Below are 72,089 nucleotides of genomic sequence, written 5' to 3'. Positions count from 1 at the left end.
TTTCGGGAGCATATTACCAAAATCCAGGCAATTTCGAGCCCTTAAGGAATCAAATAAGTCTGCCATGGTTACATGCTAACGCTAACGTTGTTTTGAAAACCTGGCAGCGATAAGGGAATCGAAAGTCACGGGAGGCACACGGTTCCAGGCATCGGCCAATTAGGAACCGGTTCCCAACGGGAACCGGTTTTCGATTCCCATCCCTACTTATATGTGTGTAATTGTTCCTCCTCTGAACTCCTGGGATTGACCGTCTGGGCCCGCCTGGATCAGCGCCTCTGTACTCAGCCTGGCTGCACTGGTATGTTCTCTACGCATTTAGACAAACTCGACCATGGCTAAACTGAATATCTTAATTTGGAATGCAGGAGGTCTTAACGCCCCACACAAGCGTGCCAGTGTCCTTTGGTTATTGAAGAGAAGAAATATTGACATTGCTCTCCTTAGTGAGACGCATTTATTGGTGGGTGATGTGTCAAGGCTAGCAAATCGACAATATCACGTTATCTCCTCATCCTCAGCCGATGATAAGACGAAAGGAGTCGTCATAGTTACAAGACGTAACCTTGATATCAAAGTCCTGGATGTGTGGTCGGACACGGAGGGAAGGATTACTATAGCAAAAGTTGAGTTCTCTCATAGGAAGATGGCAATAATAGCATTGTATGCCCCTAACACATTTGATTCAGCGTTCTATAATACAATCACGAAGAATATGTTGGAACTTACTGGATACGCTCTCATTGTGGGTGGCGATTTTAATGCGTGCTGGGATGCGGAGATGGATAGGTCCGGATCCTCTGAAACAAGCGACCAAAAACGGTCCTCTAAGGCCCTCAGGATGTGGGCCCAGGACACCGGGCTCGCAGACCTATGGCGCTTATCCAATCCCACCCTCAAGGATTACTCTCACCTGTCTGCCAGACACAAAACCTTCTCTCGAATAGACTATGCATTCGCATCCCCTAATTTGTTTGATAGTTTCGACGTCTCATTGGTTCCCCTGGCTCTCTCGGACCACAAGGGGATTTTCCTTGTGGCAACCTTTGGCAGGCTCTCCACGAGAGCTCCCAGGTGGCGTTTTAACTCAACCTTATTAAAGAACGATGAATTCTGCTCTGAGTTCAGGAGTAAACTAGCTGAATTCTTGCAGATCAATGTTGGCACGGTCGATGACCCCAGGGTCCTATGGAACGCATTGAAAGGATTTATCAGGGGTCATGTCACACTTTTCGCCTCCAACTTACGTAAATCCCGGTCAAAAAAACTAGAAGGACTGGAAACATTATATGTGGATCTATACGCATCTTTGCAAACTAACTATAGTGATCGACTAAACACACAACGTAAGATAGTCAAGAAGGAAATAAACTCCATACTTAAACAACAGTCTGAGTTCTTGATACATAGGACAAGGCAAAATTACTACTTTCACGGCTCCAGGCCTAGCCATCTATTGGCAATGAAAATACGCTCGAATGATCATTTCTCGGATATCCCCTCAATCAAGACGCGACAGGGTACAATCACTACTGATTCGAAAAGGATCAACGACACTTTTAAAGAGTTTTACTCGCAGTTATATAGCTCAGAGGTTAATCTCGACGACTCTAAGTTTGAATCGTTCTTTGGCGGGCTTGAGATACCCCACATTTCTGAGGAAGAGGCCAAGGAACTGGGGAAACCGATCACTCTTATGGAGTTGAGGGAGACGATTGCTGAAATGCAGAGGGGCAAGGCACCAGGCTGGGATGGTATTCCACCCGAGGTGTATTTAGCTTTTTGGGACCAACTGGGTCCATTGATGCTCGATATGATCAATTATGCTATCGAGCAAGGGGAGTTCTCAAGAGATGTCAACATGGCGTTGATTTCCTTACTTCTCAAGAAGGACAAAGATCCCAATGATTGTGGTAGCTATAGGCCCTTGAGTCTTCTCGGGGCCGATTTAAAAGTGTTTGCCAAGGTGCTGGCCCGCCGCCTGCAGAGATTTATGACGGTATTGGTACACTGCGATCAAACTGGTTTTATCCCGGGGCGTCTGGCTACAGATAATCTTAGGAGGCTGTTGCATGTAATCGATAACAGTAAAGACAATACAACTCCGTCCACAGTTCTGTCTTTGGATGCCATGAAGGCGTTTGACAGACTTGAGTGGTCATACCTGTGGAAGGTACTTGAGGTCATGGGTCTTGGGAAGAGTTTTATTCATATGATTAAAGTCCTGTATGCCTCGCCGTCTGCGATGATACTGACAGGCAAAAACTGTTCCACACTCTTTCCAGTCTCCAGATCTTCTAGACAGGGTTGTCCTCTGAGCCCAGGACTGTTCGCGCTTTCCCTCGAACCTTTGGCCCAATTTATTAGGCAATCGGAGGACATCGTCCCCATAATGGTCAATAATACTCCACACAAAATTGCTCTCTATGCGGATGACCTGCTGATTTTCATGGACGACCCCTCCCGGTCGGCCACAAAATTATTGAGAATAATCGACGACTTTGGTAAAATGTCAGGCTTTAAGATTAACTGGAACAAATCAGCCTGCCTACCTCTTAATGAGCTGGCCAAGGCGGTACGACTACCAGCTGATATCCCCATAGTAGAACATTTTAAATACTTGGGCATAGAGATATTCCCCACGCTGAACCAAACTACTAAGTACAACTTCACGGGTACTTATGATAAAATACGCCAGGATCTAGACAGGTGGTCGCCCCTTCCTAACTCCTTACAAGCCCGGGCTTCCATAATCAAAATGAACGTCCTGCCTAGGATAAATGTTGTTAGCTCAATGCTCCCCCTGCCCCCTCCAATAGACCACTGGCGCAAGGTACAATCGATGGTATCTAAGTTTATCTGGAATAACAAACGCCCGAGAATCAAAAGGGCTACTACTCAACGTAGAAAACAAGATGGGGGCCTCGCAATCCCTGATTTTAAGCTTTATTTCTGGTCCTTTTCACTGAGACCTCTGATGTGCTGGCTAGACCCTGTAGAGGCTGTATCGTGGCGCTCCTTAGAAGCGGCGGCGGTCTCACCGCTAAGATTGCAGGATGTAGTGTACTCCACTGTCTCTATTTCGAAATGCCGGCTGAGGTATGGACCGATCATAACTCACGTGATCCAAACGTGGCGTAATGTACAGAGGTTGTGTGGGGTTAAATGCCCATGGCACCTGGACTCTCCAATTTTTAATAACCAGCAATTACTTGTTGGGCACAAGCCGGTTAATATTCCTCAATGGCAAAGGAGGGGAATGCATACTTTGGAGGATATTTATGATAAGAACGGCCTCCGAGGGGAGCTCCAGTAGCTCACCACGTACCGCGAGTGCTATTTCAGCGCCGTGGACAACCGTGCTCGTCACGGATCTGGGGCTGAGCGAGTTCGAATCCCGGACTGCAGCCGTGCCTTTCCCAGAGTGTCTTCCCCCCCATCTGAACCCTTTCAGCCTGCTTCTGTCGGTCGAACTTGACCAAGTATAAATGCGATAAACGTATAAAAGAGCCAGGGAAATGGCCAAAGTTAAAAAAAAAAAAAAAAAAAAAAACTGCCTCCGTGCGTTTCAGGACTTAAGAGAATTTTATGATCTTCCCGGCGAGTCCTTCTTTCTTTACCTTCAACTAAGGTCAGCACTGAGGGCGCATGGCGTGCCGTGGGCTCAAGCTTTGCACCCACACCCCTTCCTCAGGCTCATAGTGGACAGGACGACATCCAGAGGGTTTGTCTCAGACTTTTATACGCTCTTAATTCAATCCACGTATAAAAATGTATCATTGGATACAATCTGGCGTGTGGATATCCCGGAGTTGGACCCCGAGCTTGACTGGGATGATGTTTGGGCAAATGTAGCATTATCTTCCCGCAACCCCAATCACCAGCAAATTAATTTTAATTATATTCATAGGACCTATCTTACACCTAGGAAGCTATTTGCTATGGGACTGATAACCGACTCTCGGTGCACTTTGTGCTCTCAAAAGGCCACTGGCACTTATATGCATATGTATTGGGATTGCCCACCAGTGGCCCGCTTCTGGAGGTCAATAACGGACAAACTTTCAGATCTGTGTGGCTTAACTATCCCATTCACAGCTGTTACGCTACTCCTGAACGATATAACGACACTACCTGCGTCCGTTCAAATAAAAAGGGTTGTCCTAGCGGGTGTCACAGCAGCGAAGAAGCTAATAGCAATGAGATGGAAGGAGCCTGAGAAGCTTACAGTGATTAACTGGTCCCTAACACTATTGGATGTGATTTATCTTGAGATATCCACGGCGCGGGTGATTGGGGTAGGACAGGCTGGCATTGACCTGTGGTTCGCAGCAGCTGAGAAGGTAAGGACCGCCGTGTGCGGCTGAGCGGGGTTGGGGTGCTTGATCGGGGGGGTCCGGCGGTCTCTTGGGAGGGGGAGGAGGAAATGTTTTGTCTGTCTTGTCTTTTGTCTTGTCCTCTTGAGTTTAGCTGGGGATTTAATGGGGGGGCAGCTATTTAACTATTTCTTCACTGTTTGGTCACTTTTACATGGTCTCTGTGAGTCTATGGAACACCTCTACAGGTTTTTGTTTTTTCATGAAGGTTCATTGCTCTGTTTTCGGGTCGTGTTCTCAAAAAGTGGTCCTTGTGGTGAATTGGAGATGTACGTTTTATTAATATAAGGTCACACGGCCGGGAATCGGGGCTGAACACTGGGAAAGACCATTTATTAGATAGTACCCCTTGGATTTAGAAATTAGAAGGTTGAGCTCTGTTTTCTTTTCTCTTTGTCTGTATAAATTGTTATTCTGTATTATTATTGTTTTTGTTATTTTCTTGTGAAGTTCTATGTATTGTGATTGTGTTTAATGTGTTTTGTTTCATGTGAATAATAATAAAAAAAAATTGATAAAAAAAAAGATATAGAAACTGCGTAGAACGGTGGCTTAACTTGCCAGGCGAGAATCATACTGTTGTGGAATATTTTAAATGAGCCAAACAGTGAAACTGTAGAAATTCAGACGAGTCAATTTGTATATATAGAAATATAGAACACAGTTTATTTCTATGGCCACAGAGCTCAGTTTACAATCAGACACACAAATGTCTGACCAGAAAGTGAGAAAGAGCTTTGGTGAGACTTAACAATAGATACATAATTTGACATGACGTACATAAGATGCCCAGATATGACAAGAAACTAAGAAAGGTAAACAAAAATGCCCTAGTGATCAAATGAAAACAAAGAATGGGTCTATGGCTTTGTTATGTCTTCACACAAAGAACTGGAGAGGAAAATAATCTTGGACATCTCATATCTCCTGGCCCTTTTGGCTGTTGTTATAAGAACACTGTTAAGACTGTCGCCCAGTGTCTGAGCTGTATACTAGTTGACCATTGTCGTGGAATATATTATCATGTTCTTATAGTGTGTTGAGATATCATGTTATACAGCTTGACTCTCAGTATGACCAGCTTGACTGGTTAATGTGTGTATGTCTCTTTAAGAACACTCTGACATCCTCCCAGTCATAACAAAGTTGTTGTTGCTCCCAGTGATTGAGAACCATTTTTGTTTACCTTCATCATCATATCTGATATTATGTTATGACTGACAACTGTGTATTTAACATATGTCTGAAACAGCGCTCTGGGTCAGTCTATGGCCAGACGCTAGTGGGTTAACATATTGTCTCTGACTATAGACTGTCCGTTCATACGTGGCCACGGTGAAATAAACTTTCTTCTTATTGTTAATAAACTTTCTTCTTATTATAAATAATGACTCAGAATGATTTGTAAACGGCTCATCGTTTTTTTTTAACCGATGGGTGTCGAGGTCGGCCGCCAAACGGACTCTGCAGAAAGGGTGAATCCTGGAATTCTGGGGGAACGCTGTCTCGAGGCTCCTCCGTGCAAGACACGGAGGGGAGAGAACCAGCTGCGCCGTCCGCTTGGCTGTCACCTCCGGCATGGACCTTGGGGACGCGTGATAAGGAACACTCTGTGAGCTGTTGACATTCTGATTTCTGTTTAAAACATTTTTGTTTTTAAATTTATAATTAGAGGTCTAAACTAGAACATGGTGCCGGTCAGAGCTATTTTTTTAAATGTATATTACTATGTGCTCTGCAGTGGTTATTTTTTCATTGTATTGGTATATTACGTGCTTGGTAGACTGGCGATGGTTTTTTCTATAGTTTATCAATCTTGGTATGTCCCGGAGCCTTGTGCCTTATAGACGGGATGGGGGGGCCTACCACGAGTATAATAAAAGATGTTGAGTTCAAGTCTGCATCCCGAAGAAGAGGGGTGGGGGTTTTTGGGCTTCAAAATTATATATATATAGCGCTAGTTTCGCTCTGCAGGCTCTGTATTTGGCTTTTTTACATAGGGGCAGGAATTGGGACTGCGCTGTGGGATTGTAAATGAGGGCTGTTAGCAGAGGGCGATAGCTGTGTTTAAGGGTGGTCCTGGGAGAGGATTTTTTTGGGGTTTTAAAAGGTCCTTTGGAACGCTGTGAATAGGTGATCCTGCCGTGAAGGGAAAAAGAGACAGTATGTTCCACAGGGGTTGATTATCTTTAATTATTTTACCTGGTAAGAACTAGGGTATAAGGGTACTTTCTCATGGGGTCATGGACAAGAGAGGCAGTGCTCTGAGGGTTAATTCCATTTTTGTTTGTCTGTACTATAAGGTTTTTTTTTCTCACAAGGAGGCGGGAACGTGGGACTGTGAGTCGGGAGAATTTACCTATGTTTTTCAGACCTACCGTCATTTGCCATTCAGTCTGTTTTGACCTGTTCAGTACTTGCATGTGTAGTAGCTGCTAGCAACGGCGATCATCTAATTTCATGTGACCTGCAGAAATCATTATGACCTGGTGAACTCCTGATGAATTGAAAATGGGGGACCCTGGTGTAAACAAGACGAAAGTCTTTCTCTGGTCTGCATCCCCTTAACAATTGTGTGTATTGAGCTGTACTGTATTGTACCCATTCTGCAATCTGTTAATAAAGTTTTCAATCAATCAATCAATCAAACCTGTTTGCCGACGAGACTCTTAGTTAGACAGTTGTTTTTGTTGTTGTCATGATTTAGGAAACTGCCCTGCTCGTTGGAGCTGATCGAGGTACTATAGAATGTCCTAACTTCAAAGCCTGGAGTGGACCCTTTCTACCGTTTTAGTGTGTAACTGTCTATAATGTGTGATAACGGGCAAATATTTTTTAAGCGTGACTGAGAAAAAAAAAAAAAAAAAAGAGATTGGAATAGTGAGATATACAGTCAGCTGGCACTCACATCTCTCCTTTGTCTCTTCTCTCCCACGTACACCTATGTATGTACCCCTCTCCTTTGTAGTTTCTCAGGGGGGGTCCTCCATCTCTGTGCCAAACAAATGACCGCCGGGCCCTACTGACCACTGCCCCAGTGAGAGGAAGCTGTTCCTGGAGAAGCATATACCTACCAGCCTGCTCTAGCCTGCAGCTGGCCTACTGCTCAAACTGAGGCAGAGAGCTGTCCAGCTTGCTCCACTGTTACTACCAGCTAAACAGCTGGCCCATCACTGGCCGAATCAATTGGCCGAAGATGAAGAACTAAGAGACAGTTCAATCCTAACTGCGATTCATCAACAGGCTTTTAACGTCGGAGGATAAGACAGTTAGCCTGTTTTCAGTTGTGAAAACGAACCAGGGACAGTGCGAGAGAACAGACCATCTGCAACGACGAGGGAACCATCAGACTGGATCGGCCCGGGGGGTGTTTGGTGGCGGAGAGGGGGGGACCTACCTGAGATGCAACAACTGATTAAGAGGCAAGTCTGACCCACATCACATTACATTATCTCAGAAATTTTGTTTTGGGAACACTGCGTTCCAAACAGTTCCAAACACTCATAGCAGAGAAAGTGTTAGCAAGGTTGTTATGTTTTTTGCCTCTGCATTATGTTTCATTAATTTTGCAAGTTTGTTTTGGTTTGTGCCATCTCTTTGCTCTGGGGAGTAGCAGCCTTGAGTCTCTCCTCTGCGGGGGGAATTGTTATTGTTCGGCAAAATACTTTCCTGGGTTTTGTTGTGTTCTTTCCAGCCTGGTGGTTGGTGATATCTGTATTCTGCACCCTTGACCGTCCAGAGCCTGGACACTGTGTTGTGAAATCCCGACCATCCAGACAGGGGTTTTGCCGGAGACCACCTGTTTACCTGTCATCCGTCATCATTCATTGATGTGTGGATTTCGTTCTCCCTCTAGTGACTGTTTTTAGATAATAAAAATAGTTTTTGCTGAGTTATTATAATTTGTGTTATTTTTGGTTTAATGATGATAATATTTTTGTTGTCTTTATGAAGTGATAATGATTGTGATTAATTATCAGACGGGGGAACTGTCGTGGAATATATTATCATGTTCTTATAGATCTGTGTTGAGATATCATGTTATACAGCTTGACTCTCAGTATGACCAGCTTGACTGGTTAATGTGTGTATGTCTCTTTAAGAACACTCTGACATCCTCCCAGTCATAACAAAGTTGTTGTTGCTCCCAGTGACTGAGAACCATTTTTGTTTACCTTCATCATCATATCTGATATTATGTTATGACTGACAACTGTGTATTTAACATATGTCTGAAACAGCGCTCTGGGTCAGTCTATGGCCAGACGCTAGTGGGTTAACATATTGTCTCTGACTATAGACTGTCCGTTCATACGTGGCCATGGTGAAATAAACTTTCTTCTTATTGTTAATAAACTTTCTTCTTATTATAAATAATGACTCAGAATGATTTGTAAACGGCTCATCGTTTAGTCCTTTAATATTTCCCATTACACCATTGTTAACTAGTCTGTAAAGAATATGTTTTTTTTTTGTATCCACTTTTTCTCCCATTTTCTATTTTTCTCCCATCCCAATTTTCGTATCATCCAATTCAACCCTCCCCTGTCTTTGAACGCTGTTTCATGCCTCCCACAAGCCGGCTGCAATGTGGACTAAGTCATATATAGCACGAGTCCCCTCCGATACTCGAGGTAACAGCAGTCGCATCTTTCCACCTTCGCGGCTCGATCTTTCAGCGTCAGGGGTCTGGGCTTTGGAGGGGCCCCGCCCCCGTCGCTTCCTGATTCTACTGCGCAGGCGCACCAACCGACCTGTAGGAGTCGCTGTCCACAACGCCCGATCCCCACCCATCAGTTTCCCTCCCCCTAATACTGCCAATGTGTATTAGTGCGGACGACCAGCTAAACTGAAAGCAATGTGGAGCGCTGGGCTCGAACAGGGAGGCGAACCTGTTCGAGCCCAGTCTCCAGTATTCGTGGTGAGCGCCTTGCCCACTGCACCACGTAGCCGCCCTTAGAATATGTATTTTAACATAGAACTATATGACATGATAATATTTTCCCATCACAATACCATTGCGGAGACATACAAACATTGTTTAAAGATCGAGTTTGCCAATGTCCCTGGAGATGCTGGTTTTCACGCTACTTGCTATAGGCATTTTGTCGACAAAAGGCAATTGGATACAGCTGAGAAACGGGCCACGTGTTCTGCAGCTCAAGATGTGGATACACTATTTGATGCTGTGCTGAGAGACAGCGCAGCTGTGTTTTTATAGTTTACATAACTAGCATTCTAGTTTTCTTCAGGTACTGTATGCCATCTAGTTGTATTGTTTTACAGTGATGTTTATGTAGCTCTGCTAGTCCATAGTGATGTTTTTTTTTTATCGATTTTTTTTTATTATTACTTACATGAAACAAGACAACACATTAATCACAATCACAATACACAGAACTTCACAGGAAAATAACAAAAACAATAATAATACAGAATATAACAATTTATAAATTATAAAGACAAAAGAAAAGAAAACAGAGTTCAACCTTTTTAAATTTTAAATTCAAAATTCCAGGGGTACTATCTAATAGATGACCAAATAGTGAAGAACTAGCTAAACAGCTGCCCCCCAATAAAATCCCTAGTTAAATTCAAGACATCACAAAAGACAAGACAGACAAGACATTTCCTCCTCCCCCTCCCACGAGACCGCCGGACTCCCCCGAACAAGCACCCCAACCCCGCTCAGCCGCACACGGCGGTCCTGACCTTCTCAGCTGCTGCGAACCATAGGTCAATCCCCCAACCCCAATCACCCGCTGTTACGGACGGTGTCCTTATGTATGTATATAGAGGGAGTAATGTATGTTATCTGTTGTATATATAGGCATGTTTTGTTTGTTGTTGTCTTGTCTCCCTCTTGTGTCTACATATCCCATTCTCAGGTGTCTCCCAGTCCCAGTTGCAGCAGCAGCTGGTCAATCAGCAACTCACCCCAGTGCAGCGGCAGGTGAAACTGATTCTGCAATCAACATCCACTCTCTCTTCATATACCCTTTTTGTTTCAGTGTTAGTTGGCTCCCTGGTTCGTTTGGTCTGTGTGTGGTGGTAACTATACTTGGTCTGTGTGTGGTGGTAAATATACTTGGTCTGTGTCTGTGTGGGAGCTCATTTTGGTATGTCTTCAGTATAGAGCTGGTGAAGGCTCTGGCACTTTGTGCTGTCAGTTAGTTTAGGTCTTTAGTATAGTTTTGTGCTGTTTGTGTTCTGTAGAGCTGTGGCCTGTTTGGCATTAGTTTAGTATTTGTACATTTCTGTTTTGTTTCTAACGTGTGTATTTATTCCTCGTCACCCAGCCTATGGTGATTGCTTTGTTTTGTATTAACATTTTGTTTCGCACACAGGGACATTGAGGGCAGGAAGATACCCTGGGTCTACATTTTGCATCACGTAGGTGCAAACTGTTAAAGACACCAGCTTTAGAGTGAGCACCACCACCTGTACTTTGGGGCGTCCGCGCCTGTAAAGGGGGGGGTGGGCTTTTGTTTCTTTTTGATATTTGATTTGGTGCTCACTGGTAGGTCCTCCGTGCTCTCTGTGTTGCTGATCTTGACTTTTGTGAAATAAATATTATTATTTTGCAAATAGTTTCTTGTGTTTTGTGTCACTGCACCCTCACCTACCCTGTCTGTGGCCTTGTGTTGCGTCTCCCCACTGGGGTACGTAACACCCGCGCCGTGGATATCTCAAGATAAATCACATCCAACAGTGTTAGGGACCAGTTAATCACTGTGAGCTTCTCAGGCTCCTTCCATCTCATTGCTATTAGCTTCTTCGCTGCTGTGACGCCCGCTAGGACAACCCTTTTCAGTTGTACGGACGCGGGTAGTGTTGTTATATCGTTCAGGAGTAGCGTAACAGCTGTGAATGGGATAGTTAAGCCACACAGATCTGAAAGTTTGTCCGCTATTGACCTCCAGAAGCGGGCCACTGGTGGGCAATCCTAATACATATGCATATAAGTGCCAGTGGCCTTTTGAGAGCACAAAGTGCACCGAGAGTCGGTTATCAGTCCCATAGCAAATAGCTTCCTAGGTGTAAGATAGGTCCTATGAATATAATTAAAATTAATTTGCTGGTGATTGGGGTTGCGGGAAGACAATGCCACATTTGCCCAAACATCATCCCAGTCAAACTCGGGGTCCAACTCTGGGATATTCACATGCCAGATTGTATCCAATGATACATTTTTATACGTGGACTGAATTAAGACCGTATAAAAGTCTGAGACAAACCCTCTGGAGGTCGTCCTGTCCACTATGAGCCTGAGGAAGGGGTGTGGTTGCAAAGCCTGAGCCCACGGCACGCCATGTGCCCTCAGCGCTGACCTTAGTTGAAGGTAAAGAAAGGACTCGCCGGGAAGATCATAAAATTCTCTTAAGTCCTGAAACGCACGGAGGCCGTACTTATCATAAATATCCTCCAGAGTATGAACCCCCCTCCTTTGCCATTGAGGAATATTAACCGGCTTGTGCCCAACAAGTAATTGCTGGTTATTAAAAATTGGAGAGTCCAGGTGCCATGGGCATTTAACCCCACACGACTTCTATACATTACACCACGTCTGGATCACGTGAGTTATGATCGGTCCATACCTCAGTCGGCATTTCGAAATAGGGACAGTGGAGTACACCACATCCTGCAATCTTAACGGTGAGACCGCCGCCGCTTCTAAGGAGCGCCAAGATACAGCATCCACAGGGTCTAGCCAGCACATCAGAGGTCTCAGTGAAAAGGACCAGAAATAAAGCTTAAAATCAGGGATTGCGAGGCCCCCATCTTGTTTCCTACGTTTGAGTAGTAGTTCTTTTGATTCTCGGGCGTTTGTTATTCCAGATAAACTTAGATACCATCGATTGTACCTTGCGCCAGTGGTCTATTGGAGGGGGCAGGGGGAGCATTGAGCTAACAAAATGTATCCTAGGCAGGACATTCATTTTGATTATGGAAGCTCGGGCTTGTAAGGAGTTAGGAAGGGACGACCATCTGTCTAGATCCTGGCGTATTTTATCATAAGTACCCGTGAAGTTGTACTTAGTAGTTTGACTCAGCGTGGGGAATATCTCTATACCTAAGTATTTAAAATGTTCCACTATGGGGATATAAGCTGGTAGTCGCACCGCCTTGGCCAGCTCATTAAGAGGTAGGCAGGCTGATTTGTTCCAGTTAATCTTAAAGCCTGACAATTTACCAAAGTCGTCGATTATTCCCAATAATTTTGTGGCCGACCGGGAAGGGTCATCCATAAAAATCAGTAGGTCATCCGCATAGAGAGCAATTTTGTGTGGTGTATTATTGATCATTATGGGGACGATGTCCTCCGATTGCCTAATAAATTGGGCCAATGGTTCGAGGGAAAGCGCGAATAGTCCTGGGCTCAGAGGACAACCCTGTCTAGAAGATCTGGAGACTGGGAAAAGTGTGGAACAGTTTTTGCCTGTCAGTATCATTGCCGACGGCGAGGCATACAGGACTTTAATCATATGAATAAAATTCTTTCCAAGACCCATGACCTCGAGTACCTTCCACAGGTATGCCCATTCTAGTCTGTCAAACGCCTTCATGGCATCCAAAGACAGAACTGTGGACGGAGCTGTATTGTCTTTACTGTTATCGACTACATGCAACAGCCTCCTAAGATTATCTGCAGCCAGGCGCCCCGGGATAAAACCAGTTTGATCTCAGTGTACCAATACCGTCATAAATCTCTGCAGGCGGCGGGCCAGCACCTTGGCAAACACTTTTAAATCGGCCCGAGAAGACTCAAGGGCCTATAGCTACCACAATCATTGGGATCTTTGTCCTTCTTGAGAAGTAAAGAAATCAACGCCATGTTGACATCTCTTGAGAACTCCCCTTGTTCGATAGCGTAATTGATCATATCGAGCATCAATGGACCCAGTTGGTCCCAGAAAGCTAAATACACCTCGGGTGGAATACCATCCCAGCCTGGTGCCTTACCCCTCTGCATTTCAGCAATCGTCTCCCTTAGTTCCATAAGAGTGATCGGTTTCCCCAGTTCCTTAGCCTCTTCCTCAGAAATGTGGGGTATCTCAAGCCCGCCAATGAACGATTCAAATTTAGAGTCGTCGAGATTAACCTCTGAGCTATATAACTGTGAGTAAAACTCTTTAAAAGTGTCGTTGATCTTTTTCGAATCAGTAGTGACTGTACCCTGTTGCGTCTTGATCGAGGGGATATCAGAGAAATGATCATTCGAGTGTATTTTCATTGCCAATAGATGGCTAGGCCTGGAGCCGTGAAAGTAGTAATTTTGCCTTGTCCTATGTATCAAGAACTCAGACTGTTGTTTAAAGGATAACTCCACTATTTTGGGAAATTAGCTTATTTAACATCTTCCCTGGAGTTAGACAAGAAGATGCATACCTTTTTTGTCTCTGTGCGTGCATTTTAGCTTTGGGAATAGATGCTCCGTTAGCATAGCTTAGCTTCATCACTGGAAGTGAGGCAGGACAGTAGCCTTACAGTGCCTTACAGTGTATTGCAAGGTCTGACATTGACCAAACTTGATATGCATGACCTTGGTGGGCTCTAGGTCAACTCCTGAAAAGGGGGTCAATGTCAGACCTTGCAATCAAAAGTTAGGGGCGCACTGAAATTATGGCAAGGGTTATTAGCCCCCTAACTTTTGATTGCAAAGTCTGACATTGACCCCCTTTTCAGGAGTTGACCTAGAGCCCACCAAGGTCATGCATATCAAGTTTGGTCAATGTCAGACCTTGCAATACACTGTAAGGCACTGTAAGGCTACTGTCCTGCCTCACTTCCAGTGATGAAGCTAAGCTATGCTAACGGAGCATCTATTCCCAAAGCTAAAATGCACGCACAGAGACAAAAAAGGTATGCATCTTCTTGTCTAACTCCAGGGAAGATGTTAAATAAGCTAATTTCCCAAAATAGTGGAGTTATCCTTTAAGTATGGAGTTTATTTCTTTCTTGACTATCTTACGTTGTGTGTTTAGTCGTTCACTATAGTTAGTTTGCAAAGATGCGTATAGGTCTGCATATAATGTTTCCAGTCCTTCTAGTTTTTTTGACCGGGATTTACGCAAATTGGAGGCGAAAAGTGTGACATGACCCCTGATAAATCCTTTCAATGCGTTCCATAGGACCCTGGGGTCTTCGACCGTGCCAACATTGATCTGCAAGAATTCAGTAGTTTACTCCTGAACTCAGAACAGAAATCATCGTTCTTTAATAAAGTTGAGTTAAAACGCCACCTGGGAGCTCTCGTGGAGAGCCTGCCAAAGGTTGCCACAAGGAAAATCCCCTTGTGGTCCGAGAGAGCCAGGGGAACCAATGAGACGTCGAAACTATCAAACATATTAGGGGACGCGAATGCATAGTCTATTCGAGAGAAGGTTTTGTGTCTGGCCGACAGGTGAGAGTAATCCTTGAGGGTGGGATTGGATAAGCGCCATAGGTCTGCGAGCCCCGTGTCCTGGGCCCACATCCTGAGGGCCTTAGAGGACCGTTTTTGGTCGCTTGTTTCAGAGGACCCGGACCTATCCATCTCCGCATCCCAGCACGCATTCAAATCGCCACCCACAATGAGAGCGTATCCGTTAAGTTCCAACATATTCTTCGTGATTGTATTATAGAACGCTGAATCAAATGTGTTAGGGGCATACAATGCTATTATTGCCATCTTCCTGTGAGAGAACTCAACTTTTGCTATAGTAATCCTTCCCTCCGTGTCCGACCACACATCCAGGACTTTGATATCAAGGTTACGTCTTGTAACTATGACGACTCCTTTCGTCTTATCATCGGCTGAGGATGAGGAGATAACGTGATATTGTCGATTTGCTAGCCTTGACACATCACCCACCAATAAACGCGTCTCACTAAGGAGAGCAATGTCAATATTTCTTCTCTTCAATAACCAAAGGACACTGGCACGCTTGTGTGGGGCGTTAAGACCCCCTGCGTTCCAAATTAAAATATTCAATTTAGCCATGGTCGAATTTGTCTAAGTGCGTAAAGAACATACCAGTGCAGCCAGGCTGAGTACAGAGGCGCTGATCCAGGCGGGCCCAGGCGGTCAATCCCAGGAGTTCAGAGGAGGAACAATTACACACATATAAGACAACAGTACATAAAACACAGAAAAATACCACCCCAGTTACAACCCCCCCTCCTTCTACTCTAAACCCTAACCCACCCGTCCTATTATAAACCCTCCTATACCCACTCTCCAATCCCCTCCATATGCCCCATCCACTAAGGATGGTCATCTTCCTATCATTTCCCACTGGAGTCATGGATCCAATAAGACGCTCTCCACTCCGACCCCCCTCTAGATAAACCCTTGATTAAACCCCCACTAGTCCAATAAACACAAATAAAATAAAAATTAAATTCAATAAAGATATCGGTCGAAAACCAACGTGAGCCTTGGCCCTAACATGAGACAACTATAATGGAAAAAATAGCCATTATTATATAATAACTCAACATCAACCATGTAATCATCTACTTCCGAGTCTGCGTATTAATGTCACAATGTTATAGCATAAATGGATAAAGGAAAATTCAAAACAAAATTAAATTAAAGCATACCAGCAGATAGTCTAAGGCAGGATCGGATCACAGTTAAATTGCGCAAACAGATGTCATTTAAACAGCGACAATAAGAAGAAAAGGAAAAAAGGGTTATGGTCAAAGTGCCCCTCTGGTCAGGCCCAATGGCTGGAATGACATAACCTATGTAAGAATAGAATTAAACACCTTCATTAACCCGGGGATAGTAATAAGCTATACCTGACACAACCTGTTATCATTATTGTATATATATATTCAACCGACCTTCTACTACTGGAGCCCAAAGCTCAAAACTGCCTGGATATAAAAATAAAAGCATACAAGAAGTTAGTTAAGGACCCGATCACCGTTGAATTGTGCAAACCGATGTCACTTAAACAGCAACAACAACCAAAATACGTAAACATTAACGGGTCTCGAATGTCTCGGCGCGGGCGATAGACACAGCCTGCTAGCTAGCCCGAGGCTAGCACGTAAGCTAGTGATGAATCCGGCTAGCACGTTAGAATCTGTTATGTACATTGTTCAGCTAGCTCGCTAGCTTTCATAGAGGCGACACACAAGTACGACCATGAGGTCAGCATTAGCAAGTAACAGAAGTCATTGGGAAGTCCCGCTAGTTTGGATGGGCAGTGGACAGTTAGCATGTCTGGGCATGACAACAAGCATTTGTGAGTAGTCGGCCCTATCAATGTATTCAGGCCCACATCGCCAAGTCACTCACCCGACATAGATATCAAGCTACAGTCTCGGCTATCCCCTCGAGATATTCCTTCGCTTTAGCCAACGACCAAAATGAACACAGATCATCGTCCTTACCCAGCACAGATAATTTCGCGGGAGCGAATAGCGTAGGCCTCAGGCCTAGTTTCCATAGCCTGGACATGACCACTTTGTATTCGCCTCTCTGTGCTTGAACCTCCGGCGTAAAGTCTTCGAAAATGGCCACTTTGTGATCGCCAAGACTTAGTTTACCCCTTCTGGCACAGGCCGACCGCATGATGAGTTCCCTCTGCTGAAGCCTGTTCAGCTTGAAAATGATGGGCCTCGGCTCTTTGTTCACTCCAGGACTGGACCTGCCCACTCTGTAGGCCGACTCACATACAGGAGGGGTGGGGAGGACATCTTTCCCCAGTATTTTCTGCAGCAATTCCGGCATGGTCTCCGAGAGACGGCCTCCCTCGTTGCCCTCCGGTACACCAAAAATCCTGATGTTGTAGTTTCTCTCCCGGGACTGCATTTCCACAATTATCGACTGTAGTTTGGCAACTTCAGCCTGCCTAGCCAGCAGGGAGGTCTCCAGACCCGTTATCCTCTCGCCTTGTAGTGAGGCCTCTGTCGTTAGCGTGGCTATTTCGTTAGCATTAGCCGAGGAGACAACGTGCAGCGACTCCATCTTGTCTCTCAACGGGTCTACCGCCAACCTAATTTCCTCTGACATCTCTCGATGAAGGTTATCAAAAAATTCCGGCTGCACTTTTCTTTGTGTTTCAGCGAAGCGTATCTCAAAGTCTGTATGGAGTTTGGTCATGACCAAGAGAACAGCTTCGCTTATCTCATTGATACCGGGCGACGGCGAGGATAGACCCGGTGGCAGTTTGCCGGCTGGGGTGCTCATGGATCTGGTCTCCACCACCGACATCGCAGAAAGTTGAAAAAAGTCGACGACAGTAGTTGAAACTCGACGACTCAACAAGCAGACAAATAACAAATAAAAATAAAATAAAGACTAATGGGGAGAAAAGTATATTTTGCACGATAGAAGGGAGCTCACGTGAAACACGTCTCACTCCATGATCGCCTAGCTCCGCCCTCAGTTCATAGTGATGTTTAAAGTATGTTAGCTTTCAGAACCAATGCTTGTTACCCTCACCTCTTCCTCCCCCCACACACACTAGGACAATAGAGCTAGCTTTCACCCCTGGGGGAGGGGGGAGCTAACAACAGGACTGGTTGTCTTTACCGGCCACATGCTGGATGTCGGTAGTGAACTCCGATATGGCGGAAAGTTGGCGCTGCTGCCGCCCTGACCATGGCTCTGTAGTCTTGGCCATGGCAAACGTCAGGGGCTTGTGGTCGACAAAAACTGTGAACTTGCGAATCTCCAGCAAGAACCTGAAATGACGTATGGCGAGGAAGAGGGCCAGGAGCTCCCTGTCGAATGTGCTATACTTCCTCTCGTTGTCACGCAGCTTCCTACTGAAGAAGGCCAGAGGCTGGCAGGCACCAGCCACCCACTGCTCACACACCGCCCCTACCGCATAATCGGAGGCATCGGTGGTGAGGGCTATAGGAGCAGCAGGAGAAGGGTGTGCCAGCATGGTGGCGTTGGCATTGATTGATTGATTGATTGAAAACTTTATTAACAGATTGTAGAATGGGTACAGTACAGTACAGCTCAATACATACAATTGTTAAGGGCATGCAGACCAGAGAAAGACTTTCGTCTTGTTTACATCAGGGTCCCCCATTTTCAATTCATCATAACATATATGACATACATGACATACAGATAGACAGTACTGCTACATCTATACATTTATGACATACCAGATTTGCAAATACAGTACTGTTTGTGATACGAAAAGAGTCCAGACATAGAAACTGTACATTGGAGGAGGTTGGGTAGGTGGGGTGGGGTTGGGGGGTGGGGGGGACTGTACATTGGAGGTGGTTGGGTGGGGGGGGGGGGGTGTTGGGAAGGAGGGGTGGGTGGGTGGGTGGGGGACACTGTACAACTGTACAAGCAAAACTGTACATTGGAATAGACAAAACCATACTTGGTCATTTACTGTACATTGGAGGGGGTTGTGTTAGGACATTTACAGGGGCCAGTTTCGAATTGCAGTCTCCCATAGGTGTTCTTTGAGAGTGTTTTTGAAAGTGGGTAGTGATTCACATTCCTTTACAGCTTTGGGTAGGGCGTTCCACATTGATGTGGCATAATTGCGAAACGTGTTTAGTCCCTTGTTTGAGCCGAATCTGGGTTTAACATGATTTGTGGAGCTCCCTCTGGTGTTGTGAGCGTGGTATTCACTGACCTTTGGGAAGTATTTTGACATGTACATGGGTACCTTGGTCGTGTAGTGTATCTTGTAGACCAGGCCCATTGCAAGTTGCTGTACTCTGTCGTCTACTCTAAGCCATCCTAGGTTGTCAAAGTGGGCAGGGGTGAGGTGGGTTCTAGGAGTAAGGTCAAGCAGTAGTCTGACCAGTTTGTTTTGAGATGTTTGTAATTTTGTTTTTAGCGCCTTTGAGGTGCTTTGGTACCATGAGGTGCAAGCATAGTCGTAGTACCCTTGAATGAGTGCTCCTGCCAGAGTCTTCAGGGTATTCTTGTTTACCAGTGAGGAGATCCGGTACAAGAATCGACTTCGTTGGTTGACTTTTTTTATTACATTGGATGCCATTTTGTCACAAGAGCAGCCTTAAAAAGTCCTCGAATGACTGGACCCGCTCCGGGGACCAGCCCACGTCATAGTTGGCTCTTTTCCCCTTCAAGTTTCAAGTTTCAAGTTTCTTTAATAGTCATACAGAAGTACAGAATACTTTCATACAAAATGCTTCTTACTGTTACGCTCCAGAGACTGTGCTAGACAAGATAGTATCAAATAACATAGTATAGCATGTAATTTAGAAGAAGAAAATGAGGTCACAGTGTTCGGTATAGACATGTACAATGTTCTGAGTTACCATATAATATACAATACTATGCAGTGTACTAATGTACAGTACTATATAGTGCAAAGCAGAAATGGGATGAGGTACAATTTAGGTACAATTTACAGTAAGGTGTACGAGTTGTAGTGCAATCCTTCATCAATAAATATAAAGTGTGGGGAGTGGGTGCTGCAGTGTGTTTGTTTAAAGTGGGTGTGTGCTATAAAGTGTGTGGAGTGGGTGCTACAGTGTGTTTGTTTAAAGTGAGTGTGTGCGTGTGGATGTGTGTGCTATGTGCGTTTGGTGGTTGTTGTTGTGTAGTGTTCATTGTTCGTTTAGCAGCCTGATGGCCTGGGGATAGAAGCTTCTTCTGAGTCTTTCTGTGCTCGCCTTGAGACTCCGGTATCGCTTGCCTGACCGCAGCAGTTCAAAGAGGCAGTTGTTCGGGTGACTGGAGTCTTTAATGATTCTCTTAGCCTTGCCCTTGCAACGCTTGTTGTAAATGTTCTGGAGGGTGGGGAGCCCCCCTCCAATTGTGCGTTCGGCTGAACGTGTCACTCTTTGTAGTCTGCTTCGGTCTTGTGCAGTGCTATTCCCAAACCAGGAGGTGATGTTGCCGGTCAAGATGCTCTCTATTGTACATGAGTAGAAGTTCTTAAGGATTCTCTGACTGACTTGGAACTTCCTTAGGCGCCTGAGGAAGTAGAGGCGTTGTCGTGCCTTCTTCACAACACTGTCAATGTGTGTGGTCCATGTCAAGTCCTCGGATATGTAGGCTCCGAGGTACTTAAAGCTGTTGACTCTCTCAACCGGTGCCCCGTCGATGCTGAGGGGGCTGTAGTCCTTGACCCCCGACCTCCTGAAGTCCACAATCATCTCCTTTGTTTTGCTGACGTTCAGGGAGAGGCTGTTTTCCTGGCACCATCCCGCCAGGACCTTGACCTCTTCCAGGTAGGCCCTCTCGTCGTTGGCAGAGATCAGGCCCACCACCACTGTGTCGTCAGCAAATTTGATGATTGTATTGCTACTCCGCTGAGCCACACAGTCGTGTGTGTACAGGGAGTAGAGGAGGGGACTCAGAACACAGCCCTGGGGGGCCCCTATGTTGAGGGTGATGGATGAGGAGGTGCAGTTGCCTGCTCTCACCACCTGGGGTCTGCCAGTCAGGAAGTCCAAGACCCACTGGCAGAGGTCATAGTTCAAGCCCAGGTCCCTGAGCTTGGCTATGAGTATGGAGGGGACTATGGTATTGAATGCCGAGCTGTAGTCGATGAATAGCATTCTCACATAGTTCCCCTGCCTCTTGTCCAGGTGTTTCAACGCCTTGTACAGAGGTCTCATCAGGTGAGCCGCATGGGCTATAAACCTATTGTAAAAATGAACCATCCCCAGGAACTCCTGGAGAGGTTTGGTGGTGAGGGGGCGGGGGAAAGCAGCAATTGCCTCCACCTTGGCGGGTAGAGGAACAGCCCCCTGGGAAGAGACATAGTGGCCCAGGAAATCCATGGCCGGCAGGCCTAACTGACATTTGGCCGGGTTCACGATCAGCCCATGCTCGTTGAGCCGCTCGAACAGTTGACGGAGATGTCCCCGATGCTCCTCCATGATGCACTGGCTACCAGGATGTCATCCAGATAAATAAACAAAAATGACAGGCCTCGCAGCACAGAGTCCACTGAGGCAGAGAAAGTGGGGACAGTCAGGGCAGGAAACTCAGCGAGGAGGCGCTGGTACATATCCCCTGTGGCGAGCATATTGGCAAGGGCAGGCGGCCCTGGCCCCCCCAGTGTGCAGGGCCAATCAGCCGACGGTTCGCAACGTCCACTAACAGTCTGTGAGCACACAATAAATCCACGCCCAGTATAGGCACCGACACTGAAGCAATAACAAATTCCCAGCCAAACTGTTGTGCATGTAAACACATAGTCACGTAACTGGTACAAAACGTACGGATGGAAGTTCCATTAGCCGCATCCAGCAGTGGTCCATGTCCATTTCCCAAGGCGTCTGTGGCCGACGCAGGCAGGATGCTCCTCTGGGCGCCCGAATCCACCAACAGACGCCTACCAGAAAACGTGTCCTCGATAAACAACAGCTTGATGATATTGATGCCAGCGCTCATAGCCGCTAACGAGTGCTGGCTCTTGCGTTTCCCTGGTTACCAAAATTGCATGGTGGAATGCAGCGCTTAGCTTTGTTGCCAAAACGGCGATGATAATAACAAAGTCCGCTATCATCCCTCTGTGTCTGATCCCTGCGATCAGACACCCGATCAGACACAGCAGCCACAACGTACTGACGGGAGGCCAGTATGCCTCCTCTGCTAATCCACGGTAATCCTTGGTGCGCACGAGAGGCGAGCTGGCCAGAGCCGTGCGCACCGGAGTCAGGAGTTGGCCAGTTACGGTGGCCAGTTTAGAATTGCAGCCTCCCGTAGGTGCTCTTTAAGAGCGGTTTTGAATGTGGGTAGGGATTCACACCTTTTAAGGCTGTGACATGTACATGGGTACCTGTGTGGTGTAGTGTATCTTGTAGACCAGGCCCATTGCAAGTTGCTGTACTCTGTCGTCTACTCTAAGCCATCCTAGGTAGTCAAAGTGGGCAGGGGTGAGGTGGGTTCTAGGAGTAAGGTCAAGTAGTAGTCTGACCAGTTTGTTTTGTGATGTTTGCCTTTGAGGTGCTTTGGTACCATGAGGTGCAAGCATAGTCGTAGTACCCTTGAATGAGTGCTCCTGCCAGGTTCTTCAGGGTATTCTTGTTTACCAGAGAGGAGATCCGGTACAAGAATCTAGTTCGTTGGTTGACTTTTTTTTATTACATTGGATGCCATTTTGTCACAGGAAAGATTTGCCTCTAGGACGGAACCCAGGTATGTAATTTCATCTTTCCTTGTGACAATATTGTCACCCACTGTAACTGAGAAGCCGTCGGTCTTGCTGAGTTTGTTATTTGATCCGAAGAGAATGGACTCTGTTTTACCCAGGTGTAATGATAGTTTGTTATCAGCGAGCCAGTTGCAGATTCTGCAGAGTTCTGAGCTGAGGGTTTTTTCAACCTGTAACTTGTTCTTGTCAGAGACCAGCAGGGCTGAGTCGTCCGCGAACAAGAACAAGTTGCAGTCACAAGCTGACGACATGTCATTTGCATAAATTAGGAACAGTAGCTGTCCTAGTATGCTTCCTTGTGGAACACCACAGCTCACTGTGAGGGGGGGGGGGGGTAGAGTACCGTTCACCTCCACCATCTGTTCTCTCCCCTCCAGGTAGGATTGCATCCAGCTCACTGATGAACAATCAAAACCAATTGCTTTTAGCTTGTCAATCAGAATGGAGTGATTGACAGTGGATTATTATTATTATTACATGTCGTCAATTGCTTTTAGCTTGTCAATCAGAATGGAGTGATTGACAGTGTCGAAGGCCTTTTGTAGGTCCAGCATGACCATGCCGCAGTATTTGCCCGCGTCCACCTCTTGTTTGATGTGGTCGTTCAAATAGAGAAGGCATGTGTCAGTGGAGTGGGATGTTCTGAAGCCAGATTGGAATTCATAGATTAGATTTTTCTCCGCTAGGTACTTTTCAACCTGTTCGTAGAATTCTTTTTCCATGACTTTCGAGATGGAGGTAAGAATAGAAACAGGGCGGTAGTTGCCTGGGTCTAATTTGCTGCCCTTTTGTGCAGGGGGGTCACTGTCGCAATTTTGAAGTCCTTGGGGACGTGTCCCTGTTTTATGGAGAGGTTTATTATGACTGGGGTGATGGCGGCTGCTGAGTCTCTGAGGAATTTGGAGGGGATGTTGTCATGGCCAGTGGCCTTGTTAGGTTGGAGGGCGCTCAGTTTTTTGAGTACCTCATCTGTTGTTACCATTTCCAATTTGAAGTCGTCTTTGCGGACCCCTAGGTTTTTGTAGTATGCTACTATGTGTTCAGTTTTGTCATTGATGATATTTTTTTGTGCGGTTTTGATCATGGTGTCTGTTTCTTTGAATTTTTAGTTCAACCACGTGGGCTTGGAGTTCACTGTTTGAGCTTTTGGTAACCCCCCATTGCCCATTTCTAAATTGTCTCGTTTAAAACAAATAAAACATGAACATTTGCATGGTGTACCTTTCTGTGCGGATTCATCCACAATCTATAGTTCAACATGAAAATATTCGCAATTAATCGTAAAAAAAAAATCTTTGAATTGTATTTCAAACAAAAATGCTTAAATAATAATGTTAGTATGAGGGCCGACGTTCCACTCTACTGGTTAAAGTTGCTTACTCGTGAGTAGTACGTTCATTGATAAAGAAAAATAATGTCCACAGCCGCTCCAGTGTAAAACAAAGATATCCAAATGGTTTATTTCTCTTCCACAGCGAAGTCTTTCTTTACAGAAGTGATCCTAAAACTATTTTCCTAAATATTCACGTCACTACTACAAGGTAAGAAAACTGTATTTTCCGGGTGGCTACGTGGTGCAGTGGGCAAGGCGCTCACCACGAATACTGGAGACGCTGGGTTCGCCTGTTCGAGCCCAGCGCTCCACATTGTTTTCAGTTTAGCTGGTCGTCCGTACTAATACACATTGGCACTATTAGGGGGTGGGAAACTGATGGGTGGGGATCGGGCGTTATGGACAGCGACTCCCACAGGTCGGTTGGTGCGCCTGCGCAGTAGAATCAGGAAGCGATGGGGGCGGCGCCCCTCCAAAGCGCAGACCCCTGACGCTGAAAGATCGCGCCGCGCAGGTGAAAAGATGCGACTGCTGTTACCTCGAGTATCGGAGGGGACTTGTGCTATGTATAACCTAGTCCACATTGCAGCCGGCTTGTGGGAGGCAAGAAACAGCGTTCGAGACAGGGGAGGGTTGAATTGGATGATACGAAATTGGGATGGGAGAAAAATAGAAAATGGGAGAAAAATTGGATAAAAAAAATGAAAACTGTATTTTCCCAGTCTCCAAAATCACAGCCAACCCGACACATGACAAAATTCCTCCACACCTGAAAGCCGTAAATCAACTTGCCGGCTCTTTCCACAGCAAAACGGTAGGCAAGGCACCGTGACCCGGGTCTAGAAATGCAGGCTTCAATCTATGTTGTTTAGTCTATCTGTTCAGTACTGCTCAGCACTGTTTCAAGATGCTCTTCTGAGAGAATTGTTGAATATAGATACACAAATGTTCTAGAATGTTTGGTTATGACATCATACGGTGACATCACAAATGTTCTAGAATGTTTGATTATGACATCATACTGTGACATCACAAATGTTCTCTATGTTTGATTATGACATCATACTGTGACATCACAAATGTTCTAGAATGTTCTATTATGACAAATAAGACGGTTCAATGACTTTATCTAAATCCAATCAATATTCCTAATGCCGTTTCAATGTAAGGTTATAAAAATAAACATATAAACATTCATATAATACAATAACCTAAATATATAGTGTTGGCTCCTCTACAGTTAGTGATAGAAGGGAACTCATTTTGTGCAAAAATGGAAAGCTTTTCATGAGGCAGAATTGTTGTTACAATAGCCGATAATCCATTTTCCCAATGCTTAAATCCCTATATGGGTGGACCTCGCGGGCGGTCCAAAGTGACGTCAGACTACACCTCCTTTAAGGCTGGCGCGTTCCCCGGACGTCGAGTGGGCGGAGCGAAAAAGCTGCTTTACCGGAAACAGGAGAAGAAGAAAGAAGCTCAGTGCCGCAGTGTTGCTCCGTTCGCAGCGAGGATAACCCGGTTTTTATTCAGCTAAGCTAAGCTAACTACTGGCAAACACATTCATAGGGTTTTAATAGCATCTGCCGGGAAGGAGAATGGCCTCTGGTGAGAATAACTGTCATATATCAGTAGTTTATATCCAATTTGACTGAGGTTTATCTGTTCACAGCTGAAAGATGCGATAAAGGGAGATGCTAGCTAACTGTAGCTAACCTAGCTAGTAGCCTCGAGGTCAGGACAATGGCTATTTCCTGTGTTAGCTAACCGCTAGCTTGATTTATATATAATACAATTACTCGTATTTGCCGGTGCACATTCTATTCCAGCAATCGTCTAAACTCGTTGGTTCAACGTTATTAGTGTTCGGTTGTGTAACTGCCTACGCTCAACAGCCTGCGTTAGCCGCGTACGAGCTTTATACTAGCTAAAGCTAACGTTACATGGTCTTTGTTTTGTAGCTATCCAGGTTATTGTTTTACCTACTAGTAAGGGATAAAGATAAGGGCTGCCGGAAGACTGCGTGTGGCCTCTTAATAACGTTATATAACGACGGCTGTAAATTATTATTTTTAATTTCTTTCACCTTGTTTATGCAGTTGGCTTAGTCCTCTGTGTGGGGGGTTGAATGGACCTGAACGCCTGCTCCAAGGAACAGGCCGGTCCTCAATAGACCGCCATTTTTGTTGAGCAGCGTGGTGCTCGGTCTGCCTGCCGTCTTAACGTGACCCCAGCCACACAACCTACTTTATTAACTCACCCCAGGGCTTATCTCGGCTGGAAATGTAACTTACGATAAGGCTGTATGTTTATTCTTACCGTATACATATTTATCCAACTCTGTCTGTACATACTTGCATATAACCCTTTTGCATATCTGTAGATGATACTATATATATCTGTACATATCCCTTACATACTCTTACTAGTTACGTTATACCTGTGTCACTGTACATACCGCAATATACTAGAACTCTGAGTCTCTACACATACTGATACATGTGATTATATAATATCTATTTTTGATGTCCAGTTTAATCACCTGTACATTTTAGATTACTACTGCACTTTACTGTTACATTTGCACTTTGGTTGGATGCCAATTTTTGTTGCTGTGTGATGACAACACATTTGAATCTAAACCAGAAAGGGTGAGATCAGACGCACTTCATAATGTTTAGTTATAGTTAATGTTTCTGATCGTGGTTTATGTATGTAGGTCAGTGGTTTCATCTCAACAGCTTGCATTCATTCATGTCTGATTTCCTTCCCACAGATTCGGGCTACGGCCAGGGCGCAGCACAAAGGTAGCACTAATACATTACCATGGTATCTGCGGGGGATTCAAAAGTATTACATTAATAATTCTCAATTTAAGGCCTTTATTTAACATAAAGTTTGTATCCAAGTAGTTTTTTTCTTTTGGGGTGGCGGGGGGGGGGGCGCTACCGGGAGCATGTATGGTAACTGGCAAGATTTTAAATTGGCCCTCAATTGCCAGTTCAGTGTTGCTATATTTTTGGTATTGGTAGTGGCATACGAAATTGGTATTCAAAAGTCCTATGTTTGGCTTGTTTAAACCGGCAGACACCATGATTACACACTCAAAAAATAAAACTAGTACATGCATTAGCCATATAGACAATGGGGATATACAAGCATGTAACCCTGACGATTAGGGTTGTTCTATTGTGGGTTCAAGAGAATGTATTTGATTCATAATCTGGATGTATTACACTTGATTAATCCCCATTTGGATTTTCGTGTCAGCCTATGAAGTCATAGAACAAGACGTTTTGTGCTGAATCTGACCATGTTGTTGTTTTCTCAGCTATGGCTCGTATGGCAGTCAGCAGGGTGGGCAGGTAAGCTCCTCTTCTCTCCATCTAGCAGTTTTTTTTTAAGAGTTAGAGAAACTGAAACACATCTTCACCAATTTAGGATATTTTGGTAAAGTCTGGGTGGAAATAAACATGTTGTGAATTTGTCACACCAGAAAAATGTGTTAACCACCCAGCCAAAATGTAGTGATTGATAACATGGATAACTATTATAAATATGGATGTCCTGGTCCGACTTCAAAGATCTGTATAACTTTTGAGCTACCCTCAACTCTGGGGGAACCATGCTAATGTGCCCTAGTTTTTATGTAGTGTTGGGGAGAGGTTATACTAAGGATGGCTCAAGTGTGTCATCTAGCCCCAAAAATCCTGAAGACGAATGGCTCCACAATTCAGTACTAAATAGTTCAGTCTTCTCACACGTTTTCAGCAACTATTTCCTACAACCTCCTGTGGTTTCTATGGTAACATAATGTTAAACAGCCTTCCAATCTTTCCTATGGTTTCCAGAGTTACGGTCAAGGAAACGGTGGGGCTTCTTATGGACAGAGCTATGGTAGCAGCTACGGACAGACTGGTATGAAGAAACATATGTAGATGCATATGCCCATATTTATATCTATATTGAGGTATAAAAGTCATTGTGGTGATTGTTTTCTACCTGTCCGGTGTCTTTGTCAGAGGGTGGTTACGGCCAACAGACACAGGGAGGCTACGGTCAGCAGCCGCCGCCTCAGCAGCCGCCGCCTCAGCAGCCGCCGCCTCAGCAGCCAAGCTATGAAGGCTACGGACAGCCAGCCGCCCAGGACACGTCAGGGTAAGGCCTCTGGCATAGTACTGTCCTGTTCAACTTAACCTCATAACAGGCACCCCCAAACGTGGCAATTTTTGTACTTTAACTTGAGGACTGCATACTTTTTTTGCAAACTAAAATACTATACTTTATACTACTCATTGGTTACAACCCTGTCCTATAATTTCAGATCGCCAAATGATTGACTGAGGTAGAGCGTCGTGACTTGTGGGTGGTATTCAGGGGGGGAAGTCTGCCGTGTACTTCTGCGCACAACTCTCATATCGGCATGTAACTTGAGAGCCGCTGAGTAGATTGTCGCCTGAAACGGCAATCGACAGGCAACAAATACTAACTGAACGTTATTGGCATAGATTGGAGCGCAGTTAGTGTCTACCTTCTGTGAACAAACTCGTTGCAATCCGATCCCAAATGTCTGAGCCATATCCATTATAAGAATGGAACTGTACATGCAGTAGATTTAATTCTCGGTTCTTCCTGCGCGCCTGGTGATACTAAATCCAAATTGAACTCTGGCATTGCAAAGAGTAGATTTAGCCCGATCCATATATGTGCAAGTTGGATATAATAAGGTCATTTATAGGCCTGATATTCTATAATATTTCAAATTGCATGTGTCCGGATGGCAGAATTCAGTACTGTATCTACAAAACCTTCTGTTCATCTTCCCTTTATTAATTTCCTTAGATTTTTTTGTACACATGATCTCAAGAAGTTTTTCATGTCTGGTCATTTTTAGCATGGTGGTGTTCACTGTCAAAGATGCAAAGAAAAATCATAATTTATATTCTCGTTTCATCACAATTTACTCAAGCCTAGTAACGGACACAATATTTCTGACATTGGGAATACATTCCCTGATATCCATAGATGTCCCTAGATACCAAGACCAAATGGACCTTGTAGAAGTGGAGCAATCTTCCATTTACTTAGGGATGTATTTTTGGGCTGATTTTCAGAAAATAGGGCTAGTGCAGATGGATAATACAATAAAGAGGTGCAGTAAAATGAAATATGAGCCAAGTTAAGCACAATAGAATAATATAAAATATGGGCCAGGGCTGTAACAATGTAAATAAAATGATATGGGATATATAACTTAAATAAAATATAGCACAATAGAATATAGTAAAATTTTAAGTAAAAAATAAAATGGGAATAGGCCAGGGCTGTACAACTCGGCAGATGTGGTCAATTATATACACTAATTAGAATGAGCTAACGATACAGTGGGCAAGTATATAGTCCCGGGGGGGGGGGGGGGGGGTTTGTCAGTGAGGCTTGTTGATGGAGCTCACTGCAGATGGGAAGAAACTATTCTTGTGGCATGAGGTTTTGGCCCTGATGGATCGTAGCCTCCTGCCAGAGGGGAGTTACTCAAACAAGTAACACAATCTTGCCTCCACGCTTCAGGGTTCTGCACTTATTGTACTTATAATAGTTTTAAATTATCTTCAAGGTATGGTGACAAGGCTTCAACCTACGGCCAGCAGGGGACCGGCTCCTACGGCCAGCAGAGCTATGGCCAGCAGGGATCTTATGGACAATCTCAAGGAGGAGCAGCAGCAGCAGCAGCAGGAGGAGGAGGAGGAGGAGGAGGAGGAGGAGGAGCAGCAGCAGCAGGAGGAGCAGGAGCAGCAGCAGGTGGCTATGAAAGACGAGCCGAAGGTCTGAATGCACTTTGCATTATGGGGTAGAAACAAGAGAACTCCTCCATTCTGTGATGTCTTTCTGAGCCTGTCCTTTCAGCTGTTTGGATGTGTTTCTGAGTCTGTCCAACAAATGCCAATGATGGTGTTTTTAATGATTTACATTCCTGGTAATGTTCCTCCCCCTGTGCTCTGCACCCAGGTGAGAGCGGCGGCCAAGGCGTGCGCTATGGCCGAGACGAAGACGGCTCAGAGGGCAGCGGATACAGAGGCCGGGGGCGGGGAGGAGGGGCAGGTTATGACCGCGGTGGCAGCAGCGGTGGCTACGAGCGCGGCGGTGGTGGCGGCGGTGGCTACGAGCGCGGCGGTGGTGGTGGCGGCGGCTTCGACCGGGGTGGACGCGGAGGAGGAGGACCACCTGGTGGTATGGGGTAAGTCACAGAGCGCCACTGCCCCCAAGGTACCTCTTACACTGTAGATGCAGCACACCTAGATATAGCCAGCATAGACTGACTTAAGACCCACCAACTAGAGGTCACACATTCATTGACACTGATGTTAATACACCCCCCCCCCCCCCCCATATCTTCAGTTGGTATATTCCAACGGACTCATTTGGATATGATGCTGATAAGACACATTATAGGTGGAGTTTAACTCTTAACCAGATGTATTTGCATGCAGGGGTTTTGCTCCCAGTCAGCTGGTGGTAAAGGTTTGTTAGACCAGATGAGCCTCAATGATGTCGGGTCATTCCATGTTAGACCTCGTCCCTCAGTTGGGACTAGTTAGCCCACTGCTCTCACCCAAGTTAGCTAGGTCAGGTTAAAGGGACTAGTTAGCCCGCTGCTCTCACCCAAGTTAGCTAGGTCAGGTTAAAGGAACTAGTTAGCCCGCTGCTCTCACCCAAGTTAGCTAGGTCAGGTTAAAGGGACTAGTTGGTTCGCTTCTTTCACCCAAGCTAGCCAAGTCTGGTTAAAGGTACTAGTTAGCCTGTTGTACTCACCCTAGCGAACTAGGTCAGGTTAAAGGGACTAGTTAGCCCGCTGCTCACCCAAGTTAGCTAGGTCAGGTTAAAGGGACTAGTTGGCTTGCTTCTCTCAACCAAGCTAGCCAAGTCTGGTTAAAGGTACTAGTTAGCCTGTTGTACTCACCCTAGCGAACTAGGTCAGGTTAAAGGGACTGGTTAGCCTTGCTGCTCACATCCATGCTAGCTAGGTCAGGTTAAAGGAAAGTCTTTGACATTTAGAATTGTACTCCTTTTTTATTTATATTTGGGGGCGGGGGTTCCAGTCCTTGTTTGCATTTGTTATTGAAACATAAAGGTGCCACAAGCTAGCTTGCTGATGGCAGTACCCCATAGGTTTGAATTTGTGTTAGCTTTTGTTTTATTTATTTTGTGTTGGAAACGTTTTCCTCACAATGTCACAAAGTACCAGAGGGAGATAATTGGAGATTTATGTTTAGAATGTGGATGTTGGAGGAATAATTTTATTATTTGTTGCACCCTTTGGAAGACGAGATAGCAGCCTCACTATAGACTGAAACACGAGCCTTATGCAGAATTGTATTTGAGATTTGAGGACATGTAGGCCTGTGTAATGTAATTCTCACTCGCATCTAGTTCAGACATATTAATCTGTAGGTAGGACTCATGGATGGTAATGGATTAACACTGGCTGTTTCTGAACAGTTGAAAACAAATTCTCTAACTTGTCCTCGCTTATTTCGATTTATTTTTATTTTTATGTGTAGCTAGACACTGTTGCTAAATGTGCTATAGATAACATTCAGCCACTAGATGTCGCACTAGAGCACCAGTATGCCACTTATCCAATCGGGTGCATTCCATGTGGGGAAATGGGAAGTAAGGAGGCGATGCATGCATGCAACATGTACACATTCATTTCAGGCCAATATTCTTTTAATGATTGATCAATATCTGTTTTGGGTGGAAAAGCAATACTTTTATTCTGCACCTTTCTAAAAGCTCTGTGGATAAGATTACTCTACATAAAAATTGCACTATAGCACCTTTAACTTCAACCAGAGAAAGTTACATTGCATCCGATATATTAACAGATTTGAGCTGATGGGCATCTTAAGCTTGGTGTGTTTCCTCTGAGAACCACATAACAGTTATGTTTTTAACAATTGGTTTAACTCCTGGGAAATAATCCAGATGCACTTCTTTTAGAAATGGAATCACACCTTGAGTTGCCTCACATCCCAACAGGTATAATTCCAGTGTTGTGTTTTCTTTGACGTGGAGAAACTTGTGTGTTGTGTTAACATGGATCTACGTTCTATACCACAGGTGTCAAAGTGAATGAAATAAAACTTGGACCTCAGTTAAAGGAAGCTTGTTAAAGCGGCACTCTGTGCCACAAGCCGTGCTGTATCACACAACCCCTGAGCTGGCTACCCGGCCTTTTCTACCCAATCTGGTCAACTTTACAGATAATGTACAGGGTTGTGTGCAGATCCAACCTGCTTCTAGGCCACGTGCTGGAAAAAAAGAACTTGAGAACAAAACAAAAAAAAGATATCTGCACACTGGATTCAAGTTACTAATACTTGAAGGATATTTTTGGGTGTAGAGTGGTATGAAATACTTGCTAGTGATTTGATGCAATGCCATTTGCTTATACAGAGTTCTGGACTGGTTCAAGCTTCAGACGGGCAGCAAATGGCGTCACAAGATAAAAATGTCAACCTGCACCATGACAGCCTGGCAAACTATTTAACAGTCAACACAAAACAGCTAGCCTTGTCTATTTCCTACAACTCTGTGTTAACGCATGACGTGTGGCAACATGAATCGGTTATAGGAAATGCGCCAGACCTGCTTTTGTGGGTGGTTACAACGTTGACCTGCGGGTGATGGTGTACATTAACAACCCTTTTGTCTCATGACTCCATTTGCTGCCTGTCTGAAGCTTCCCAGTTCACTCAGAACCAGGCCAGAACTCCAATCGTGGGACTCGGTGAGTATGCTAACGGCTATGGCACCAAGTATATCACCCACCCCTACCTCGTTAGTCAAAACGTTGTGCCGTTAAGTAATGGGGAGCTCGAAATTCAGTGTGCAGATATTCTCACAATTTAGTAGCCATGGTAATGATGATTGGGTGACATCACGTGGTAACTGAGCGCCTTCATTACCTGGGCCTGACTACTCGCTGGGCGCTCTGCCTTGGGAGAGACTAGATGCCCTAGTGTGGTGAACATGCCCAGAATGCCTTGCAGTCCAACAAAGAATGAGCCACATCGGGATGCTTTTAAATGTGTACTACGCTCATAGACCCTCTGTGATTGTGCTAGACCTAAGACACAATAACAATGGGCTACTGTTAACTAGTTGCTAACTTAATGGCCCATCTGAAAATTACTATGCCTCTTACAGGTCTCAAACTGTTATATCATCAACCGGTCAGGACTAGTATATGATGAAAGCCAAGCTATCTACCTAACTACTAGAATTCTAGTGCAATATACCCATTTTACTGCAGTTAGCAAACGCCATTAACACTGTTAGCTGGACAATACAGATTTATTTTTAGTTAGAAATCAGTTAATGGTAGCTCATTGTTATTTGTTAAGTGTACGTTTAGTACAATCGGAGGGTCTACGAGTGCATGTAAAAAGCATCCAGACATGTGCTCTGTCTCCGTCGGACTGCGAGGCATTCTGGATACATTTACTGCATCAGGGCGTCTAGTCTCTCCTGCTCTGCCCCTCGATAGTCTGCCGCCCCTTTGATCTGTAATTTCCAAGACTAACAACCATGCCCTCATCTGAGAGATCTCTGCCATAGTCACACACAGATGGGGAAGTAGGAGGGCTATGGGCTCTCAGTTGAGGACAAAGGAAAAGCCATCATATCTCCAATTTTTCCTCTGCAGAGGTGGTGACCGTGGTGGCTACAAAAATTTCGGTGGTAAGTGACAAGCATCAAAAGACCTGTGTCTTGGTGGGGGAGGAGGAGAGAACATGATTTAAAAAAAGGGAAAGAGAAAAGGAAAGTGAAAGCCACCATTTCATGTCCAGATCCCAAGGGGACTCCAGCAGTATTGTTGTTTAGTGGGATGTCTCTTCAGATATGGTGGCGATGGAAGCCTGAGCTGTTAAAATATTGGTGTTTTTGTTTGCATGGAGACGGGGTTTGAATGTAAAAGCAGGAGGAGAGGCAGTGTGGCCATGCGAAGGAGAACAGGCTTCTAGAACGGGAGACATTTGGTGGTTTTCTTTGTCTAAAACTGAACAAAACAATCTCAGTTCTGCTCTTGTTGCAAGGTGTTGGTTTATGATGCAACCGTCTCAGAAACTAAACAACCTGCTGCATAAAGCTGTAAACATTTGACTTTATTGAAATGTTTTTTTTTTTTTTAAGTAGCATCATGCATTTTGTAGGACTGAAGTTGATTAGTTTGCATTTGTGTGTAGAAGACTGGCTATTAAGATGCCTTGCTCATGGGTTGTCATCCATCCTCTCCTTTTCTGTTTTCCAGGGCCTCGAGACTACGACCAAAGAGATGAACCCGGTAAGAAACATCAGTATTTACCTCATTATGAGATTAAGGCATTTCACCCACGTTCACAGAAGGGTAGAGGCACTAACTGCGTTCTATTTTATGGCAATAACGTTCAAGTTTGTTCCACCCGTGAGAGATGACTCTGAAAATAAGGAGAGAAAAGAGCTGGGAAGTGTACTTTTTTTTATTCAAAAGCCCTCGTTCTCTTCTCAAAAGACTACTCAAGTTGGGTTGCGTCGTCAATATGCGCCTTTTTCCGACTCGATGCGCTGAGATTTCTATAAACTCCTATTTCACTAATAACACATAAAATCATTGGTAAACAAACGTAGTGCTGAAAATATACACTTTGACTGCTGTTTTGAACTATCAACCTCTAGCACCAGTGCTATGTGCAAAAAGTTACCATACAGCCCTGACTAATGATAGCAGTATCTTCACTCGAGATGCAGCTTCTGAAAGACTGATGTCTGCCCAGATCCCATATGGCCCACTTTTCAGAGGGTTAAGCGCCTCTTTTATGTTTTAATACTAAGATAAGAGTGTGCTGGTAGGAAATAATAACTCAAACTGTCATAACAGATTTTCTTTTTTTTTTTTTTTATACTTCGATGTGTGTGTGAGAGAACTACCCATCCCAGTTAGGACAGCCGAATCCCGTCCAATCTTTCGCCGTCGACTAAAGACTCACTTCTTCAACCATTATCTGAAATGATTAAAAAAAAAAAAAAAAAATCTAACCGTGACTAACCTTACTGTCATGCACTTTTCCTAATAAACTAACCTACACTGTAACACGCAACACTTTTTTTTTTTTTTTTATCTTTTTTTTTATATAAACTTTGACCAGTCACCTGGTTCTTTTAGCGTTTATCGCTTTTTCTTCGCATTCATACTTGGTCAAGTTCGACCGACAGAAGCAGGCTGAAAGGGTTCAGATGGGGGGGGAAAGACACACTGGGAAAGGCACGGCTGCCGTCCGGGATTCGAACGCGCTCAGCCCCAGAACCGCGCGAGCGCGGTTGTCCACGGCGCTGAAATAGCACTCGCGGTACGTGGTGAGCTACTGGAGCTCCCCAACACGCATCACTTTGATAAACATTGTTACTCAGCTGATAGAGTTGTACCCTTCTTGCTGTCTTGTCGTACAGAACTTGTAAGTCGCTTTGGATAAAAGCGTCAGCTAAATGACTAAATGTGTGTGAGTGCGCATGGGGCCATTGGGTGGGGCCGGGGGACAAATACACTGGAGGAAAGTAACCCAGCTCAGCACTGCCCAAATTATATCATCACTATTGCCCGTTTGAAGTAGGGCTGGGCGATATGGAAAAAAATCATATCGCGATAACGATATGATAATTTTATTTTATTTCTCGATATCGATAATTATCGAATTGTTATAAGTATAAAAAAAAATTAAATTTTTTTTTTTTTTTTTTTTTTTTTTTAAACAACAGATGTATGTTTATTTTGCAGCAATTCTTTGTCATTGCCGCCATCTTTAGTGTTACATCCCCTCACACTCCAGTTCTCAGGCTGCAGCTGGTTTAAAAGCTAAAGTAAACCGGCTTCTCTGCTGGCTGTGGCTCCAGAGGAGTTGAACAGTTCTGGCTCTGCTAGTTTATTTTCGATCTTTTGCCGCTTTTTTGGTGGACAAACCACCGCACATGTGCACTGTGACTCGTGACTGGAGTCTAGTTCTGCTAGCACACATAGCCTACTGTGTACAGATGGTTTCAAAATGTATTTTAAATTAGAAAGCAAACAAAATAAATGGACAAGAGAAAAAGAAATCTGAATTTGGTCAGTATTGTCATTTGGACAAGCAAAGCCATTACTTTAAGTTGCAGGCAAGAAAGACAAGTCTGTCCACTGTCTCTGGTTTTAAAACTGCCCTGTTGCAAAAAAAAAAAAAAAAAAAAACGATTTTTTTTGATATTCGATATCGATTATTAAAATATATCGCGATATTTATCGTTATATCGCCCAGCCCTAGTTTGAAGTATATCATCCTCAAATACATATACACCTACATGCCTTGTAGAATTCCACACATAAGAAAGAAAGATACTGTGACGAATAAACAAAATAGGAAATAAAATTTAGATAAGGTGCTACTGAGATGTTTTGGTGAGTTCTTTGTTTTTGTGTGGAAGTTGCCCTTCTTAAAAATGCATGAACATTCACTGATTGGTCTGTAGTGGAGTCTACATTGCCGGACCATGTAGAATCCGGACCTTGTAGACTGACATAATTCTGTGCATAGTTTAGTCTACACAGGCCATATTTCAAATAATCAAAATCTTACTTAATTCATCTTAAACATTCTTGATTTGGGGGATTGGTAGTTCCCATGAAATCTGAAGTTGTTCAAACGATAACAGCGATCCACCTTGAATTAAATCACACAGCCGAGTGAAACCTTGTTGGCTCAGTCACGAAAGGGGCTACTTAATTAATTAATCCAACCCACTTTATTTATAGAGCACATTTAAAAACAACAAAGTTTATGAAAGTGATGTACAAGTCCCACAACATAAGATAAAAAAAAAAAAATCGAAGCTTCGAATGAAAATCGAAGCTCAGCCCCGAAGCTTCGATTGCCAAAAAAAGCTTCGAAGGTCAGCCCTAGTAAAGATAAATATTGTCGCTTTACTGTCAGTTTGACAGTTGGACTGTAGGAAAACTGGTGTGAAGACATGCTAGCGTGTTTGGCTTAACCCTTTCTCTGCCACGCTTATATCCATCCTTGTAGCCAGTCTGCCAGCTCTATTTGTCTATGGAGATGTTCACCTACTTTGCAGGGCTATAACTTTTTAAATTGTATTGCTAAATTGACATTATTATGGCCCATTTAACATCGATTAGCTATCGTTCAGGGTGTAGGAACGTTTAACTTTTTCATTCACACATTCATACAAAAATACGGTCTAGAGTATAAATATGTTTTTATCGTGGGCGTAGTGGGCAAGGCGCTCGCCACGAATGACTGACTCTGGGCTTGCCTGTTCAAGCCCAGCACTCCACATTGCTTTCAGTTTAGCTGGTTGTTCATACTAATACACATTGGCCGTATTAGGGGGTGGGAAACTGATGGGTGGGGATCGGGCTTTGTGTACAGCGACTCCTACAGGTCGGTTGGTGCGCCTGCGCAGTAGAATCATGAAGTGTCGGGGGCAGCGTGAGCCTCCCACGCGTTACTCCTCGACACTGAGATCGAGCTGCGCAGGTGAAAAGATGTGACTGCTGTTACCTCAAGTACCGGAGGGGACTTGTGCTATGTATGACTTAGTCCACATTGCAGCTGGCTTGTGGGAGGCAAGAAACGGCGTTCGTGACAGAGGAGGGTTGAATTGGATGATACGAAATTGGGATGGGAGAAAATATAGAAAATGGGAGAAAAAGTGGATCAAAAAAAATATGTTTTTATCGTTTTCTGCAGTATTTCATAGAACGTGAGTTATAGCCATTTATGCATATATTGGATCATCAAATGCAGTTTGATAGCGATTGACGCCAGATTAAAAATTTCAATTGTACAAGGTCCTAAACGTCATGACTCATCATCTGCTGGTGACCGGGGGGGGGGGGGTCGTTTATAATGCAATGACCGACGTTAAATGAATCATGTAGTATGCGTGATATTAGGGATGCCCCGATCGATCGGCCACCGGTCGTTATCGGCCGATAATCAGTATAAATATGCGATCGGTGATAATGCTTTATTTTCGCCGATCGTCAAAACCGATCTCACTCGCTGAGTTCTGTCTCAGACACCGGGAGCTGCACACACTCCCACACAGTGGTGCGGCGTCTGCTCCTCCATCCAGCCCCTCCCGCACGCATGTAAACACGGGTCTAGTCTAGTGGGACGGGAGGACGGCGTCTCCCTGAGCTAATGTTAGCTACAGTTACAAAATGACCCAGTCAACCATTCACTTCCAGTCCAATACATGAGGCATTGTCTAACCCAGTGTTTCTCAACGTGTGGGGTGCAGAGGCATGACGGGGGGCATTGAGATTTATTTAAAAAAAAAAAAATGCATTACAGAAAATTATCACTAAAGTGCTATCTGTTGCAGCTGCACTGTTCTCCATGAAAATACATATTTGGATAAGTTTGACCATTTCTCAAAATCTGAAAATCATTATTTAATAAAACACAGAAAAGGATTACCAAGTTACTCTGGATAAAAAAAACTTTACAGACAACATTGAGACAAAGCTTCCTGACACATCTCTATCCAAACTCTTGGAAGAACTCATTGAAATCTCATCTGATACCACCTGTAGAGCTAGTTTCAGAGTGTGGTGCTGAGTACCAAGTATCTCATGATGCAGCAGTTAAGGTGTGGCCAAGTTGAGCCCTGAGGATGACATTCGTGTTGCCTTGTCAAAGACTGACAGCAATAAAGACTGTTTGCAATGTTCGCTTTGTAAATTCCCAGTCACTGAGTGAAGATCTGCTGTTTTGCAAATATGTCAAAAACAGAGCGACGGCTGATGAGCTCTTCAAAATTATTGACAGTTACCTGACAGAACATGGACTGAAATGGGAGAACTGTGTGGGCTTTTGCTCTGACGGTGCGCAGGCTCATCAAGGGGGTCTCGCCAAACGCGCAATGGACTCACTGTAAATTCACAGAGGTGCCAGCGTCAAGACAGCTTAGCCCTGAGCTGAATGAGGTTTTGACAGAAGTTATAAACGTGGTAAATTTCATCAACTCGACCCCTGAAAGCGTGCCTGTTCTCTGCGCTGTGTGAGGAGATGGGAGCTGACCATTCTGCAGTGCTGTTTCACAGCAAGGCAAGGTGGCTCTCGCGAGGGAAGGTGTTGTCAATTTGAAAGGTCACGATATTGGTGTTATTTCAATAAATTTAAACATGGCCCATTTCATGACTATTTTGTTGTGGCGAGGGGGGGGGAGGGCCCAAAATATTTTGGTCCGCCAAAGGGGGGCCTGACAGAAAGTTTTGAGAAGCACTGGTCTAACCGAACGGTATCTAGCCGGCCAGCTACCGATAGCTCCTGACATCAACAAACGCTCCAGCAAGTCTAGTAGAGACGTGTATGATACCTCCGCTAGCTCACGTTAGCTGACGCCAGCTCACTGTTCAAAACGAAATGTCCCACTGAACTAAATAGTTCACTGAGGCGTTGTATTAACGTTATATATCCGGCCAGCAGTAGCCACAGATGGCTCCTGATATCAATGTTTTATAACACTCATTCGATGCGTATTCGAGCTGAGGGCATGTTGTTGAATGGGATCAATAGCGTCCAGCTGCAGCTCCGGAGAATCCTGGCCGTAGCTGCAGGCTACTCGAGTATAGGGTCCAGCTGCAGCTCCGGAGAATCCTGGCCGTAGCTTGAGGCTACTAGAGTACACGCAGACAGTGGAGCTTGTTGCGTGGTGGCGATGTCTCGCAGATAATACAAGTACAAGTCTAATTATATAATATATATATTTTATAAAAATAAAAAAAAATTATATATTTTTTTAATCAAACTATTGCTATCGGCCAATATGGCTCACGACGATCGGTGATCGGTATCGGTGGCAAAAAACGTGATCGGGGCATCCCTAGGTGATATATTGATCACAGCAGTTTGTCTGGATAATAATCAAAAACGCTGAAACTCACCGCAGCTTCCTCGTAGAGATGGGGGATGATACTGGAGCAAAAAGATCGCTATTATGGGATGTTGATCTATGCGATCCATTTCCAGGTTTTATAATACTATATACGTCCAAATGTTTATCGAGTTATGGCAACGGATCGATTATCCAGTGTGTCCAGATGGAGTCCCGCGAGCGATAGCGAGTGGCGGACTGAATAGGGGGGACACCAAGCACTTCCGCCCCACTTCCGGTTTGGCAACTCGCCGATTGGCCACCAGGTGGCGGTATTGAAGCGCTGGAGAGTTGAGCGGAGTCCTACAGCACCAGTCAAGGATCCGTGGGTGAAATATGAATACCATGACAGAAATTTGAAATATTGATCTCAAAGACGCTGTAAAACGTCATTGGCAGATTACGCATGGCGAGGAATGACGTCTTAACACGTCATTGGCCATTAAAGTGTTAATACATTGGGTGCCACGCCTCTTTGCCCAGATAACCCCTTCCGTGCCAGCGCTTTAGTCAATGGGAGGTCGGGGATATTTGTGAACGCTTAAACTATATCTTAAATTATGGCTATGGGTCTAAAACACCCCTCGATTATCAATGACTTGCTTGCAGTCAACATGTACGAAACGGATTGTTTTTTCATTGGTACATTTCTGTTGTATGCAGTTTTGAATAAGAGTATAGTTTCGGAGAGTTCTAGTAATTTCAGAGAAATTCCGCGATAATATTCCATTATTGGAATACACAAAACACGTTCATTTTTCGGCTGATTTATTAATAGTTTTCAAATAAACGCTCGATTATCGATAGTATGTGTACTTATGCACGCTAGAGAATTTTTTTTTTATTCATGACCTGGTCAGCGCTAATGTCATACACACACAGATGCGTTGTGATCGCTATGAATCCAACGTTATAGTCAAAAACACATAATCGACACTGCTCTGAGGGTCCTCAGTCAATCTGGTAACACGATACTGCCTGCCAGAGATGGGAAAACCCTGGACCGGACTTTTTTTCTGATGCACATGGCCACCCATTCCAATGATCTGCATTACCATCCGGGAGACGATAGGCGGCGGTATTTGCCCTTTTCGAGCTCAGACCATTCACAATGATAACATCTATTTGCATATTCTTGGTATCTAGGGACATCTATGGACCTCAGTGAATGTATTCCCAGTCCCAGAAATATTGTCTATTACTAGGCTTGCTTAAATTGTGATGAAACAAAGGAGAATATGAATTATGATTTTTCTTTGCATCTTTGACAGTGAATAACACCATGCTAATAATGACCAGACCAGGGTTTCAGTTAGCCGGTAATTACCGGTATTTGACCGGCAAAATCTGTTGAAGTCCGACATATTTAATCTCTCCGGTCATAATGTCCGGTGAAAATAATTCCCTCTAAGCACAATTTGATTATTTGAATTGTATTAAAATAGGCTAAAATTAAATAGCCTATGCGATGAACGAACCAATCATTACATTTGTTTAATCGTTGCTTAACACTATGGCGTCCGAGAACGAGTATATACGTGTTTCGAAAAAGAGCGTTGTGGACCAGAGCCACGAGTATATACGTGACTAGTTATTGTTTTATTCCATATTTATAACTCTTCTTAGGTACCCGATCCACTACCCATCTTTTCACATATTTAATTTTTGAAACATGTAGTACCGGCCAGACCCGCTTAGGGGCGCCATCGCTCCACTGCAGTATCAAAGTACAGTTCTGTGGGCCGATCATAGATCCTTGATCCCAGCCGAACATCCTCTATCTTGGATCAGCTTCCGGGCGTTTTTTTCAGGGTGGAATAATGGGATTTATGATTAGCCAATGTGCATATCGATCTACCAGAATCCGATGACTGGTGAGGAAATGCTGCCGGCGATCACATGGCCTGACGGTAGGATAATATTACCCCAAATTACAGCTGGATTGGACATTGTTTTATAACGTAACGTGATTCGTCAGCACACTGTATTGCTAATCAATAATAGTAATCGGCGTTCCCCGCCGCCCCCATTTCATCCATAGATGCTCTGTAATAGTCCGGATGCTACGCAGTTTGTTTTATTTCATTCGTATATATACAGCAGAAATGGCGTTTGATATAACGGCGCCAACGTTTAGCCTATTTTGCAGCCTCCTGCAGAAAAGCCTAGACTAAAAGCGCGATATACCTTATATTCACGACACTATAAAATGACAACCAACCGATGGATTTTTATTTTCTTTAAGCCATTATGAAGGCACGGTTTATGCACTCAAGTGACAATGAGAATGGACAAATAGCAATACTATAAATGATATATAAAGCTCTTAGTGCTGGGTTTGCGAGTGCATGCAGCTGCAGAGCCACAGAACCCACCAGCTGTGCCGGCACAGTGCAATACTCCAATTCAGCCATTGACAATTCAGCTGTTGGGTGGGGGGCGCTGCTGAGCGGTCCCCAGATAGGGCCTGAAAACAGCAGAATCTGCGGCTCTGCAGCGGCATACACTCGCAAATAAGTCGTTGGGAGGTGGAGAGTCATCACGCAAACCCACGGTAATGTTGCTGTCTCTCTCTGCCAAATTTCTCAGTTCTTCGCTTGATATAATTAATACAAATGTCCAATATAACGGAATTCGTTAGCTCATAAAAATGTGATTATAACAGACTGCTGTTTATTAATGTCGGGCCGACTGCCCACAGACACCCATTTGATTTAAAGTCAGCAGCAGCACGGAGTCTCTGGTCTTATTTTATTTGGAATATAATGACTGTATACGCAAAAGTAGCCTAGTTTTAAGTTAAAATATTATTAATCTACATGCCTTGAGGATGTCATTCTTTATATAGCCTGCCTATCGATTGTTTTAAAGCTCAATAAACTCTGACCGGAATTTCTCTCATTTGACCGGTAGATTGAAATCTACCGGACACTGAGGCCGGCAACAATTTTTTTCTAACGGAAACCCTGGACCAGACATGAAAAACTGCCACTGATCTCGTTCAGTACCTTCTTGAGATCATGTGTACAAAGAATCTTAAGGAAATTTATAAACGGAAGGTTCTGTAGATTCAGTAGGGCTGGGTGAGATTATCGTGATATATTTTAATAATTGATATCGGGGGGGGGGGGGGGGGGGGGAATACAAATAAAAATTGTGACCTGTAACAGGGCAGTTTTAAAACCAGAGACAGTGGACAGACTTGTCTTTCTTGCAACTTAAAGTAATGGCTTTGCTTGTCCAAATGACAATACTGACCAAATTGAGATTTCTTATTCTTTTTCTCTATTTATTTTGTTTGCTTTCTAATTTAAAATACAGTTTGAAACAGTCTGTACACAGTAGGCTATGTTTGCTAGTGGAGCTAGACTCCAGTCACGGCGATGTTTTTTTGTCTACCAAAAAAGCACCAAAAGATAACTAGCAGAGCCAGAACTGTTCAACTCCCCTGGAGCCACAGCCAGCAGAGAAGCCGGTTTACTTTAGCTTTTAAACCAGCTGCAGCCTGAGAACTGGAGTGTGAGGGGATGTAACACTAAAGATGGCGGCAACGACGAATTGCTGCAAAATAAACATACATCTGTTGTAGGGGTGGATGGTATAAACGGTATACGGTATAAACTGTATGAATTTGCTCTACGGTATGGATTTTGACTATACCGTGTAACCGGTAGTGCAGCTCTAAAATAGCAATGACGTCATGTAACCACAGCGCGACTATTTCACTCGCATTTGCCCCTAAAAATAGATGGAATTAGTCATAGATAATAGATATGTGCGAACTGGAAAAAGTTATTTAGGAGGCTTCGCGCAGTGGGCGTGCCAGCCCCTACCGCACGCATGTAAACACGGGTCTAGTAGTCTAGTGGGACGCGACACGGGAGCTGTCGGCGTCTCCCTGAGCTAACGTTAGCTTAGCTACCGTTACAAAATGACCCAGTCAACTATTCACTTAGTTTAATACATGATGGGGCATTGTCTAACCGAACGGTATCTAGTCGGCCAGCTACCGATAGCTCCTGACATCAACAAACGCTCCACAAAGTCTAGTACTAGAGACGTGTATGCTACCTGTTAGCTCACGTTAACGCAAGTTAGTTCACCGTTCAAAACGAAATGTCCCATTGAACTAAATAATTCACTGAGGCGTTGTATTAACGTTATATATGCAGTAGCTACAGATAGCTCCTGATATCAATGTCTTATAACACTGATTCGATGCGTATTCGAGCTGAGGGCTTGCTAACGTTATACCAATACAATAGGGTCCAGGTGCAGCGCCGGAGAATCCTGGCCGTAGCTCTGCTCGAGGCTACTCGAGTATAGGTCCAGGTGCAGCTCCGGAGAATCCTGGCCGTAGCTGGAGGCTACTAGAGTACACACAGACAGTGGAGCTTGTTGCGTGGTGGCGATGTCTCGCAGATAATACAAGTACAAGTCTAATTATATAATATATATATTTTATAAAAAATAAATTATATAAAATAAAAAAAAGTTATCAAAAACGATGATACCGTGATATATACCGTTACCGTCTATGCTTCAAATTATACCGTGATATAAATTTTAGACCATACAGTCCACCCCTAATCTGTTGTTAAAAAATATAACAATTTTGATAATTATCGAGTGATATGATATCGTTATCGCAATTTTTTTTGCCATATCGCCCAGCCCTAAGATACAGTACTGAATTCTCCCATCTGGACCAATGCCATTTGAAATATTATAGCAGGCTTATAAATTACCTTATTATAGCCAATTCGCACATTTATATATACCGGTATACTAGTGCTGTCAATTGATTAAAATATCTTAATCGCATGATTGTCCATAGTTAACTCGTGATTAATCGCACCCCCCCCCCCTACCTTGAACAGATATTTTTCAAGTTCTAAGTTTTAATACTCTTATCAAACAAATGCTTGTTTTATGCAGCCATTTAACACAAAAAAGACTCTCTTATTGCAAATTCAAAACAGAGTGATGCACACAATAACTTAAGAAAATAATAATTCAAAACAATGAATAAAGTGTGCATAAAATAATAGGGGAAAGAACACGTTAGAAACTTGTTACATTCACCCACACAAGTGCTGAGTAAGCACCCCCCCCCCCTCTTTCTCTCTCACACACGCACTCTCCCAGCTCTCTTTCTCTCTTGCCCCTTCCTCATCTCTCACCCCCCTCTCTCTCTATATCTCACACACACACACACACTTCAGAAACAAACATCAATAATACCCTTGAGTGAAGTCTAGTTAAAAAAAAATCAAAAATCTTAAAGTTAATCGTAAGTTAAAAAAATTAGTGGCGTTAATAGAATCGGGCGATAACACGTTGATACCGTGTTAACTTTGACAGCCTTACTATATACATATATTATCTTTCAAATGCCAGAGTTCAATTTGGATTTAGTATCGCCAGGCGTGCATAAGAACGGATAATGAAATCTACTGTAATGTACAGTAGCTTTTTTAAATTTTTATCAAGGTGGCACCATTTTGAAATTATTTTCAAATAAAAATGTTACTACATGCTAAAAATAGGGAAGATAAACTAACTGTGCTTCAATATATGTCAATAACGTTACGTTTTGTGGTTCATTATCCCGAATAATAAAAGATGTTAAAAGAATTCATACAGAAGTAATGTACTTGAAACCCAATAGAGGCTTTTGGGAAGTGTTCCAAAATTCCAACACATCGAAAGCTATCGGTGTCCTCTACAAAATGGCTGCAAAAAAATACAATTCCCGACGTTCAAATTTCCCAAAATGGCGACGTTCGTGAAATAAACTAGACTAAAATGAAATCTATCTAATAACACTTTAACCTATTGGTAAACTAACTTATTGATGATGATATACATTATAACTGCTGTTGTGACATGGTTATGATGTTTATACTTTAATACGTTTGACAAAAAAAAAACAATACTTCTGTCAAAGTGTCTGGAGAGATTGATTTATGGCGTGATGTCATTTTGGGACCGGTCCCGTCGGGTGGAAGAGGTTAAACCGTAACATCATTGACATTTACAAAAACTAGACTTTCTAAATGTAACTTATTCAATATCTATAGTTATTAGTTATTACAGTAGAAGTACACACCATGATTTTGTTGCTCATTCTGGTGTTATCAACCATGTTGGAACCGTTACTCTATACCCAACCCTGCCTGTAGCCGCTGTTAACTCATTCCCTGCCAACAACGATTTTATACGCGTTTGTCCGCCAATCGTTGAATGCCAACCATGTGTATATATACGTTATTTGATCGTTATTTCTTTTAGTCGCTATTTCCATTCGTTATCCATCCAGGCAGCCTGTGTTACCATAGGGAATGAGTCTGAGATCGCAAAAGTCTGCGGCCGATGTTGCACTTCCTTTGAGACTGTGTTATGAGGCTGTGCGTCGATGAAATTCCTACGGGCGGACTTTTCTAGTAACCTGGATCAAGGGCTTCACCCGATCGCATTGAATAGTTTTCGGGACCCCCGATTCATGTCGGGAGCCAAATGGACAATATTCTTTTTGGAATACCACCGGCCACATAACGTCAATTTCAGCTCGATTGTGCCTTGTTTTCATAGCCATCGCCCTGATCAGCGTATGGGGTTGTACTAACGAATGCCGTTATTGACCATCAATTAATCAGAAACGACCCCCCCCCCCCCCCCCTCATGCATAATACCGCATATGCATTAGAATTTTTAAGTGTAGCATGTGTAGGGATGAAATGCCAATGGATTTAATACAATACATTTACATTACTAGCCTCCCAGGAATTACCCTAAACCGCTCTAAATACTTATATTCACCACAGTATAAAACGGGAATGTATGGATGGAAAAAATATTTATCTTTCACATCTTGAACGATGGATACCAGATGTCAAATGGGCCATAGTATTGCATCCATAGCTATAATATAGTTATTGCCCTGCAAACAAGGTGACGACCCCATTGGTTTAATGCGTGGAAGCACATAGCCAATAGCCATATCCCGTTCCCAGCGTGGCAGAGAGTTAATGCGTGTTTGTCTCGTCTCGTCCACAGCAGCTGGGGAACAGGACAACTCTGACAACAACACCATCTTCGTCCAGGGTCTAGGAGAAGAAGTGACTCCTGATGAAGTGGGAAACTACTTCAAGCAGATTGGAATCATCAAGGTAGGCATGAGGGCTGAAGCCTGTATGAGTACTGTTGCTCGTAACACCATAGATGGATCTGATGGAAGGGACTGCCTCAGAATAGATATGTGACCAGGCACAGACGTTAGGTCTTGTTGGGCAATCTTCACGTATTTTTTTTTTTAAACATAATATGAAAGTACAGGTTCATACCTTTAAAATAAGCCATCACTTGTACAAATACTTTTCAATCAGTCTTATTAACCAAGATGATACCACAATAGCTTGTTTAGGGCAACTGAGCTTCAAATGCTTGGAGCTGTTTCTCGTAACGATGCATGCAGAAGGCCTTTGCAACACACCTAACCCCTCCCCCACCTAACATCATCTGCAGGGAGCAGACATGGCTTTGTTATTATGATGTGAGAGACGGTTTACAGTTTAACTTTCAGTTAAAGGTCCCGTATCTTATAAATAGCCTTTTCCAGTGTTTAGCATTGTTTTCTAGCAATGGTGGTTTGTATCAATGGGGTCTGTCTCTAATTCTCATTTTGGCAGATTGATCCAATTCAGTTGAGACAATATCCTCCCCAGTGAACTAAGCCATTCTGATTTGACTCGCTATCCTAAGTAGCAAGGAGCCGATCTATGGTTGTAGCTCACTCAACAGAGTGAGTGGAAATACTGACACTTCCTCAAACGTGTTGTGCGGGTGCCGACAGACAGCAGAGAGAGGGAGGGAGGGAGGGACACAGAGCATTTACACACAACTACCCGACTGCGCGGGGCAGGAGCTTCGCTTGTGTTTCCCCGAGAGAAGCTCCTCCCCCCCGCGCGGTTGGAGGTTGTGTGTAATGCTCCGTGTCCCTCTCTCTCCCTCGCAGTCGGGAGCACTCGCATATCACTGTCAAAATATCATTGCGCATGCGCGCGCCCGTATTCCGATCCGTGCAATAATATTCACAGGTGTACATATTGTCATTTGAAACAAGTTACCAATGCATTGCCCCGTGGGATTATCCCCCCCGCGGTGAAATTAATTAGTATCCCCCTCAATCTCTATCTCTCTGTCTGTCAGTGCAAAGCACTTAAGGGCGGAGCCCAGCCCAAAACGGCTTGAAATCTTGAGGTGGAAAAAGGCTTCTTTAGAGTATTTGATTAGAAATGCAAAACAATGAATAAAAAAAACTTTACAGATGTGTTCCATAGACTCACAGGAATTGTGTAAAGTTGCCCAAATAGTGAAAGGAATAGCAAGACATGTCCCCTTTAAATCCCCACACAGGGTTTCCATTAACTCAATGGGTGCCAGCCATTAGACGGGCCCGCTGTAGTTGGGCCAGCTTTCCATTACAAACTTTCACTGTGCGTCACGTTTGTAGAGCTAAATCTATATTTTATCTGGGATCATTCCTGTGAGGCTATTTATAAGGCGCGACGCTAATAACGTTAAATCCATTGGCGTTTCGTCCCTACATACGATAGTTAAAAATCCAAATGCATATGATCAGTATTATGAATGGATTGCCAATAAAGGCATTTGTTATTACCACAACATACGCTAATCTGGCGGATGGCTATGAAATCCTTGCACGATCAAGCTGAAATTGACGTCAAATTGCTCATACCTTTGGCCGGTTGGATTCCAAAAATAATTTTCCAATTATTTGATCGCCATCTGGTAGATCATGTCTATTTGGCCCACGCCATAACCCTCCACAGTATAATGAATCGGGCGTCCCAAAAAGTATTCCATGCGATCGGGTGAAGCCCTCGCTTCAGGCTAACAGAAAAGTCTGCAACTCCGGTCTGCAACAGGGGTTACTGCATTCTCGAGATGGCACCACTACTAGCATCTGGTCGGTACTGCACCACCTCCCAATATGCCTCTTCCAGGCAAAATACAGCTCCGTGACATTGAATAGGATATTAAAATCGAAAAGAAAAAGAAACGAACTAAACTTAATATTACGTGGTTGGCCCTGAATGAGTTAAAGAAAGGAACAGGCTTTTGTATCGGACAAAAAAACGATTGATTTAACCTTGAGCTAGGGCTTGGCGATATGGCCAACAATTTTATCAAGATATATCACTAACATTTTTCATATCGTTCGATATCGATAATTTATTTTTATTAGTATTTAAACGACAATGTGTGTTTATTTTGCAGCAATTCTTTGTCGTTGCCCCCATCTTTAGTGTTAAAGCCCCTCACACTCGTTCTCAGGCTGCAGCTGGTTTGAATGCGAAAGTACCAAAAAAAGTGGATGTGGCTCCAGGGGAGAACAGTTATGGCTCTGCTCGTTTTTTTTCTATCTTTTGATGGACAAACCACCGCACCATGCACCGTGACTTGCGACTAGCTCTGCTAGCACACATAGCCTACTGTGTACAGACGGTTTCAAACTGTATTTTATATTGAAAAGCAAACAAAATAAGAGAAAAATGAATCTTAATGTGGTCTGTATTGTCATTTGGACAAGCAAAGCCATTACTTTAAGTTGCAAGAAAGACAAGTCTGTCCACTGTCTCTGCCCTGTTGCAGGTCACAATACAAATATATTTTTTTAGAAATTTTTTATCGATTATTAAAATATTTTTCGTTTTATCGACCAGCCCTACCTTGAGCCCTCGCCATATTTTCTGAATCCGCCTAAAAATACATGTCCATTTGCCTCTTCTTGGTATCTAGGGACATCTCTGTATCTCAGGGAATGTATTCCCAGTGTCAGAAATATTGTGTGCGTTACTAGGCTTGAGTAAATTGTAGGGGTGGAACGGTTCACAAAACACTGTTCGGTATTCTAAAATGTGACTATATGATTTTATATTAACTTAAATAAATAAACAAAAACGAAAAATCTACTTATTTCAACGAACATTTCAAACTAAATAACAGATTATGCACATAAAACGCTGAAAACAACCGAAGCAACAATAGTATTTTAATGAGGCTATTATTATTATCATTATTTTTCAACAATTTAGCCCTCTCATAAATAGCACATATAAATGAATAACTAACTTGAACTAACTTAATAGGATTGAAGTGATATTTGGCTTAAAAAATCGGTCGCCTGGCAAAAAAAAAAAAAAAAAGCCTGACTATGTGCATTGGGCCGCGGCTCTCTTGACGCCTTATTTTCTGGGTCCTGGCCTGAAAAGTTTGGGAACCCCTGCTCTAGAGTACCGTATTATTGTGTGAAAAAGTTAAACGTTCCTACATCCTGAACGATAGATAATTGATGTTGAATGGGCCATAGTAATGTCAATTTAGCAATACAATTTAAAAAGTTATAGCCCTGCAAAGAAGGTGAACATCTCCATAGACAAATAGCGCTGGCAGAGAGGCTACAAGGATGGATATAAGCTCCGGCAGAGAATGGGTTAAACATGCTTCTCATTTATTTGGTAAAAGGTTTACAGCGGTTTGCCTTAAATAATGTTTGGCACACAAAGACCAAACTGATGAAAAATATAGGCAACATTTGTCAAAGTATTAACTTAGTTTAAACAAACTAAATATATTTTTACTTTTTAATTGCATGAAACATTATGAAGTATTCTCTTATGCTGCTTTTCACTGCATGGTACCTAATCGACACACTTTCACTTTTTGAGCGTCTTGTTAGCCGTATTTGAAGTGACTTCAAACGAGGAAGTAAATAAGTCAACCACAGTACTTACTGTACACCTTACTGTAAATTGTACCTCATCCCATTTCTGCTTTGCACTATATAGTACTGTACATTAGTACACTGCATAGTATTGTATATTATATGGTAACTCAGTTACGTCTATTCTGCATCGAACATTGTACATATGTCTATACTGAACACTGTGACCTCATTTTCTACTTCTAAATTACATGCTATACTATGTTATTTGATACTATCTTGTCTAGCACAGTCTCTGGAGTGTAACAGTAAGAAGCATTTTGTATGAAAGTATTCTGTACTTCTGTATGACAACTATTAAAGAAACTTAAACTTAACACAGTGTTGGAACCTGGAGAAGCCCTGATGATATAATATAAATGAACAGCCAATAAATGTGAAGTTATCTTGGAACCTCTGTTGTCAAGCCTCGTCAATACCCCCCTTCCCCACTAATGGTACTGGTGTTGTGGAATCACTTTGCTGTGAGCGTTTCCATGGTTAGCTCGTGGCTAACGTTAGCCTAGCGCGTGGCTAACTTAGTTACTGCCTCTCTGGGTATGTGCATATTTGTTTGCGCATCCCAATAACCGAACAATACACGCATGCCCTGAACCGTGGCGGTCGTACCGAACGTTGTACGGTTCGAATGCGTACCGTTCCACCCCTAGTAAATTGTGATGAAACAAAGGGGAATATAAATTATGTTTTTCTTTGCATCTTTGACAGTGAAGCTGAGCTTGTTCAGCACCTTGAGATCATGTGTACAAAAAAATCTAAGCTAATTATAAAGGGAAGATTATTAAACGGAAGGTTTTGTAGATGCAGTACTGAATTCTGCCATCCGGACACATGCAATTTGAAATATTATTATAGAATACCAGGCCTATAAATTACCTTATTATAGCCAACTCGCACATCTATGGATCGGGCCAAATCTCTTTCAAATGGCAAGAGTTCAATTTGGATTTAGTATCTCCAGGCGTGCACTGAAGAACCGCAAATAAAATCTACTGTATGTACAGTTCCATTCTTATAATGGATATGGCTTCGCCATTTTTAATCCATTTGCAACATGGATTGTTGCTAAATGTTCACAGAAGGTAGACTCACTAATTGTGCTCCAATATATGCCAATAACGTTCAGTTTTGTGGTAGAGAATCCCAAAAAAAGAAAAAATGTGGGTACTGTAGTTTTTTTTTGAAATTTCAACGCTCATTGAGAGCTCTGGGTGACCTCTTCTCATATGACTACAATCGGTGACGTTTAGCAAATTCAAAATGGCAGATATTCGCTAAATTATAAACTCATTCCATAAACTAAAATCTCACTAACACTTTACCCTATTGGTAAACACTAGGGATGGGTACCTTTCACATTTGAATCGATACCGGTACCCAACGGTACCTTTTTTCGGTAATTTACCTACTTCAGTCGTGAAAAAAAAATCCAAACTTCAAATAACTACAATTTCGACAGTTTTCGGCTTGCCATTGCGCCGACTGCTTTGTTGTTGAATCAAGTCAAATCCTAGGTAAGCATATATTGTGCGTGTGAACGTTGACAATTTTTTTTTTCTCTCTCGGTATCTCACTTGATTCGATACTCTGTAGTACCGGCGTGTTTCGGTTCGGTACCTCAAAAGTACCGAATTCGGTACCCATCCCTAGTAAACACGCGTGTTGTTGAAAATATACACCGACTGCTGTGGTTAGGGTCTTTACTATTGGATACATTTGGGGGAAAAAACCCTACTTAATGTCATACACTCTGGAGAGATTGATTTATGACATGATGTCATTTGCGGTTCGCCGATGGACCGCTCGGGCTAAAGAGGTTGTGCGTCAAAATTATTTGTGGCGTTAATTCACATTTGCATTCACTCGCTAACTTTGGCACCCCTAAAATAAATGGAGAAATACACCTAGGCATGTATATAAATGTTAAAGAAGTTATCTGTAGGTATTTAGTGGTATTGGTAGATTTCTAATGGTGTTTACTTGTCTTTGTAGGTAAACAAGAAGACTGGCCAGCTGATGATCAACCTGTACTCTGACAAGGCCACAGGGAGACTCAAAGGAGAAGCCACGGTCTCCTTCGATGACCCACCCTCCGCCAAAGCTGCCATCGAATGGTTTGACGGTAAGGATCACAAACACTTAACCCCCTGAGGTCTAAAGTTTCTAGCTCCACCTTCTCAGAATATTCTCTTTTTTTTTGTTACATAATGTAAAATTACAGATTCATACCTTCAAAATAAGCCATCAATTGTCAAATTTGAGAGGATAGTTTTCAATCAATGTCCTATCAAACATTCTGGTAAAATCCTAACAACTTTTCAGGATAGGACTTGAACTTGATCAAAGTTCATTCAGCTATCTGATGAGAGAACTACACTCCCAGAATTCAATGTGATCATTGTCACTAGAACCATTTCACACCTGGAGCAAAGGCCCAGTCATTCCTTTGTTATTCCAGTGAATGGACCCAGCAGGAGGCCTAGCCTAGCGACAAGCGGCCACTACATAGTTGGGTATTGAAAAAATGCTCATATACACATAGAGAATAATAATCAACAAGAAACATCAACTGTATCAATTGTATTGTACAATGAACAACCCTATATATCACTTTTGGATTACAATAGTAATACAAGGTAATGTACTGATTTCTTTTGATTTCTCTGTTTGAGAGAGAGAGAGAGAGTGTGTGTGTGTGTGCAGGGGAGTAGCTGGGGGGGGGGGGGGGGTTAGGATGATTCCAAGGGCCCAGCAAATGCCCCAATTTTTTTTATAATTGGGGGCCCCACATTTTTTTAATAGATTGGGGGCCCACAAATTGATTCTTTCATGGGGCCCAGAATCTCCAGCTACGCCCCTGTGAGCGCACCTTTCTACTCTAGAGAGCTGTCATCACCGTGATGCGCGCTTGAATGAACTGCGAGATAACTCATAACTCGTACACACACACACGCACTCTGTCTCTGCCAGTTATGTTGATGAAAAGCATGTTGGACTACTTTTAATACATAAATTAACGTTCCGTCGGGTCCCGTGTATTCCCGAGAATGATAATAATAATAATGCAGGACCTCTTCAGATTATCAACGACAGACCGTGAGAAACACCCCCTCTCGCGCTGAAGAAGCATACATAGAAGCAGACTCGACACAAGTTTCGCCTCGACGCTGCGTCTCAGCGCACACACACACATACACGCACACCACATTATTCTGCGAAGCAGCTCAGTGTCCCGTGGATATTATTGCACGAGATAATTCATACATATTATGAAAAGCCGATGCCGATCTGTTTAGAATTTGGATGGGGGTAGCGAGTCTCTGATACCTCTCACCTCTGCGCGGGGGTCTAACACCTATTCACAGCGCACACGCTTCTCTTGTGTGTGTGCGCTCGTGCGTGTATGTGCGTTTCGTGACGCGCTGTAGTTATCTCGCAAACGGAAATAATTACAAGCATACCATCTAGCAAGAATTAAACGTATTTACAAGTCGTATTATGTTTAGCAAGTAATGAGACATATATAGTACATCTCAAAGCACTCGAAAATTGTCATTTTTCTATTTTTATCGATTTCTGAAAATATGTACGTTTAGAGCATTTAGAAGACATTCTAATTCTTTTGTTCTCCGCCCACGGGAGCAATACGCCTAGGGCTGGGCGATATGACGATATTATATAAATATCGGGTACAGTTCATTAACGATACACTTTTTTAACGTATCGTGGATATCGTGATGTTTTGCCCAAGAGGATTGTGTCGCGTCAATCTGGTCCACCCCGTTAAAACTTTTGAACAACGCCGCTCCCACACACACACTACTGCATCAAAGTTAGTACTTATGATTAACAAAGGCATTCGTTTTGTGGCATCAACATTATATAGTTACACGTTATATAGTTACACATCAGCGTATTTACCCAAACATAGCAACGTCCGATGACGACATAGATAGCAAGCGTTACTGTTCATATCTCAGTCCGTGCCGAGTTGTGCGTACATTTGTTGCAGTAAAATCATTATGCCTCGTTGTCATGCTGCGGTGCGCTAGTAATCACTTGTCGGCTGCGGTGAGCTGTTGTTGTTGTCGTTGAGCTGAGCTCTCGTTAAAATCAATGGAGGGCATTCAGGAATGTAAAAAAAGAATAGCGCTGCTTGCCGATTGGTGCTAAGAACAGCAGGGCGGGTACAAGCGGTGTGACGTAATTGGCAGACTCGACTGTCAATCAAAATTATTCTGTTGCCGGCTGAATGATTGAATGAATGAACGTTATTAACGATTGCAGAATGGGTACAATACAGTACAGCTCAATACAACAACAGTGGACTGACTGGAGGATGAAGACCAGAAAAAGACTTTCGGCTTTTTTACATAAGGGTCCTCCATTTTCAATTCATCAAAACATTTAGAGACATACAAATATACAGTAGTTTCATAAAAATGCTAAAATCCTATTGATTGATTTAAAACTTTATTAACATATTGCAGAATGGGTACAGTACAGCTCAATACATACAATTGTTAAGGGGATGCAGACCAGAGAAAGACTTTCGTCTTGTTTACATCAGGGTCCCCCATTTTCAATTCATCATATTTCATATCTAAATCATATAATATCTCATTGCTAAATATATGCAATATATAATCTAATAATCCAATAATCTAAATATAATATATAATATAAAAATGCTAAATGCATGGGTATTTTATTTTGTCTTTAATGTTAGCTTGCAAACTCAAATACTGTCTTGGTAAGCCTCATAATGAATTGTTTGGGGAAAAAAAGAAAAACATCGTGATGCGTATCGTGTATCGCCGAAAGGTCAGAAAATATCGTGATATCATATTTAGGCCATATCGCCCAGCCCTAAATACGCCCCGTTGACTCCTAAGAGAGATCCCCATTAACTCCAGCAGAAGTAGCAGCTATTCTTCCTGGGATCCACACAAAATACAACATTCTATATAGATAATCGCAATGGAACCTCGACATCATTACTACAACAATGACTACAGACTAGGTGTGAAACGGTACACAAAAACCACGGTTAGGTACGTACCTCGGTTTTGAAGTTACAGGTCGGTACAGGTTTTTCAAAAGTTTGGCTTTCCATGTTCCACTCAGGGGTGATGTAGTGTGCAGTTGAGCATTACATCACGCGCAGGAGTGTGTTATACTCATTAGATGACGCCTAGGGGTGGTTGTTAGGCCCGACGCGCAGCGGAGCGTCGTTGGACCCCCCTAGGGGTCAGTTGTCCAAGCCATCCCTATAAGCGTGTGTTTTGCCCGAGTGTTTATGACCTGCCCCCACGCCGCAGCTTGGTATAGAAAATAAACAAACTAATTTTTTTAATCTTTTTCCCCCTCCTTTTTCCTCCGATTTTCTCCCATCCCAATGCGTTATGCCAATTCCCAATCCCCTTTCTGGTCACTGCGCACTTACCCCCCACAGTCGGTCTGGGAGAGTGGAGGCTACCACATGCTTCCTCCGACACACGTCCAAACGAACCCATTTCTAACCGGGTGCATTACTGGCCGAAGGCGTTGGAGGGCGGTATAAAACCGTCTGCCAGCTTAGACACACTCAGAACAGTATGCACAAGGTGTCCTGCTGAATTATGAATGGATATAGATAATAAAAGAAATACCGTGACAGAAATGTACATCTACGTTTCCGGCACTCAAAGTGTTAAGGATCGGACTGCCCGAATACGGGCTGTCGCAGCACTTTGCCCTCGTCTGTCGGCTGCGTTTTTGCCGATCAACCAATACATTGTTAGAAAGTTGAATTTGCAGCCTTTTGATAGTCGCCACACTCAACCTATTGCGTGATTCCATTCTCAAGTTACAAGACTAAACATCTGGCGAGCGTCATTTGACAAGCCGTTCGGACGAGTGACCACGTCCGGTTGTTCAGTCCTGAACTGACCAGTCACTGCTGATGGCGAATGTTTGACCACCTTTTGTAGCCAATTAAATTCTGGATGATTATCCAAAATGACAGTCCACAGTCTGTCCACTCCCTTCATTCAAAGGCTCTCGTCAAAACAACAGACTTCTTAGGCTGCGGTTACACTAGGGCCATTTCGTTTCATTTAGCTTTTCAGAACGCTGCGTATTGGCAGGCAAGCAGGGACCGAAACTAGAGAGCGCCACCCGCCATTTGCGCTCAGTTTTTACGTTTGGCGCCTCCCACTGAGACGTCTGAGTGCCGTGTGACGGGCTATCAAATAGTCATGTGAAAACCAAAAATCATGATCCAATTCTTTAGCGGAGTTCTCACTCGCTGTCTCAGCCGACATGAAGCGCGCACCGCGCACTGCTGCTAGCCCCTCCCCACCTGTTTCTGTATGCCTGCATGTAAACAGAGGCTATTGCCTCCGAGTCACCGTGACGTTAGTTAGCACTGCTGCTGCTGCTAATGCCTGCATGTAAACAGAGGCTATTGCCTCACCGTGACGTTAGTCTAGTCAGTGGGACCTTCGTGAGATAACATTAGCTACCGTTACAAAATGACCCAGTCAACTATTCACTTAGTTTAATACACGAGGCATTGTGTAACGTTATCCAGCCGGCTAGCTACGGATAGCTCCCGACATCAACAAATCCTCCAGCAATAGTCCAGTGCATAATACCTCCGTTGGCTAGGTAACTAGTCACTACGAAATGTCGCAGTAAACTAAATAGTTCACTTGTCCCAACGCCATCCAGCAGTAGCTACAGATAGCTCTTGGCATCAATGTCCTACAACAACAACATGCGTATTCGAGTCCCTGGTTTACATCGCATGAGTGAGGGCTGCTGACTAGGGTCCAGGTGCAGCGCCGGAGAATTCTTTTGCATGCTGAATGTAGCGTTTAGGGCAGCGTTTCCGTTAGAACATATTCGTGCCGGTCTGAGTGTCCTGCAAGATTTCTATCACCGGACATATTCGAGATATTCCGGTCAGAGTTTTAAACGGCAGTCTATTATAATCACATTTTTATGAGCTAACGAATTCCGTTATAATTGGACATGTGTATTAATTACATCAAGCGAAGAATGAGAAATTGATTTGCAGAATCAAATTACTATCTCTCGCCTCTCAAGTTAGTGCGATACGCTACCAGCATCAAGCTCCCGCCCCGCAGGCTTGCGCTGCAGCAGCTCTGTCACACGCACCCCCAAATGAATCTCGAGTAGACATCGCTTCACCTCGTTGTATCAGACACGTCACACATATCATAATGTTCAACTTCACACACAGCAAACTGTAGTTGATCATCACATTGCCTCGTTTGCTAGCTCGTCGCCACATGCGTAGAGGACGAGCCACATGCGTGTAACGCATTTGTTAATTTCATTATAGGTTATAGCCTACATTTAGTTATAATCAATAATATGCATTACTATGTGACACGGCAGTCAACCAACAGTTGCATATGATTAAAAAATGTCAACACTCATCACTCACCCCGTCTCTCGTTGTGCCTATCCGTTTTGTACCTGCGACGGCTGCGAGAACAGCGACTTTAGTAGCTGGTTCGACTTTAATAGATCCCCATTGGAACAGGCGAGGCTCGCAACGGTAGCAGCAGACTGGGGATGCTCTTTGTGGTTCAATCAATAAATTAATAGTAAAAGTACGCTCGACATTTTTGTTTCTTTTCCGCGGGAGCCACCACGGCATCAGCGTCAGCGGTCTGTGACTTCAAGTTCAGAAGACTCATCTTCGTTGTCATTATTAGACCTGCTTGTGCTTGGTTTCATGAAATATTTACTAAGCTTAGCTTGTTTCGCCATCTCTCTCTTCCTCGTATACCTGTTTGTCGTTATGGTGGCCAGAGCGTGCAGGCTAAAAAAAAAAGAAAAATAAGTTTCACATCTGAGCGGCGCAACAATGAAACTGAAAATGGAATTATTGTTTCGTTCATCGCATAGGCTATTTAATTTTAGCCGATTTTAATACAATTCAAATAATAAAATTGTGCTTAGAGGAATTATTTTCACCGGACATTAAGACCGGAGAGATTTAAATATTCGGACTTCAACATATTTTGCCGGTCAAATACCGGTAATTACCGGCTAACGGAAACGCTGGTTTAGGGTCCAGCTGCACCCCCGGAGAATCCTTGCTGGAGCTGGAGGCCACTCGAGTATACACACAGACAGTGGAGCTGTTTGCAGACAGCGAGGTGGCGATGTCTCGCAGATAACACAATCACAAGTATGATTATATAATATATATATTTTATTAAAAAAAAAATCTATATAAAATAATAATAAAAAAAAATTTTATCAAAAAAAAGTTGGCGGGTAAGAAATATGCTTGGCGGGTAGATTCTTCCCATCTACCCGCCACTGGCCGGTGAGTCAAAAAGTTAATTTCGCTCCCTGCAGGCAAGTAAGAGTTAAGTTAGAAGTCGTTTTGTCTCGTCTACTATATACATGTAGTACAATGTCAAAGCAGTAGGTGGCGATGTAGTTCATACATGAAGGCCATTTTCAACCAATCAGAAAGGTTGAACGAGACTTATTTTTCAGCAAGAAATAAAGTGCAATAAACAAACGGATACATTCACTGTTCTGCCTCATTTGTTGATGAAACAAATGACCACGAGAGCGGAGTTTAGTCTCACAAAAATATCGCTGATTTTGTTAGCTTACGTGCTAACGTGATTGGGATATGCCAGTATAGCATTGTGGCTAGCAGCGAAGTAACGTTAATGCTAGCAGAATGAATGGATGTAAACGTTATTTAACAGATTGCAGAATGGGTACAATACGGCTCAATACAAACAATTGTTAAGGGAATGCAGACTGTTGTAGCTTGTTATATTAATCAGCATCCCCAGAGCAATAGTTCAACTTGACTAACATGGTCTGAAAGTAATGTTAGCTAGGTAGCTAACGTTAGCTCACAAGCGACGCTAGCCAGCCAGCACCTGCGAAAACGAATGATATCAGGAGCTATCAGTAGCTAAACATTAGACAATGCCTCATGTATTAACTAAAGTGAATAGATGACTGGGCCATTTTGTTTAATGCTTGTTATGTTGAAAGAGGAGCTCTGGGCTGCTCATGCAGTCGACTCTTGCGTGGTAAGGGTTTGTTGACATGATATGGGTCTGTGAGGGGGAGAATTTGGCATCCGTCTCTACTGTGCATGGGCATTGGGCAGAACGGCTCCGTATCCGGCTCGCGCAAATTACATGGCACCATTTTTGGCGAGTTTTCAAAAAGAAAACACCTTTTCACCGTTCCCGCTAGGGAAACGCGTTTTCCTGCCAAAACTGCGTTTCTTTTTAACTTGGACATGCAAACGTAATCATTCAGACGAATCGTATCATGGCAGACTTTGTGATATCGGCAAATATCGTATCGTTGTCCAAAGAATCGATATTGTATCGTGATAACTGGTGATTCCCACCCCTAATAATTATGCATCTACAACTGTTGGATATATCCCTGTTCATATACCTGTATATATCTCATACCTACTCAAAATATAAATTTTGCCAATAGGGATGTATCGGTAGTATTGGCAGTGGTAGTAGTCATAATAGTAATCCACAATTTTTTTATTTTCTAAAAAATAAACCAGTTCAACACAGGTAACCACTTTTGCTTAATTTCTTTGATGGCTCAAATGTATGCTCTAGTCCAGTGGTTCCCAAACCTCTCCTCGAGACACCCCAGCCCTTCCATGTATTTGTTAAATTCCACCACCAGCACACCTTGATTCAACTAATAAAGGGCTAGTTATGTTGAATAAGGTGTGCTGGTGGTGGAATTTAACAAATACATTGAACGGCTGGGGTGCTTCGAGGAGAGGATTGGGAAGCACTAGTCTAGTCGATTTTGTGTTTTGAGCACAAAGTTCATCATAGATCCTCTTTATTTTGCTCTCAAAGTGCACCAGATTGATGCATTTAACTTTAAAATGTACAAAACCCCCTAAAGGGTCGGAGGTTCACCCCCCATAGTCTCTGAAAATCCTGTGGGAAACACTGTACTCTGTAGCTTGTTATGTGTATACAGGTGCAGCTCAATAAATTTGAATATCGTGGACAAGTTATTTTATTTCAGTAATTCAATTCAAAAAGCGAAACCCTCATGGATTATAGATTCAGTACACACAAAGTGAAATATTTCAAGCCTTTATTTGTTTTAATTTAGATTATTATGGCTTACAGCCCTTATATTGACGATGCTTGACAACAGAGGTTCAAAGATAACTTCACATTTATTGGCTGTTGGTTTATATTATATCATCAGGGCTTCTCCTTCCAACGCAGTGTTACTGTTGACTATTTACTTCCTTGTGACGTCACTTCAAATACGGCATCCAACACACTCCAAAAGCAAAAGCGAGTCGATTAGGTAACATGCAGTGAAAAGCGGCATAAGAGAATACTTAATGTTTCATGCAATTCAAAAGTAAATTAAAAATATATTTAGTACACATGATTTATTTTAAATAACACTGACTTTTCCTTTTTGATAAAGTCTAGTGCTGGTTGAGCATATGCATACTTTATGTTGATGGGCTTTGTCTATATTGTGGCCACAAAAATAGAAGGGTTTTATTTTGTTTGCACAAACTTATATTTTTCAGTCAGTTTGGTCTTTGTGTGCCAAACATTATTAAAGGTACCGGTAAACTTATTTTATTTTTATTTTTTACCAAAAAAATTGAAGCCTGTTTAAATCAGCAATGCCTCTCCTAGCTCTAACCGTCACCGTCAAAATAATGTGCCTGATTCTGCCTCATTCTTTCAGTTTTTGCATGACTACTTCCTTGAGAATAACTGAAAAGTTGGATTATTTTTAGGCTATATATCTTATGCTGATGTATGGTATTTTTGGAGTTTTAAATAAAAAAACGACGTATATCGAACCAAACCGTGATACGAACCGTAGATTTTGTGAACCGTTCCACCCCTAGTATATATATTTAATCACTTGTATATTGTTATTGCACTTTACTGTTGCATTTGCACTCTGGTTAGAATTTTGTGCTGTATGATGACAATACATTTGAATCTAATGAAATAATAGTCACCCTCATCTGTGTTGTTTGGACTGATGGGTCTGTCTTCATACAGGCAAAGAGTTCCAAGGTAAAAAGCTCCAAGTGTCTTTCGCCACACGGAGAGCAGAGTTCACACAGAGAGGAGGAGCCGCAGGTGGAGGAGGTGCTGGAGGTGGAAGAGGAGGAGGTGGAAGAGGAGGAGGAGGAGGAGGAGGAGGAGGAGGTGGTGGTGGTGGTGGTGGTGGAGGAGGTATGTCCTCACATTTTACAATCTGCTTGGCTTAATGGCCTGTGATTCATGAATAATTTATATTCTGAGGTTCTGTTCAGCAGTTGTGAATGTCTTCCATAGGTTTTAGGGGTCGTGGCGGAGGAGGAGGAGGAGGACCCAGCTTTGATGTGAAGGGTGGAGACTGGCCCTGTCCCAACAGGTCTGTATACTGTCAAGATTAACCTCTTAACCCTGACGGGTCTGCCGGTACCGGACCCAAACCATAAATCCATCTACAGCCTGTATGAATCAATCTATTTTTTTGTAGCCAAGAGTAAAAACCCTAACTGTCAAAACGGCAGTTATTGTCTATATTTTCAGCAATACGTTTGTTTACCAATAGGTTAACCTTTTAACACTTTCAGCGCCAGCCGCTTTAGCTATCCTGGTACCTACTGCGCCACCGCTTTAAGAGATAGGGATTTTCACTGTGCGTAGTGGTGTTTGGAGGGCTATATCTATATTCTATATTATAGCTATGGAGACAATACTATGGCTCATTTGACATTAACTATCCCATCGTTCAACATGTGAAAAAGAATAAATTTTCATGTATACATTCGTGTGTTATACCGTGGTGAATATTGTATAGTTTCAGAGATCTTGGCTAATTCCTGAGAACGGCACTATGGAGCAATATGTGCATTTTGCTAAAAGCGTTAGCGTTGCTCGCCTGGCGCTACTATTTCCAATTCAAAGGTATATAATGGGTATTATGTTTCATCATGAATGAATCAATGGGGGGGGGGGGGCGTAGATTTTTGATGCTCTGATCGTCATCAACGGCATTCGTTTTGAATACTACATACGTTGATCGACTGGATCGATATGAAATCATTGTAGGATCATGGTGGAATTGACGTCTGGTAGTCCTTACCTTTGATCGGGCGTATCCCAAAAAGAATATTCCAATTGTCTGATCGCGATTTCCAATATTGGTCTCATCGGGTCCCCGACATAATCCGGCACAACACATGCATCGAGCAGCGATGGACGCGGTCCAATGTGATCGGGTGAACCGCTACACTTGCCTGGACCAAAATTCTCCACCCGGAGGGGTTTAGATGTAACACACGGTGTGAAATAAGGTTTCAAAGGGTGGGCTATACTGCCACCTAGCAGGATGTGGCCGGTATTGCACTCTAGAGGTCTCGGAATGATTTCCTATGGTAACACTGAGGTCCGTGAACCTGTAATGAATAAAAAAAAAAGAACAAACAATGAAAACCCGACTATACTCTCTTATGGCGCTCAACCGCTGGCAAGATAACCCGACTATCATTGGGTCTGGCGCTGAAAGTGTTATGCCCTAGCCCTATTTTTTTTTGTTTCTGTATACACATTTATAAAACGATCAAGGCATATGTAGCCAAAATATGTTGGCAGATTTTTTTATTTTTTTTTAATGCGTTTACATGCGCTTTTCAAGAATAAACAAACGAGATTTAATGGGAAGGGTGTGCTTGTACATTTGAACATAGTTCCATGATACATGGCTGCGTTGTGCTGAGAAAGAGGCGTAGATCCGCTTCTACTCTGAGGCGAGATCTGTATTTTTTTTTTGTCAGAGCCGAGAATCCCGCTTCAGAGTAGGGCTGGGCGATATGACGATATTATATAAATATCGGGTACAGTTCATTAACGATACACTTTTTAAACGTATCGTGGATATCGTGATGTTTATCGGGTACAGTTCATTAACGATTCACTTTTTAAACGTATCGTGGATATCGTGATGTTTTGCCCAAGAGGCTTGTGTTGCGTCAATCTGGTCCACACGTTGACACTTTTGAACAGCGCCGCCCCACACACACTACTGCATCAAAAGTTACTACTTATGATAACAAAGGCATTCGTTTTGTGGCATTGACGTTATATAGTTACACTTTCAATAACATCAGCGTATTTACATAGCAACGACCGAGGTCGACCTAGATATAGCAAGCATTAGCCGTTCATATCTCAGCCCGTGCTGACTCCGTTGTGCCCATTCTGCGGTCTGTTAATAACGTTTTCAATCAGACAGATGTATGGAAAGGCTTTTATTATAACATCCGTTGCAGTAAAATCATTATGCCTCCAGTCGTTTAGTCATTCTGCAGAGCTAAAAGCTAAACGTCGGCCGCGGCGAGCTACCGCTGCCATTGTTGTTTTCATTGAGCTCTCCAATGGCGGAAGTAAAAAATGAATACGCGCTTGCCGATTGGTGCTAAGAACAGCAGGGCGGGTGCAAGCGATGTGACGTAATTGGCAGACGCGACTGTCAATCAAAATGATTCTGTTTGCCGACTGAATGAATATAAACGTTATTAACAGATTGCAGCATGGGTACAATACAGTACAGCTCAATACAACAACAGTCAACAGTGGACTGGAGGATGCAGACCAGAGAAAGACTTTCGTCTTGTTTACATCAGGGTCCCCCATTTTCAATTCATCATATTTCATATCTAAATCATATAATATCTCATTGCTAAATATATGCAATATATAATCTAATAATCCAATAATCTAAATCTAATATATAATATAAAAATGCTAAATGCATGGGTATTTTATTTTGTCTTTAATGTTAGCTTGCAAACTCAAATACTGTCTTGGTAAGCCTCATAATGAATTGTTTGGGGAAAAAAAGAAACATCGTGATGCGTATCGTGTATCGCCGAAAGGTCAGAAAATATCGTGATATCATATTTAGGCCATATCGCCCAGCCCTACTTCAGAGGTATGTTGATGCAAACGGGACAAGCTTTCTCAGCGCAGCATTACACAGCACTGGGTAGTCGTTCCTTTGCGAGGGCCTGTCCAGTGAACTTGACTTTCTGTAGCTCGTCACAAGAAAGATCGATCAACACCTCCTGCTCAGACAGTGGGAGGCCTGTTGTGTCATGTGCAATGAACGGATCTTGGATCCAGTTGTTTAAATTGTCTGCTCTGTCTGTGCTCTTTCTTTCGGGGAAATAATTCCAAAATTGATCAATGAGCCCTTCTATGTGGCTACAGATGATCAGCGTTTTATATTCAGGATGCTTAGTTTCCAAGTGCCGCTGTAATTTACTTGGTTTAAAGCTCTCTTTAGCAAGGATCTCGTAACACAAAACGCACTGGTCTCGGGTCATCTTCTTGGCCAGTCCAAGTAAATCCATATGCCAAGTATTTAGGATCATAACTTCTTTTACTCCGTTTCATAGTAGTGCTGGTATCGCTACTACTAAATTCTTCCTTTCTCTTGCCAGCATTTGGTACACACACACGATGCGCCGCTTCTGACAAAGACCAGACGTGGCCTCAGTGATTATACCTGCGCAGGATGTATCAGATGTGTATTGAAATACTGTGCCTCCGTTGATGCAGGGGCGAGACCATGCATTAAAGCGTTCAGTCTCCAGACGGATTTCCGTCAATTTGATTGGGGAGATCCGTCCATTTGATTCGCAGTCTGACGGAATTGGCTACCTGGTATAATATGATTTGTAGATGCATACAGATTGAAAGAAAATTGAGCCAATCAGAGGCGCCAAATATGAAAAAATAATCTATCGCGCCAAGCAGAGTCATCACTCAGCGACTCGAGAGACAGGATTACGCTCCGGAGGCTCGCTCTGCGGTTGCAGCTGCAGGCTATTGGGCGAGTTACACATTTGCGAGGTCTGAGAAGTCTGTCCGCCACATGGCAGGGTAACAAAATAGTAATGTAAAATAATTAAAAACTGCTGTGTTTTGGTTCTACGAGTCGCCTTTTTTGCAGCCTCGCGCGTTAACTCTGCTTGTTGACCCGACGTCACAGCCACCACGCTGCTTGCACTCGCTGCTATACCGAGTAGCTAACGTTAGCTAATAATAGTGTCGGTTAAATGGAAGGAGTAAGCCGGCCACTAAAAAGAGAACCCACGCGGGCTTCTCAGATGAAAAGGATCAGCGGGACCACCTAACAAAAAGTTTCGAGAGGAGAGGAAGTTTGAAGAGACTGGCTAGGCAGCGCTACTGGGGGCTGTAGTGGTGAGTTGTTAACTTGTTCAGTGTGCCGCAACTATGTCAAAAAGAAAAACGGAAACAACACGTTTGTCATTGTCGTGTTACAATACGTGAGTCCCCTGCTGTGATTGTGAGTATACGTTTATTAGCTTAACTCCATAGCAACATCACACAGGTGTATCTGTAGACGGTCTCCTCCCCACCGTATATTCTCTCCCCACCGTATCTTTTTTCTACCACCCCCTCCTAATGTACGGTCTCCTCCCCATCATATGTATATAATCTCTGTTAGGATCTATGGGTAACATTACTGTATATTTGCATATCGTATATGTCACAAATGTAACAGTACTATATACCTGTAGTATGTCCCTATGTCATGTCAATGTCATGCATGTCATAAATGTCACTATGAATTGAAAATGGGGCACCCTGATGTAAACAAGACAAACGTCTTTCTCTGGTCTGCATCCCCTTAACAATTGTGTGTATTGAGCCATACTGTATTGTACCCATTCTGCAATCTGTTAAATATTTATTGATTGATTGAACATTTTATTAACAGATTGCAGAATGGGTACAATACAGTACGGCTCAATACATACAATTGTTAAGGGGATGCAGACCAGAGAAATACTTTTGTCTTGTTTACATCAGGGTCCCCCATTCAATTCATCATAACATATATGACACACATGACAGACAGATAGACAATACTGCTACATCTATACATTTATGACATACCAGATTTACAAATACAGTATTGTTTGTGATACAAAAATAGTCTAAAAAAGAGAGTACCGTACTTTTCGGACTATAAGCCGCGGCTTTTCCCCCAATTTTTCGACCCTGCGGCTTATATAACGGTGCGGCTTATATGTGGACAAAACCCGAAAATCCAAATATTGCTTTTTTTACTGCATTGAAATGTTAATCTGTTCCCTTATTTGCTAAACTTAATACAACTTGTAAATGAGTTAATGTTATTTGTCCGACAGTATTGTGTCCCAATGGGAGTCATTCTCTGTAGAGGTGGGAACTTAAAGCTCAATATAAGAACGGCCATGCACCACCACTCACATAATTGAGAAAGCAATCAATCCGTCAATCCTTTCCGTGTCCGGGCCGGGTGAGGTTTCCCGTGTTGAGTCAAATTAAGCCGCAAGCTCCACTCCTTACATATGGTAATTAAACATTAAAACACATGCGGCTTATAGTCCAGTGCGGCTTATATATGTACACATCATTCAATTTAGCTGCTGCGGCTTATAGTCAGGTGCTGCTTATAGTGCGAAAAGTACGGTATATACATTGGAGGAGGTTGGGTAGGTGGGGTGGGGGGACTATACATTGGAGGTGGTTGGGACTAGGCGGGGTGGGGTAACTGTACATTGGATTATCGACTAAACCTTACTTGGTCCCAAGAAGAGGGTCTCGTGTATTAAATAAAGTTTTCATTCATTCACTCTGGATCTGGTAAATCCAGTAGCAATACACACAATTGTTAAGGGGATGCAGACCAGAGAAAGACGTTTGTCTTGTTTACATCAGGGTCCCCCATTTTCAATTCATAGTGACATTTATGACATACACAACATACATGACATCATGACATTTATGACATAGGGACATACATGACTTACAGGTATAGTACTGTTACATTTGTCACATATACGATATGCAAATATACAGTACTGTTACCCAGAGATCCTAACAGTAAATATATACATATGATTAGGCCTGCCACGATAACACATTTTGCTGGGCGATTAATTGCCCCCGAAAATATCGCGATAAGCGATATTATTGCGACCAGTTCGAGAATTTTTTTTTGAGAAATTTATTTCCCAAAACTTTTATTTTGAAGCCCACCGCTCCGTCTTTTCCGGTGTTTTAGACTTTTATTTTGAAGCCCACCGACCGGACCGGAAGTATTGTTGTGATTATCAGGTACTTTTTGGGTACTTTGGGTACCAGAAAAGTCACGTTTGCAGCAGGCACAAGTGCAATAAACAAAGGATACAGTCACTGTGTATTCTGCCTCATTTATTGATTAAACAAAACCGACATCAACACAATTTGCCACCGAGCGGAGAGTTTAGTCTCGCAAAAAGATCGCTGACTTGTTAAGGCTTGTTGTTAGGTTAGGTGCTAATGTTGTGCTAGCGTTTTAGCATGGCTATCGTACATAGCGTGATCAATATAACTCGCTATTGATTGTTTGTATGAGTAACGTTAATGCTAGTAGAATAGACACAACGTGAGGTAATCACCATCCATTTTAAACCGGTTATTACCTAATGCTAACGTTAGCAAATAGACGCGACTGGTAACGTTACAGCTTGTTAACCTAATGCTAACGTTAACGTTAGCATAGACAGCCTAGCTAATGTTAACGCTTGTAGAATAGACACAATGAGAGGTAACGTTAGCGTTAGCAAAATAGACACAACGAGGGTCTCGTTAATGTTGTTATTGATTGATTGATTGAAAACTGTGTTTTACTCTGTTTGTATGAGTAACGTTAATGCTAGTAGAATAGACACAATGAGGGGTAACGTTAGCCCCACGGAGCTCCTGTGCTGTGCTCTGTAGTAAAGCCAGCGGCCCGCCTCCCAACACGGACAGTGACTGACAAGGGGCACTGGGTCCGCCTCATTAAAACAAACGCGCAAATAGCAATTAATCGCACCCGTCAAAATCATTGCATTCATTTTAATTATCGCGGCAATTAATCGATTTATTGCTTATCGCGGCAGGCCTACATATGATGAGGAGGAGACTGTACATTAGGAGGGGGTGGGTGCCTGGTAAAAATATATACAAACGGTGGGGAGGAGACTGTGCATTGTTCTTGTGGCATAATTGCGAAATGTGTTTAGTCCCTTGTTTGTATGATAACAAGCTATTTAGTTCATGGTTCAAAGTAATGGGAAAAGGGTGCTAACACGCCATCAATCAGAAGCTAGCCACAAGACTTGCATTCACGCTCTCTCAGCACACAGCCTCCCTGCCTGGCACAAGAACCACAACAGTAGGGTCTATAGTCAGTCAGGACAGTAGGCTCTACAAGTAGGCTCCCTTAAAACTCTAACGCTATTAAAAAAAATACAGTGGAGATTAAAATAAGAATATAACTTGGCCTGAAAAAAAGTCAGTCAGGAGATTTTTTTTGCTTTAATCCCTGGGCGAGACATGGCAAATGCACACAGCGTCCAGGGGGAAAACTCTATCTGAGTTGGGCTTGTGGAAATGTCGTAAAACTACAATACCCAGCTCACACCAGCCGCTGTCAAAGCTGCTGAAAATATTCTATGCGAAAAATATTGATGTTATTTCCTTGATTATCTCGGGTCGAACAAACCTATACATTTTTTTTTAATATATATATACCAGTCTTATTATTCATTTGAATATAGAATATTTGTTGACAGCCCTGCTTAAAGGAAAACTCTAACATTTTGGGAAATTAGCTTATTTGGCATCTACCCTGGAGTTAGACAAGAAGATGCATACCCTTTTTCTTCTCTGTGCATGCAGTAGGAGTAGGAAGACATGCACAGTCCGTTAGCCTAGCTTAGCGTCAGTCACTGGAAGTACCGGTAGGTTCCTCCATTAGCCTAGTTCCAAACGTCTTCCTACTACTAATTTCCCAAAATGTTGGGGAGTTTTCTGTTAACTGTGCACTACATCACCCCTGAGTGGAACATGGAAAGCCACGTTCTGCAAACTTTCCCTCACTGTACCGAAATTAACCGTGACCTCAAAGCCGAGGTATATACCAAACCGTGGTTTTTGTGTACCGTTACACTCCTAATAAATGTTTTGTAAACTTAATTTTAGGCTCATGTAAACACACGCATCAGTTTTAATCCTAACCAGACCACGCTCCTGAGTGCCATTACCTGTAAAGTTGATGATGTATTGTTAACAGACCTTTTCTTTCTCCCTTAGTTCTTGTGGCAACATGAACTTTGCACGGCGGTATGAATGCAACAAGTGTGGCACGCCCAAGCCTGGAGACAGCGGAGGAGGAGGAGGAGGAGGAGGAGGAGGTGACGGTGACAACATCTGTTTTAATATGAATCAGGATTCTTAGGGTCTTCGTGTTAATAATGTACATTAGACCCCTTCTGCTACAAACGCTTCTAGGGTTTTAATAAAGGGAGCCAAATCTTGTAAAACCATTATGGTTTTCATGCCGTCTTATGTGTGACATGTCCCTGCTGTGGTTGTGTGACGTGTCCCTGCTGTGGTTGTGTGTTTTCAGACCGTGGTGGCAGAGGTGGTTTTGGAGGAGACAGGGGAGGTGGCTTCAGGGGGCGTGGGGGAGGAGGAGGCTATCGTGGAGGAGGAGGCCGTGGCGGGTTTGGAGGAGGAGGAGGAGGAGATGGAGGTGGAGGTGGAGGTGGATACGGAGGAGGAGGCTACAAGATGGGAGGACGGTAAGTTTATATTTTTACTGACTAAAGCCGTGTTTAAATAGAAAACTCAAACTAGGAAAGTGTCCGCTGACCTGGCTTCACTCTCCAGTAGGGATGGGTATCGTTAGGATTTTATCGATACTACTACTCTTATCGATACTGCTTAACGGTTCTTTTTTTATTTAGCAAAAAAAAGTTTTAAGAACAGAATCGACATTGCTTTATTATTATTTTATATAACTATATTACTGCACATGGCTACTGTTTTATCAATTAATACAAGCAGTCAGATAAATTAACTATTTTGGGACTTTGTATTTTATTTAGAAAGTCCCACCCAATACCCAGCTGTTAAAAACGGTTCAATACTCCATGTTATTAGTAGAGGCTGTGACACTGTCATCCTTCCTCTAGCTGCTAGGGTGAAGGGACTTTGGGCTTGCTGGTGGTGGTAGAGGGAGGAGGGGTGGGCTGGGACATGGTGGCTGCAGCCTCAGCCTGAAGATCTTTCATCTTTCTAATATATTTGTAGCTAAGCAATTATATTTTATTTATTAGCCTATTCATAATAATTCGTTATTAGCCTAGCTAACTCCGTATCTTGGCTTACCTGTAGTGGACGTGCATGGAGATGGAACACTGTGAGCAAAGCAGGCGAAAACGGCGCATTTCTGCAGACTAATGTTATGTTTTGACAACAGATGTTTTGACAAATTGCTTGTATTGCCAGTTTACTGGCAAATGTTTTATTGCACTTGTGGCAACATGCGTCGTCGGCATCGACTTTCGTAAAGTGTACCCAGACTTTCGAGCGCTTTGCTCTCTCCGCTATGACGAGCGCAGAGCTCGGTCTGTGTGTGCTGCGCTTCAGCAGCACGGAGCCACTGACTGGCACCTCCCTTAAGTACCCGTGTGTATGTGTGAGTGAGTAATAATGGCTCGCTGCGGCAACGTTTAAATTCCTCTGGGGAAAAAAACTCATGGTAATAATAATTTCTAGTATCGATAGCAGTACCGATAACGTCGGAGCTTATCAATACTCCGCTTTTTTCTAATTTAGTACCGGTTCCCGTTTAGAACCGGGGTCCGGGGGGCATCCCTACTCCCCAGACTTGGCACTGTAACATGCTTAGTTCTGTAACATGCGTAACCTTGCCAGTGCATCTTATCACTGCCAGTGCAGGTTAGCACTGTGCCAGTGCAGCTTAGTAACGTACCAGTGCATTTTAGTACCATAACATGCTTGGCACTGTGCCAGTGCAGGAGAAAGGTCTCGACAGCCTCATGTGGTCTCTTTACATGGAACCAGTTTTTTTGCAGTTAGTTGTCTGACCAGCAGAGGGCATAACCTAACTGAGATGCAAGTCTGCAGAATGGCTGAAGAAAATGTCCTGAATATCTAGGAGGCTGAGGACGGGCCATCATGTGAGAAATCGAGTACAACACTTTCATAGTTAAACTAGTCAGCGCTGTTTGAAGGATTTCAGGAATTCCACACATAAGAAAGAAAGATACTGGGATCAATAAACAAAATAGGAAATAAAATGTAGAAATGCATGCAATAAATAAATATGAATCTCCATATATGAAATGGAACATTTAGATAACGTGCTACTGAGATGTTTTGGTGAGTTCTTTCTTTTTTTGTGGAAGTAGCCCTTCTTAAAAATGCATGAACATTCACTGATAATTGGTTTGTAGTGGAGTCTACAAGGTCTACATTGCCGGACCATGTAGAATCCGGACCTTGTAGACTGACATAATTCTGTGCATAGTTTAGTCTACACAGGCCATA

The 72,089-nt window shown here is 43.2% G+C and overlaps 1 protein-coding gene across 1 annotated transcript; it reads left to right on the top strand.

The window, feature by feature from the left end:
- Positions 1-25,288: 25,288 nt before the first annotated feature.
- On the top strand, positions 25,289-70,319 carry LOC311234588 (uncharacterized protein; the record flags this gene model as incomplete). The annotated part of the gene is made up of 15 exons (XM_084321835.1): positions 25,289-25,430; positions 26,599-26,629; positions 27,154-27,187; positions 27,674-27,740; positions 27,845-27,980; positions 29,437-29,621; positions 29,829-30,057; positions 33,532-33,566; positions 34,138-34,170; positions 46,857-46,969; positions 52,600-52,729; positions 61,698-61,847; positions 61,977-62,055; positions 69,825-69,925; positions 70,141-70,319. The coding sequence occupies exons 1-15, from the start codon at positions 25,421-25,423 to the stop codon at positions 70,317-70,319; spliced, it is 1,512 nt and encodes a 503-aa protein (XP_084177961.1). The 5' UTR covers positions 25,289-25,420.
- Between the last annotated feature and the right edge of the window lie 1,770 nt (positions 70,320-72,089).

This window comes from Notolepis coatsorum, assembly GCF_963971535.1.
Source record: "Notolepis coatsorum genome assembly, chromosome: 1".
Taxonomy (NCBI): domain Eukaryota; kingdom Metazoa; phylum Chordata; class Actinopteri; order Aulopiformes; family Paralepididae; genus Notolepis; species Notolepis coatsorum.
The sequence above is the reverse complement of the archived record's forward strand: the minus strand, read 5'-3'. Positions and strand labels throughout refer to the sequence as shown.